The sequence below is a fragment of the Nansenia antarctica genome (assembly GCF_963989245.1).
Source record: "Nansenia antarctica genome assembly, chromosome: 3".
Lineage (NCBI taxonomy): Eukaryota > Metazoa > Chordata > Actinopteri > Argentiniformes > Microstomatidae > Nansenia > Nansenia antarctica.
Genome location: NC_137688.1, coordinates 78,220,473 through 78,292,561, shown reverse-complemented (window position 1 = coordinate 78,292,561; position 72,089 = coordinate 78,220,473). Strand labels below are relative to the sequence as shown.

At 42.8% G+C, this 72,089-nt stretch overlaps 2 protein-coding genes across 3 annotated transcripts; both read left to right on the top strand.

The window, feature by feature from the left end:
* The first annotated feature begins 31,876 nt into the window (after nucleotides 1–31,876).
* LOC308152570 (casein kinase II subunit beta) lies at nucleotides 31,877–43,238 on the top strand. 2 transcript variants are annotated; one of them, XM_080525574.1, is made up of 7 exons: nucleotides 31,877–32,000; nucleotides 32,830–32,910; nucleotides 33,362–33,464; nucleotides 34,513–34,628; nucleotides 34,932–35,007; nucleotides 41,228–41,417; nucleotides 41,772–43,238. In XM_080525574.1, exons 2-7 carry the CDS (start codon nucleotides 32,839–32,841, stop codon nucleotides 41,860–41,862), a joined length of 648 nt encoding a protein of 215 aa, XP_080381700.1. In that variant the 5' UTR covers nucleotides 31,877–32,000; nucleotides 32,830–32,838; the 3' UTR covers nucleotides 41,863–43,238. The 2 variants fall into 2 exon arrangements, with proteins under 2 accessions (XP_080381700.1, XP_080381701.1); XM_080525575.1 differs by having other exon boundaries at nucleotides 31,882–31,918.
* A 13,755-nt stretch (nucleotides 43,239–56,993) lies between these two features.
* lye (lymphocyte antigen-6, epidermis) lies at nucleotides 56,994–67,623 on the top strand. The gene is made up of 3 exons (XM_080526778.1): nucleotides 56,994–57,125; nucleotides 64,112–64,225; nucleotides 65,218–67,623. Exons 1-3 carry the CDS (start codon nucleotides 57,074–57,076, stop codon nucleotides 65,436–65,438), a joined length of 387 nt encoding a protein of 128 aa, XP_080382904.1. The 5' UTR covers nucleotides 56,994–57,073; the 3' UTR covers nucleotides 65,439–67,623.
* Nucleotides 67,624–72,089: the final 4,466 nt, after the last annotated feature.

Here is a 72,089-nt window from a genome sequence, read left to right as displayed (position 1 = left end):
TACTAAAAACAAGAAGGGAAAAGAGCTGGTTTACATAAATAAAGGCTATATACACTATCCACTATACTATACTATACAAATAAAACACTGTGCTGTACTCTATGCTATGCTATAAATATCCTAACATTTCCTATCTCTGAACCTTATGTGCACGAGGGTTGTCACACACAGTATTATTGCACATTCATTTAAAGTGTCATTTGAAATGTTAGTAAATATGCTACGTTACGCTGTCTGCATGTTTCTCCCGCTATCTGAGTCGCAGCACGCACTTGCCTCAAGAAAATTCCGGTGCAGGTTAAGCGGCAGCAAGCAGCTGGAGCTATGCCTGGCAAATGTACATTTCAGGATGTGTGGCTCACTAAAGACATTTACAAGCAATGGATTTTCGGGTGCGCCGTCACCATAATGTAGGGTGCCTGCCCAGTGCCCACCCACTGGTAATAGAACGTGCGAAAATGGGCTTCTGCCAGGGTTGCTCGACTTAATCACCATTTAAAAATACATTTTGGGAAGATTTTGTCTTACATGTGTCAACATACATGTCCCATATGTATTATAGTTAATGTTTGTGTTGCTGCGCTCTGTGTAGAGCGCGTTATAGGTGATACAACCATCCAACCTATATTGTAGGCTAGTCTGCAAAGTTTTGCTACGTTTCCGTGCGTACTATGAAATCTAATCCTGCCGGCGCCACTGGATCCTACTAAGAGCCATTTATGAACAGCACACACACACACATCTGGCAGAGGTACTGAAGGAGGTAGTGTCAGAATGGAAGTTGGAGAGGCCAGGAAGCACAATTCCAGACACAACAGATAATGCTAGAAATATTGTCAATGAAATCAGTGAAGCTGGACTGGGCCCCCAAATTGGATGTTTGCACACAAAATAAATTTAGCAGCACAAAAAGCAACAGGAATCAACCAGGTGTCCAGGGTGCTAGGCGGTCATAAATGTTGTGTCTTTCTTCCACCATAGCACAACAGCTGCACATATTGCATTGCACATATTGCACATATTGCAGAGAAAATATTGCAGAGAAAATACAATGAATATCAATACAAGCTGGCATGTCCTAATTGAATGAATTGATTTAATTGAATTGAATTGAATGGTCTTTATTGTCATTGATATAGTACAGGTACCAAACAACGACATTTGGGAGGGGGGGCTCCCCTGGTGCTAGGAAAAAAAAAAACTAAAAACAAGAAGGGAAAAGAGCTGGTTTACATAAATAAAGGCTATGTACACTATCCACTATACTATACTATACAAATAAAACACTGTGCTGTACTCTATGCTATGCTATACCTATTCTAACATTTCCTATCTCTGAACCTTATGTACCAGAGGGTTGTCATATTGCACATAGTGTTATTGCACATTCATTTAAAGTGTCGCAGTTTGCAGGTTTGAAATGTACACAGTTGTGTTTCAGTATTACACTTGATTTCAATCTAGTAGCTGCCATCAATTTGTCTAGATTGTCCAGGGCCTAGAACCTAGGTCTTTGCTGTGTTCAGGGCCTGAATGGCCCTGGGGTAGAAGCTGAGCTTCAGTCTGTTTGTCCTTGCGAACATGGTCCTGAACCGCCTGTTCGAGGGCAGCCGAGCAAAGTGTTCGTACCCAGGGTGGGATGGGTCTCTGGAGATCTTGGAGGCCTTCCTGAGGCAGCGTGTGTTGTACAGCTCTTCCAGAGAGGGGAGGGGGGCGCCGGTGATCTTCTGGGCCGATCTCACGGCTCTCTGTAGCGCATTCCTCTCTGCGGCTGTGCAGCTGGAGAACCAGATGCAGATGCAGTAGGTGAGGATGCTCTCCACTGCGCAGCGGTAGAAGGCCACCAGCATCTCCTGTCCGATGTGGTCTTTCCTGAGGACTCTCAGGAAGAAGAGCCGCTGTTGTGCCTTCTTGATGATGGCTGCTGTGTTGTTCTTCCAGGACAGGTCATCCTGTATGTGCACCCAGAGGGTTGAGACTCTCTCCACGCTCCCCCCATCGACGAGCAGGGGCTGGACCTCAGATTTTTTCCTCCTGAAGTCCACGATGATTTCCTGGGTCTTTGACTGGTTCAGCAGCAGGTTGTTAACCTTGCACAGCTTGCTCAGCTGCTCTACCTCATCCCTGTACGCCGCCTCGTCCCCCCCCCGAGATGCAGCCCACCACGGTGGTGTCGTCTGCAAACTTTACGATGGAGTTGCTGGGGTGGACGGGGGTGAAGTCGTAGGTGTAGAGGTTGTAGAGGATGGGGCTTAGCACGCAGCCCTGGGGGGACCCAGTGCTGAGTCTGAGGGCTGTGGAGGTGTGGGAGCCCACCCGCACTCTCTGGGGGCGGTCAGACAGGAAGTCCTTGAACCATGCACATATAGAGTGTGATAGTCCCAGGTCTAGTAGTTTGGTCACTAGCCTGTCTGGAAGGATGGTGTTGAAGGCAGAGCTGAAGTCCACAAAGAGCAGTCTCGCGTAGCTGTTTCCCCTCTCCAGGTGGGATAGAGTGGAGTGGAGAGTCGTCGCGATGGCGTCCTCTGTGGACCTGTGGGCTCTGTAGGCGAACTGGTATGGATCCAGGTTGGGCGGGAGGCGTGTGACTATGTGGGCCCGGACTAGTTTCTCGAAGCACTTCATGATGATTGGTGTGAGTGCCACCGGGCGGTAGTCGTTTAGGCAGCTCACCGTGCTTTTCTTCGGGACTGGGATGATAGTTGAGGTTTTCAGGCAGGGTGGGATGGTGGCCTGGGATGTTAAAGTTGTTAAAGTTTAAGATGTTAAAGTTGTATTTATACTTTCTACCTTTTTGTACATAATATAGTGATATGATTGGAACATGTACGTTTTAAAAAAAATATTGGTCATTAATTATGTTAATTTATAGAACAGATGATATTTAATGAATATGCTTGTTAGAAAAATGAAATAGTGTACATAATACAGCTGAATATCCACCCCTTCATCTGTCAGTGGATCACTGACTTCCTCAGCAACAGAAGGTAGGATGTCAGGATGGGCCCTCACCTGTCTCAGCCCCGCACAGTTAACACCGGTGCTCCTCAGGGCTGTGTGCTCTCCCCCCTGCTCTACTCCCTGTACACCAACGACTGTACCTCTGTCCCCGTGTTGCCCCCCAGCGATGCCTACAGAGACTTCGCTAATAGGAAAGGATGGCCCAGTTTAGTGCTTCAAGGAGTCGTGGACGATAAATACTGGTAAGTTCTACAAAGATTACATGTCAAATCAAATTCATATCACCCCCCATCATGACACTTTTGGCTTTTGAAAAGAGAACTAATATCAGACACTTTGGATTACAATACAATTTATCTATGTATTCAACTCCGCCTTGTGTAAATCTGATAAGGTAGTAGTATAGAGCCCCCCCCCCCCCCCGGAGACTGTGGATGAAGGTACGAAGCCATGTTTGAGATCTCTCCACAGATTTTAAATAATATTCAAGTCTTTTTTAAAGCAAGATTCATTTTTATTTGTAACCTTTTACAGCTAGATATTTGATTTTTTGATTTTTACAGTTTCAAAATAATAAAACAAAGAAAGGCCACTCTGACAAGCCGACCAAGCCTATTCTTATTGGCCAATAGAACAGAGTCATCATTTTGGTGCACACATTAAAATAATTCAGAATTCAATAACTCAGTAAGAAAAGACGTTGTTTTACCTTCTCAGAAACGGCATCTGCATTAGCCTGAAAACACAACCTATTATCAGACACAGTACCCAAATCAATCTCAGTTCCCTCAATTCCTGGTCATGTGACTAGACATGATTGTATATAAGGAGCAGCTGAGTAGAGAGGGGTATTATCTTGCCACTTGAAGGAGTCTGTTTGCTGTATGTTGAGAAGTGCAACACTGAATAACCAGGAGCACAATAAGGTCTACTAGAGTTGTGAGTACTGAGGATTGTTTATTTCTTGCTACTTCTGTAGTAGTGAACTGCTGTTGACCTACACTTACAAAAAAGGTTCCAAAATGGGCTACATGAAGAAACTTCTGTGGAAAGGCTTCCACATGGAACCAAAAAGAAACCACATGTAGCAATCTCTAAACTACTGTGGCTATCCATGACTCTTGGATGTGATGTCAAATTGACATTTATCCAATAGTTTTAGCAAATGTGTGTTTGAAGCGCATGGGAGGCAGCGTTGTTGAACTTATTATCTCATTTTTACAGCGGAGATTGAAAACAGGTGATTCAATGATGCCACAACAAGCCATGCAATGGGGTCTACTTCTCTACACTTTAGCAGGTAAGTGTCTAGTAACTGCATTTGATCCTAATAAAATGTTGCTGTACCTCATGTCTTCCATCTATCGCCCCTCCACCACTACTGCTGCACCAGTCAGTCCCCCACCACCTTGGTTATGTTCTGTATGCTTTCACTGCCTCTGCAAATACATTCTGCAGGATGTATAATTGCCTTAAATGTGTAATTTGTTAATTCAAATTTTTAATTGTTTTATTTTGCCTCTTATATTTTGATATTATATTCTGTCTTATACGCACCCTAAATGGAGACCCCCCGTGTGAAAGTAACTCTCACGGTTGTACTTGTATAACTGGAGTGACAAACATCTTGTAAAGCATCATGATATGGACATTTCCACAGGAGTTGTGCTACCATAAGGCCTCCCACTGGAACTGGGTAAGAATACAACATTAAAGACTGTTACTGGCATGTTCAGTTAGATTTTACATTACATAAAGCATGTCTATGACTATTGTAACCTTCTGAGATGTGTCTTTTTTTGAATTGTCAACTGACTCAAGAACATTGTGAATGATATCATGCTAGAGCCCCTCTAGGACTTAATGTGGACTCTCAGTGCACATAGGGATCACAATTCATGACTTCTCTTCTGTGTTTCACTCCAGAAAACGTAGCTTTGAAAGGATTGGCTGTTCAGTCATCATCTCGTCATAATGGTGCTGCTGTCAAGGCCATTGATGGGAACAAAAACAAAGACTTTCACAAAGGATCCTGCACCCACTCTCTGGAGGAGGCCAACCCCTGGTGGAGAGTGGACCTGCTGGATGTGTACAACGTCTCTACTGTGACCATCACCAATAGAGGAGACTGCTGTGCTGACAGGCTTAAAGGTGCTGAGATTCGTATTGGTACCTCACTGGTCAACAACAAGAATCCCAGGTGAGTCATGCAGCATTTCCTCCGGCTAAATGCAGAAGACTTCACCTATCTGAAGACATCTTTTGTTCTTATCCATGCCAGTGCATTTTTATGGGTTTGCTACGTTGTTGAACTGACATTGACCTTTATCCTCTCGGTCTCTCTCAGGTGTGCTCACATCCAGGACATGACAGCAGAAAACACCTACACCTTCAACTGTGCCAACCGGTTTGGTCGCTATGTCAGTGTGGTCATCCCTGACAGGACCGAATTCCTTACTCTGTGTGAAGTGGAAGTATTTGGCACTTTGGAAATTCGTCCTCCAGGTAACATTAACTAGATGTTAAGTCATACTCTACTTACAAAAGAAAGAGCAGCAATTATTTCTAAGGTCCTCATACAAAGCGCTTTTTAAAACCAAATATTTTCAGAACAATGGGAATGTATTTCTCTTATCTGCCAATCGTTTCAAGCATGTTGTGAATATCATGCTAGAGTCCCTCTAGGACTTAATGTGGACTCTCAGTGCACAGCTCAGGGGAGGCTGTGGCGCAGGAGGTAGAGCCGCCTTCTAATGATCGCAAGGTTGGTAGATTGGCGGTTCGAGTCCCGGCCGGCCACATGTCGAAGTGTCCTTGGGCAAGACATTGAACCCCAAATTGCTCCCAGTGAGCGGGCCGGTGCCTTGCATGGTAGCTTGCCGACATTGGTGTGTGAATGAGAGGCTGTTGTAAAGCGCTTTGGATAAAGGTGCTGTATAAGTGCAGTCCATTTACCATGTAGTGCATATAAGGTTCACAATTCATGATTTCTCTTCTGTTTTTCACTCCAGTGAACGTGGCTTTGAAAGGAGTGGCTGTTCAGTCATCACAGAGTCATCGTGGGTCTCCTCTCAGGGCCATTGATGGGAACAGAAACACAGACTATCGTCAAATGTCCTGCACCCACACACGGAAGGAGGCCAACCCCTGGTGGAGATTGGACCTGCTGGATGTGTACAATGTCGATACTCTGACCATCACCAATAGAGAAGACTGCTGTGCTGACAGGCTTAAAGGGGCTGAGATTCGTATTGGTAACTCACTGGACAACAACAATCCCAGGTGACTCATGCAGCATTTCCTCCTGCTAAGTGCAGAAGACTTCAACTATTAGAATACATCTTTTGTTTTTTATCCATACCAGTGAATTTTTGTCTTTTAAAGTATTGTTGAACTGTTATTGATATTCATCCTGTCTCTCAGATGCGCTGTCATACCCGATATCACAGGAGAAAGCGTCTACACCTTCCAGTGTAATGGCATGGAGGGGCGCTATGTCAGTGTGGTTATCCCCGACAAGACAGAGTTCCTTACTCTGTGTGAAGTGGAAGTATTTGGCACTAAATGTTAGTACATGTACTTGTATTCACCAGTCAACCTTCCCCCTTCCCATGTGTCCACAGCACTACCTTAATTAGGCCCCTATACTTTCTTCTATTTACCTTTTTTGTTTCTTTTTATTATTACTACTCGATCTTTTCAGTTTGTAAAGCGTCTTTGAGAGTCTAGAAAAGCACTATACAAGTCTAATGTGTTATTATAATTATAAGAACGAGCAGCGTTTATTAAACCAACGATCTTTACTACAGTGGGAATACAGTATGTCTTATCTACATGTTGTGATATGAAGCTAGAGCCCCTCTAGGTCTTAACGTGGACTCTCCGTGCACAATTCATGATCTCTCTTCTGTCTTTCACTCCAGTAAACGTGGCGTTTGGAAGAGTGGCTGTTCAGTCATCAACGGCTTTTAGCGCTCCTGCTCTCAGGGCCGTTGATGGGAACACAGACCCACACTTCCACAGAGGATCCTCCTGCACTCACACTCGGTCTGAGGCCAACCCCTGGTGGAGAGTGGACCTGCTGGATGTGTACAGAGTCAGTGCTGTGTCCATCACCAATAGAGGAGACTGCTGTGCTGAGAGGCTTGTAGGGGCTGAGATTCGTATTGGTAACTCACTGGAGAACAACGGCAACGACAATCCCAGGTGATGCATGCGGCATTTCCCTACCGAGTGCAGAAGACTTCACACTTTCATTTAATTCAACTATTTGAATACATCGTTTGGTCTTATCCATGGCAGTGTATTGTTCATGGATTTGTACATTGTTGAACTGACATATTGATCTTTCTCCTCTGTCTCTCTCAGATGCACTGTCATCTCCCCCATCCCAGCAGAACACACGCAGACCTTCCCGTGTAACAACATGGAGGGTCGCTTTGTCAGTGTGATCATCCCTGACAAGACAGGATACCTTACTCTGTGTGAAGTGGAAGTATTTGGCAGTCTTGCAGGTAACATGAACTTGTTGAGCCAGATACAGTGCCCTCCATAAGTTTATGGAAAGAGGACAGATTGTTGTCTTATAGTGCCATACTCCAAAAGTTTAGATTTGAAATTAAGCAATTACTTAAGTAAAGGTTCTCAGTGTTTCAATGTTTTATATTTTCACCATATAGATATATGTCCACCCTAGTACAACAAACATAAACTCATTAAACCAGATGCTTGAACATGACAACCTGAAGTACCCCTAAATATATTGTGTTAAATGTGTCCCTTTTTGTTATTTATTGCAGAGAGTTAGAGAAGAAAGATGAGTTGACGAAGAAGAGGGATGACGTCTACTTGCAATTGTGTCCCTTTCATTAAAATGTGTTGAACTTAAGATGCTTTTGAGTGCTTCCTTGTAAATTGATTATATATTCAAGGCACCAACTGGGACTTCAGATAATGCTGTTCAATAATCATTTCAATTCCTGATATTTATATTTGTCTAATAAAACAATTGCATAATGACTTCAGTTCTGCTGTCTTACCTTATCAAACTTAAAATATACAGTTATTCTGTCTTTCTTTGCATACAATGTCTGTTAAACTATTATTGACAACATCTGTCGACAATAAAGTTCAGTACATGTTGTCAACAGGCATTATTGATGGCAATGCATCTGTCAAAGGTCCAATGACTTAAAAGATAATAAGACTGCCATCATAGTCTACTGAACTGCATCTTGACTCTTTCTCTTAAAAGAAAGTAAAATGGTAAACAAGAGAATCTGATACTATTCAACAAGTTATAGGTGTTATTCATTCTGTTTGAGGGATCCACAGCGTCAGTCCCTTCATCTTGCTGATCGCTGATAAAGGATCTCCTTTACTTTATTTTACCTCTTAGTACAAGTGCTAAAGTTTTGAGCCTCAGACAAGTCATGATATACATAACATTAGAAATGATCACATGCACTTTTCTTTACTGCAGGTCATTTTATATTTTGTAGCTCTGGTGTTGTGCCGTGTGGGAGGATGGGAAGTGTGGTTCAAGCCAGGTCTAAACCCAAACCCCACATTAAGGTTGTGCTGAAGCTGGGAATGAACAACAAAGACCTGGGGGCTATTCCACGTACCGTGATTAAATCTGATCCCGGTTTAAATCAGATCCTGGTGCTAATTTCAGCTTGTGTTCCGTTCCATCAATGTGGCTCAAATAATTTGCTGCTTGGTTGCTATGCAACCAATCCTTCTGAACAAACCTGGTAGCGAGCAGGTTTACAGGCTGGTTTAGGTAATACGTGCGTCAAAAATGTCTCGCAGGCGGAAACGACATCCCGAACGACGGTTCCGTCAAGTGTCTTTCCCGTGGCCTGGGGTGGTCCAGTGGTCTAGCACCGCGGTCTACAGTGCACACATATGCCCATGTCGGCATGGGTTCGAATCCAGCCCATGCCCTGCTGACATGCCCTCTCTCCCTTCTTCTCCTCACTTTCCTGTTTGTCTTCACTATATCTGTCTAATACAATGAAAAATAGGAGTGGGACTGCCTCACTCAGGGACATTTTTATTTTATTTTTTTTCCCACTTTTTACGAGATAGATAATTTGATATTTTGAAAGTGTGATCGATGGTTTATTGTGTGATAACTTGATATTTAGAAAGTGTGAGATAAATAAAAAAGGTATGTCTATCAACTTGCATTGCCAATATCACAGTGGTGTGTTTGGCGCAGGGGTTATCTTATCCACGCCCCCACATTTGGGGCTAGAGTCGGGTCTATGTTTAATATAACAGATATAAAGAGCTTACCTTTATCAATAATGTTCATCGATATCGCAAACGATTAATTTGATTCCATTCTAAACGACCATATGTTTTTTTTCCTTGCCCAGTAAATACAGTGCGAGTCAGAAGCCCTTGTTTACAGCCACGTCACATAGCAAAACCGAGCATGCTTGGTTTCAACCCCCGAATTTCCATATCATTGGTCCTCTAAAGTCATTTTTCCCGCCTCTGCTCGATTCTATTGGCTCTGACGCTTCAAATGAGTGGTCAATCATGAAATTTGACCAATGGGTTTGGGAGAAAATCCAGTGGTTAAACGACGCGTCACGAAGCTGGTGTGAAAAGGAGGCAGTTGCGCAATAGGAGCGCGCAGGGGAGCCCTGCTGGACGGAAACAGTCTAAACAGTTGGATTTGGATGCAATTTATACCAATAGTGATATGTCAATGAAATATAATACATTTTACAGTCTTGATACATGGGAAAGTCTGATACACTGATGTCTGACTCATCAGACCCTGGAGTACGGATTCCTAGATGATTTGGGCTATAAGGTCAGGTTTCCAAGCTGATATTCACTCTAAAAGCTGTTGTTTTTTTAGGCGGAGATTGAATTTGAGATTTTTCACAATGTTCTAGCTCTATTTACTCTGACACAGTAACATATATTTGGATTCTGACACTTCTACAGTCACCCCACAGGTATCATTTGATACCAAGATCATTATGAAGGCCCTTGTGATTGTGGAGATATTCTATATTCACTGTGGGCATGTGATTTCGAGCAGAAAACCTGAAAAATAGCATCGATAATTATCTATGCCAAATCCAGGGTCCAGTTAGAAGAACATAATTTACTACTCAGAAAGGCTTCAAACACCATTGTAATCGTGTCAGTTCTTGTAAATTAGCAGACACCATCATTTTATAGCCTATATACTTTTTTAGATGAGATTTTAGATTAGATTCAGACAACGAAATGCAGTAAAAAGTGTGTCAGAAGTGGGATTTGAACCACCGTCTTAAAATGACGAATTAATACTATGGCAGCGGTCAATACCAATATGCCATCGTGACAATATGACTGTATGTAGCCTGCTGCTGATATCACCACAGTAGTAAATATTCATTTATTAAAATATGAACATATATAACAATAACTGGGGCTAGTATGACCTACGCATTTAATCGGTCAGGAGGGACAGTACAGGGGGGTAGTAGATGTCTCAGGAGGGACAGTACAGGGGGGTAGTAGATGTCTCAGGAGGGACAGTACAGGGGGGTAGTAGATGTCTCAGGAGAAACAGTACAGGGGGGTAGATGTCTCAGGAGGGACAGTACAGGGGGGTAGTAGATGTCTCAGGAGGGACAGTACAGGGGGGTAGTAGATGTCTCAGGAGAAACAGTACAGGGGGGTAGTAGATGTCTCAGGAGGGACAGTACAGGGGGGTAGTAGATGTCTCAGGAGGAAATCACAGCCTTATTCCCGATGGGTCTGAGACTGATGGCTGAATCTCAAAAGTCGGTATAAGTTATTTTACCACCCGGTATAAAGCAGGCACTAATCTTGCCCACAGCTCTCTCTCTCTCTCTCTCTCTCTCTCTCTCTCTCTCTCTCTCTCTCTCTCTCTCTCTCTCTCTCTCTCTCTCTCTCTCTCTCTCTTCTGTTCTCTCTCTCTTCTGTTCTCTCTCTCTTCTGTTCTCTCTCTCTCTTCTGTTCTCTCTCTCTCTTCTGTTCTCTCTCTCTTCTGTTACCGTGTAGACCTAATGAACTTATTCAGCATAGTCTTGTGTTTCTACTCCCTTCATAGCCAGTGTTATACTTCTCGTAGTGTGACTCTTACCGGGGTTAATAAAATCTATCTATCTGATGTTCATGTGTCACAGTATCCTGGGTGGAAGTGATAGAATCAATCACAGTGTCACACAGCTACTTCTTTGAAAGAAAACCATTTATTGCTTTGAGTGAAAAGTACATCTTTGTTGTACTTCATACGTAGGTCTGTTGTACTTCATACGTAGGTCGGTTGTACTTCATACGTAGGTCGGTTGTACTTCATACGTAGGTCTGTTGTACTTCATACGTAGGTCGGTTGTACTTCATACGTAGGTCGGTTGTAGCAGACCTAGGAGTTGTTGTAGCAGACCTAGGAGCTGTTGTAACAGACCTAGGAGCTGTTGTAGCAGACCTAGGAGCTGTTGTAGCAGACCTAGGAGCTGTTGTAGCAGACCTAGGAGCTGTTGTAGCAGACCTAGGAGCTGTTGTAGCAGACCTAGGAGCTGTTGTAGCAGACCTAGGTGCTGTTGTAACAGACCTAGGAGCTGTTGTAGCAGACCTAGGAGCTGTTGTAGCAGACCTAGGAGCTGTTGTAGCAGACCTAGGAGCTGTTGTAGCAGACCTCGGAGCTGTTGTAACAGACCTAGGAGCTGTTGTAGCAGACCTAGGAGCTGTTGTAGCAGACCTAGGAGCTGTTGTAACAGACCTAGGAGCTGTTGTAGCAGACCAAGGAGCTGTTGTAGGCGCTGTTGTAGCAGACCGAGGAGCTGTTGTAGCAGACCGAGGAGCTGTTGTAGCAGACCTAGGAGCTGTTGTAACAGACCTAGGAGCTGTTGTAGCAGACCGAGGAGCTGTTGTAGCAGACCTATTGGGTGCTGTTGTAACAGACCTAGGAGCTTAGGCTTGAGAGACACATTTCAACTACACATAAAGTTTTGAGAGACACATTTCAACTACTGTGTAGAGGTTAGTAGAGAGAGTGTATAGGAATCGACTTTTGAGATTCAGCCACATTTTGCGTTTCAAGCAGTGACAGGAAGTGGGAAGGGTCAGACTTCTCACCTCTGAGACAGGTATCTGCTTATCCTTCAGAATGTCAATCTCTCTCAGTATGTTATTGGTGTTGTCTTCCAGAGCTGCATTTATGACAGCAGTAACATCCTGTAGAAAGAGATTGGAGATTTAAAGGAGTGGTTTGTGTGGTTTTGAGACTACACATGAGTGGTTTGTGTACAAGTCTTCGAGTACTACAATAGCTAACTTGCATCTCGAAATCAAGTACCCAGACCACTGAGATAAGATCCCGACATGTCAAGTGAACAGGTCATAATAAATATTTGCTTGAAAATAATTGTATTGAAAATAATAACTAATAAATAATAACAATTTATAAAACAAGAAAAAAATTCAGACAATATATCATATTTATGAAATCTTAATAAACAAATACAGTAGCCTACAGACTCTAAAAGAAAAATTGGCCCCATCAACAGGACTCAGCCCCTTGGTCAGCAGCAGAAAGACCCGTGGTCATCATCTTATATACAGTGCATTGCTCATAGATGGCTATCATGTTATACAGTACATACCAGGGTTTTTCCTGGGTCAGAATGAGGGCTTGGTGGGTGATTTTGTGCGCGCACCACGCGCCCATTTTTTTTTTGAGGGACCCCCAATTGTTGTATTTGTATTGTAAATTGTAATTATTAATAATAATTATTATTATTAATGTACCTGGTTATGTTACAGTAGAGAAACAAAAAACAGTTACCAAAACTGAGTATTTACTAGCTAAGATTGGCAAAAGATTGGCGTGGTGCAACCGAAATTAGTAAACAACTAGTTTGAAACTAACTAGTAACAACTAGGGGTTTAGTAACTCCTAAATGCAGTAGTAATGACTTACGCCATATTGGTGCAACCCAGTCCAGTAGGCTACCAGATACGATGTTGTAATGTATGCACATATTTTGCTACCACGGTTGCCAGACGGAATTGACAATGTCCAGCCCAACCGGTCTAAAAGCTGCCGAATCCACCCGTCTAGTGTGACCAAAAGTAGCCCAATCTGGCAACACTGCTTGCTACGTTCTTGCAGCTCGCGTGAACACAGGTTCTTCCATCAGCGCTCGCCTGCCGCTTCGATTGCAGACTCAAGTCAACGCGCGTGCAGAAAGATGCCACGAAACTCATGTCCGGTAGCTTTCTTTCAAGGAATTTCAAAAATGAAAGTCCCGTAAAACAATTGTTATTTCTCGCCGTGAGAAATAGAGATGCGGCGTGAGAGCGTGAGAACTGGTTGAAATGCGTGAGTCTCACGGTGATTGCATGAGACTTGGCAGCTCTGGTCAAAGCATTAGAACGTAGAACGTAAAATTGCACGCGCGCTTTGCGCACGGAAAGCCAGCGGCCCCGATTTGGCCTGATTTCTTTTTTCCGTTAGGAGATTTTTTTTTGCTTTAATCCCTGTAAATAAGAGGAATGGTGAATATAAATATATGTATAGGGTAAATATGTGTATAGGATATGAACAGCAGTATTATACAGCAATATTATACAGTATTATACATGACTATATGCAGGTAGGCTATGTCTATAAGCTATTTTACAGTTATTTTACAATTCTCATAGCTTTTTTCTGTAGTGTAATCAATGGTTTTAGAGTGCTTTTGTATGCATTCCCCCATATCTCCACACAGTAACTCAAATAATATTTTGGTAAGACAAGACAACAATAAAGAGTATACAACATCCTCTGTTCCAGAATATGTTTTGCCCTACACAATACACTCCTTGATACTTTGGATCTAACGTATCTTATGAGATTTCTAACAGAATTTACTGTCTAATATTACTCCTAGAAATGTGTATTACTCAGGTTGGGGTGTAAGAGGTTAAAGGTGACTCACATAGACTTGGATGTCCTTGGTGGGGGTGCTGTCGATGCGTCCTGTGGGGGAGGTGAAGCGAGGCAGGTGGTCCAGGGTGACGTGACTGATCAGGACGGGGTGGGACAGGGCGATCACCAAGGAACCCTGCGCCCCATGGAACACAAACGTGTTCAATATTTACGATCAAAAGTCCTCTTGTGTGTGGGCAACTCCCGAGTCCCAACAACTCTCGAGCAGGGTTGCCAGATGGGCAGTTTTTTGGGTGGAATTAGCGGTTTTTAGACTGTGGTTAGGCTGGAAAGTGTCAATCCCATCTGGCAACCCTGCTCCCGAGTCCGATTGTGACGTGGATGGAATGTAGCCAATCAAGAAGCGAGCTGACTTCTTTCGAGATTTTCGAGATTTCTGGCTTGAGTGACGAGACTCTACTGTCGTAGGACAGATCTTTATGTATGTTGTGTGCTGTATTGAGAATATCGGAACACACCACACACAATACGATCAAAACTGTTCAATCCATGATTTTTTATCTTCATGTGTGGGGTCTCTCTCAGATAAAAAATCTGTTAAGATTTAGAAAATCTTTATGTGTGTACCAGGCTTTAGGCAAGACCTGATTAACAAAACGAGAAGATTTCTACTACAGATTTCATATTACAGCTGTGTTTAGTGCTATTCAATGCAAGATAGACACACTGGCTGGCTGAGGTCTGACTGAGGTCTTAAAACAGCTGTTATTTCATCATTCATTCATTAGGCTACAATTGAATATGCTTTATAGGTTTTAGGTCAAACATGGCCAATAATCACAACATTCTCAATAAAGCTCAAACATTACAAATAATGTATACTGTATACCCCTCCCCCTGGATTTGGATAAATATTACTTGACTTAATTACAACTGTTTCACCTTTCTATAACCAAAACACCAATAACTTAAGATAAGATCAAGCCTACAGACACCAAATTAATTAATGTTAATGTGTTTAATAATCGTGTAGCATAATATTTCTCATACTTTTCCATCTAAGCTGGATCTTCGTACACTCTACATTCTGATAATAATAATAATAATCTGACATTATTTTTTTCTTCCCTCGCTCGCCTCACTTTTCTGACAATTAAATCTGTTAAACAATGAATGAAGTTTGCCTTACCGTTTCCTTGGAAGGCAGGGTGACGACAAACGTGCTGGGGTACAAGTACCAAACGCCTGAGAGCCAGAGGGAGAAGGGAGAATCAGAGAATCGAAAATAGGACTGAATACGTTATCAAGTGGTATGCTCCACTATCCTCAACAAATCTGCAACATGCTCCATGCTGTCGGTTGATTGAAACAACACCCAAGCTGCTAGTGACAAAGCTACAATGTCTGTCTCTGAAATTCATGATATTAGCTTGCCATGTTAACTGGTGAAATAAATTATTGGTAGGGATGGGAATCGAGAACTGGTTCCAGTTGAGAACCGGTTTCAAATTGTTCGATCAATCGGAATCGTACGCCTCCAAGGATATCGATTCCTTTTATTGATGCTGCCATATTTTTCTTACAGTTTTGCGTTGCAAAAACTAATGAGTCATGACGTCAAACTCTGTAATAATCACAATACTATAACCGTGATTTATAGAAACTTCTCTTTTAATAACGTCCATGGAAAGAGGGCAATCAGATATGCAAATTGAAATTAAACAACGTGGAAATCTGTTGCTAGCAGCACAATCGCGGGTCTGTAGTTTAAACACATTTTTTATTCATTTGTTTGTCAAGTCTATTTATGTCTTGGAAATGTCTTTAGGATAACCTAACCCTACATGTTAATGATGTGGTAGGTCAGGTGGTCAGAACATATGTACTTCAAAAGGCACTAAAAATCTTTTGTGGAAAATGTACTAATAGGGCCAAAGAGGTCACATCATATATATCACTGTGAATAGCTTGCTGGTGGGCTAGTAACACCACACAAGTAGGACTTATGAATCTAGAATGAAATGGATGTGAAGTGACACTCACCGAAAGTCAAGAGGAGAAGAAGCAGGATGGCCTTCCTCACATCAATGTTGAACAATGCACCAGCTACAGGGAGAGAGAAAAAGGCTAATGTCAACAAGTAATGCTAACAAATGATCTACAGGAGAGAGATAATGCGAATTGTTAAGTATACATTACTTGATTAAACACATGCACGCACGCACGCAAACACACACACACATGCACAGACACACATACACACACACGACCAACGTGCGCATACACACCGCAACGCAACACATCTGCATACACACCACAACATGCACATGCACACTGCAATAAACACGCACGTACACACACACACACACACGTACACACACACACACGCACACACAAACAATGGGATCAACGTTTGCGGAAGTGTTTGTGAAATGGTTTGCGGAAGCAAGATTTTGTGCTAATTGTAAGATTGTTGGTAAAAACAGACATTGTACATTTGTTTAATTATTATAATTTTTTAAAATATATTTTGGGTGTATTCAGCAATGGCATGTTCAGGTCAGAAAGAGGCATACAAATGAAAAAAGATCCATCCATCTATCCATCCATCCATCCATCCATCCATCCATCCATCATTTACCATAAGAGCAGATCACATCCATTGTGCCCCTCTGTGTTGCTGCCTGAGATAAGGAAGTACAAAAAACTGTGGGCCAATGTCCTGTGTACGAATACTCATACTGCCTACCATTAAGTAGGCATTTTGTGTATGCAGGAATAAGAAAGTTCTGAAAGTATGCACAATTCAGTCTAAACTAATTTAAACTAAATTCAATGTGTCACTGTACTTACCACAGCTGGCAGTGGTAGTCCTGGCACTCTGGGAGCCATCAGAGGAAGAGTCCCCAGAGGTGTCAGTGCTACTCTGGCTTACCTGACTGGAGAGGCCCTCACTGGACGTGTGCAGGCTTGGGGGAGGAATACTCACCCTGGGGGGCACGGCTGGGGCCAGACTCACCCTGGGGGGCACGGCCGGGGCTGGGGCCAGAACAGTAGCAGGTGCTGGGGAAGCTGCCTTATGCGCACCTGTTCTCCTCTTATTGTATCTAGAGAGAGAGAGAGAGAGAGAGAGAGAGAGAGAGAGAGAGAGAGAGAGAGAGAGAGAGAGGGAGAGAGAGTGAGAGAGAGTGGATGGGGGGACAGAGAACATTAGTACACAAGGATTTGCATACCTTGCTAATGCCTCTACATCAAGTGTGACTTGATGGCTTGCCCCTTCCATGTAGTCAAGCAGAATTTTGCACCAAGAGACGACCAAAATTGTTCACTCCCAACTCAATACTTCAAATAAGACAATTCTAGGTGCGTTTTATTTTTATTTTGAAGTAAAGAATGCTGTGTTCGTAAATTTGCTCACAGTGGTTCAACGTCATAGAGCGACCAACTAATTTGCTTGGACTAGTCATAGGGTCTTGCTCTTGTTCTTGGTCTTGAGGGCAAACTTGAAGAGGTTTGACACAAATCAACATTTTGTTTCCACTCACATAATAGCCTTCTCACAATATGCTTTTGATGCAGATGGGTTGGCTGTCAAGCAATGATTCGTTGGTATTACACATGGTTATTTCTCCATTGTGTCAACAGTCCAGATGGAAAGGCATAGTTGTGGCGCCATTAATTGTACTCTTTATCTTAGACAGTTCCAAAAAGGTTTTGTAGGTCTGCACATCCAGTTGTCCTGGTCTTCAACATGAGATGGTTCAGTAGTGACTTTGACATAGTCTAAAAAGATCCAACAGCTTAGTGAGATCCAGACGAAAAACCAAATGGTTCAGACCTCTTTTCCTCCGACATGACTATGACCTTTCTAACTATGGTTAAACACTATATTAATGTGTTTGACTGTTTTATTACGGTTGTAAGTACAATGTAAAACATATTGTCATTACTCCTTTGCCACATTGTAATTACAGCAGTGTAACAACAAGTAATAACAGTATTTGTTACACTGTACTTAGATGTTATAACGTGGTAAATAAACACATGTCAAAACAAACTGTTGTTTTTGAACTAAATCCCAAAGTCAGAATTTGAACCGTGACCTTTGGGTAACACTATATTACACAGTTTGAATGACTGTCTAATAACTATTGTAAGTGCAATGTAACATGTTATCATTACTCTTTACACTATACTTACAACGGTGTAACCATGAGTAATAATACTATTGTCATTACTCCTTTGCTACACTGTACTTACAGCAGTGTAGCAACAAGTAATAACGGTATTTGTTACACTGTACTTAGATGTTATAACGCGGTAAATAAACACATGTCAAACCAAACTGCTGTTTTTGAACTAAATCCCAAAGTCAGAATTTGACTCGTGACCTTTCTAAGTTGGGGTAACACTATATTACAGTGGTTGAATGACCGTGTACTGTAATTACTATTGTAAGTGCAATGTAACACGTTATCATTACTCTTTTACTACACTATACTTACAACAGTGTAACAATGAGTAATAACAGTTACAGTTTTACAGTTACAGCCAGTGAGTTTACAGTTACAGCCAGTGAGTTTACAGTTACTGTGTTACAGTTACAGCCAGTGAGTTTACAGTTACAGCCAGTGAGTTTACAGTTGCAGTGTTACAGTTACAGCCAGTGAGTTTACAGTTAGTTACAGTTACAGACACTGAGTTTACAGTTACAGTGTAACTGTTACAGTCAGTGAGTTTACATTTACAGTGTTACAGTTACAGCTAGTGAGTTTACAGTTACAGTGTTACAGTTACAGCCATTGAGTTCACAGTTGGTGATACAACTGAAAGCTCAAATCACCTTGTCATTTAAGGCTCATAAAGTATATATACATTATGATGTAGTCTTTAAAGCCTTGTGGAAATGGATAGAAAACATTATTTAAGTGAAATCTGTAAGTATATGCTAATTAGTGGCGGCGACATCATGCGACTCAAAATGTCACATTTTAATTTAATATAAAATATTTCTGTTGGTTTAATTATATGTGTCCTATGGAGTTCAGATAGTGCACGTTGTATGGTGCCAGTAAAGAGCAAGCAACATTGGCTAAGACGCCGCTTTAGATTCAAAATTAGACCTCGCTTTCGACTCATTCCATCAATGTCACTAAAGAAAAATCCAGACTTATTTTTGATAAGTCTCGCAAAATCAATTTATTGTAAGTGCAATGTAACACATTATTATTACTCTTTTACTACACTATACTTACAACAGTTTAACAGTGAGAAATAATACTATTGTCATTACTCATTTGTTACACTTTACTTACAGCAGGGTAGCAACAAGCCTATTAATAACAGTATTTGTTACACTGTACGTACATGTTATAATGCGGTAAATAAACAATTTACAAATATAACAAATAAACAACAGAAAAACACCCCACATATAGGCCTACCCAACATGCTATTTAACCATGAGTACAGTATGCTACCTAACCATCCTGTTCACCAGACTGGCATCACATTACATTTAATTGGCACTTACTGTACTGTTCTTGGTACTTACCCAGTTCTTACCTGATCACAGTGATCGGCTGAATCAGTGCAGTGTTCTATACCTCTACCTCAATCAGTTCAGCTGAGAAGATCAGTGAAGATTCTCCCTTCTTATTCATTCAGCAGATTACTGTCTCTGCTTCTCCGACTAAAAACATGTGGAAGAAAATGTATTAAATGCCATTCTGGTGCAGACCAGTGAGGAATAATGCCCTTTCATACAGTGCTCCATAGCTCAAAATTGTAATTTTACAGGATAAAATGAATATAATAGAAAAACAAATAGATAAATAAACATTCAAACCAATAGAATAATGACAACATTGATTAGGATATGTTGTAAAACATGTAAAAAAAAAAGTACCACATTGATAATTTGCCTAATTAAATAATGTTTATTATTCAGAATAATGGAAATAGCTGCAATTCATGGTCTTGAGTTTGGCTACAAATGATTTAAACTGGATGGAGTCGCCAGACTATCTTTTTTTAACTTACCGAATGAAGACGACTCTGTCTGCGAGCCAGATGTCCAGATTGCCATTGTCCGGCTGTAATTACTTGATATCACAGGGGACTTTCACCAAATCTCACTGTTCCGTTTTAGTTGACCGTCTTAACCATAGGTCTCACCGCTTTCCAGCAGTAAAGTAACTGAGGATTTGTACAATTATTCTATTGTTGTTTTAACGTTCTGTCAAAAAACGTCATAGATCAACTGTTTCCATGGAGCCGCCGTGCTGATGCCGTGCGTAATAATGAGTCACGCGCACCAATTTAGTTGATAAGTTGAAAGTCATGGTGAATTTCCAGCCATTCAAGAGCAATATACAGGAGTAGGAAGTGCCTATATTCAGGGGTGCACATAACTTTTTGGGGCCAGTGCTCAGAGGAGCACCTAGGGATGCTGCTTGGTGCTCCCCGAGCTCGCGAGTCACGACCCGTCCCACAGGATGGATAAAAAAGGGATACATGGATAACTTATAGTAGCAAAACGACATTTATTCATAAATAAAGATGAACGAACAAATGATTGTGTGCAAAACAAAATAAACAAATGCAAAATCAAATGACTGCTCTTTAAGCATGAAAGTCTGTCAGACTCCTACACAATGAAATCAACTGACATCTCTTTAAGCACTAACTGAATGTCTGTTCTTTAAACACAATGAAATCAACTGACATCTCTTTAAGCACTGCTCTGTTCTGTAAACACTGAAATCAACTTTTCAACAAAAAGTTACAGCCAAGCATTTATTTATGCTACAAGCTTAATCATCATCATCACTGCTCTCTTGACTGCTGTTATCACTGTCCTCAATTTCAACCATAGGCTATCACTTTAAATAGCTCATTATTTTGATTGTGCAACAAAGTCTTTTTTTTTTCTTTTTCTAATAGAATTCCCAACCATATTCCCTGGGTCAGGGGTCTAGGTGCGATAATGAAACTGTAAAACAAACGTCTGAACGTTTGAAAGCTTCAGAGAAAAGAAACGTGAAGTCCCTTGGTGTTGTTTTTCCTTTTAGCGCGAGTCGTTCGGGACTGAATTTTCACGTGGCGGCGTGATAACCGTGCGATACACGATACGCGATACGCGGAATGAAAGTACGATTTACGATACTTTCCGAATGTTTTCGTGAGGGGAGTCGCCGTGGTCGTCGTCGGTCGACTGTTGCGATGGATTACTCGTCGGGGACGGCAAATAGTTACGTAGTGATGCAGCAGTCAGCAGTTGGATTTTGAGGAAGTAAATTCCTCTCCCAGCGCTTCCAGCTGTTGGTGCGCAAGAGCGCGTTCATGCTGCTGATCTTCCGCGCAGGATGCATTTTGGCGACGCATGCGCACTGGCGCACCAGTTATGTGCACCCCTGCCTATATTACTCATTTGTCCCCAAATCACCAATCAGCCTACCCATGCACCATTTCTGGTCCTAGCTGAAGAGAATGTCATTACTTTGTTGTCACAACTTTCACATTACCCAGTAAGCACCGAGTCTTACTCTAAAATCACTGCCAGATAAACATTATTTTCCAACAAAACATTTTTTATTATAAAAAAGTACATATGAATGAATGAATGAATGAATGGTCTTTATTGTCATTAATACAGTACAGGTACCATACAACGACATTTGGGAGGGGGGGCTCCCCTGGTGCTAGGAAAAAAATAAATATAGGCCTACTAAAAACAAGAAGGGAAAAGAGCTGGTTTACATAAATAAAGGCTATATACACTATCCACTATACTATACTATACAAATAAAACACTGTGCTGTACTCTATGCTATGCTATAAATATCCTAACATTTCCTATCTCTGAACCTTATGTGCACGAGGGTTGTCACACACAGTATTATTGCACATTCATTTAAAGTGTCATTTGAAATGTTAGTAAATATGCTACGTTACGCTGTCTGCATGTTTCTCCCGCTATCTGAGTCGCAGCACGCACTTGCCTCAAGAAAATTCCGGTGCAGGTTAAGCGGCAGCAAGCAGCTGGAGCTATGCCTGGCAAATGTACATTTCAGGATGTGTGGCTCACTAAAGACATTTACAAGCAATGGATTTTCGGGTGCGCCGTCACCATAATGTAGGGTGCCTGCCCACCCACTGGTAATAGAACGTGCGAAAACGGGCTTCTGCCAGGGTTGCTCGACTTAATCACCATTTAAAAATACATTTTGGGAAGATTTTGTCTTACATGTGTCAACATACATGTCCCATATGTATTATAGTTAATGTTTGTGTTGCTGCGCTCTGTGTAGAGCGCGTTATAGGTGATACAACCATCCAACCTATATTGTAGGCTAGTCTGCAAAGTTTTGCTACGTTTCCGTGCGTACTATGAAATCTAATCCTGCCGGCGCCACTGGATCCTACTATAAGAGCCATTTATGAACAGCACACACACATCTGGCAGAGGTACTGAAGGAGGTAGTGTCAGAATGGAAGTTGGAGAGGCCAGGAAGCACAATTCCAGACACAACAGATAATGCTAGAAATATTGTCAATGAAATCAGTGAAGCTGGACTGGGCCCCCAAATTGGATGTTTGCACACAAAATAAATTTAGCAGCACAAAAAGCAACAGGAATCAACCAGGTGTCCAGGGTGCTAGGCGGTCATAAATGTTGTGTCTTTCTTCCACCATAGCACAACAGCTGCACATATTGCAGAGAAAATACAATGAATATCAATACAAGCTGGCATGTCCTAATTGAATGAATTGATTTAATTGAATTGAATTGAATGGTCTTTATTGTCATTGATATAGTACAGGTACCAAACAACGACATTTGGGAGGGGGGGCTCCCCTGGTGCTAGGAAAAAAAAAAAAAAAAAACAAGAAGGGAAAAGAGCTGGTTTACATAAATAAAGGCTATGTACACTATCCACTATACTATACTATACAAATAAAACACTGTGCTGTACTCTATGCTATGCTATACCTATTCTAACATTTCCTATCTCTGAACCTTATGTACCAGAGGGTTGTCATATTGCACATAGTGTTATTGCACATTCATTTAAAGTGTCGCAGTTTGCAGGTTTGAAATGTACACAGTTGTGTTTCAGTATTGCACTTGATTTCAATCTAGTAGCTGCCATCAATTTGTCTAGATTGTCCAGGGCCTAGAACCTAGGTCTTTGCTGTGTTCAGGGCCTGAATGGCCCTGGGGTAGAAGCTGAGCTTCAGTCTGTTTGTCCTTGCGAACATGGTCCTGAACCGCCTGTTCGAGGGCAGCCGAGCAAAGTGTTCGTACCCAGGGTGGGATGGGTCTCTGGAGATCTTGGAGGCCTTCCTGAGGCAGCGTGTGTTGTACAGCTCTTCCAGAGAGGGGAGGGGGGCGCCGGTGATCTTCTGGGCCGATCTCACGGCTCTCTGTAGCGCATTCCTCTCTGCGGCTGTGCAGCTGGAGAACCAGATGCAGATGCAGTAGGTGAGGATGCTCTCCACTGCGCAGCGGTAGAAGGCCACCAACATCTCCTGTCCGATGTGGTCTTTCCTGAGGACTCTCAGGAAGAAGAGCCGCTGTTGTGCCTTCTTGATGATGGCTGCTGTGTTGTTCTTCCAGGACAGGTCATCCTGTATGTGCACCCCCAGAAATCGGAGGGTTGAGACTCTCTCCATGCTCCCCCCATCGACGAGCAGGGGCTGGACCTCAGATTTTTTCCTCCTGAAGTCCACGATGATTTCCTGGGTCTTTGACTGGTTCAGCAGCAGGTTGTTAACCTTGCACAGCTTGCTCAGCTGCTCTACCTCATCCCTGTACGCCGCCTCGTCCCCCCCCGAGATGCAGCCCACCACGGTGGTGTCGCCTGCAAACTTTACGATGGAGTTGCTGGGGTGGACGGGGGTGAAGTCGTAGGTGTAGAGGTTGTAGAGGATGGGGCTTAGCACGCAGCCCTGGGGGGACCCAGTGCTGAGTCTGAGGGCTGTGGAGGTGTGGGAGCCCACCCGCACTCTCTGGGGGCGGTCAGACAGGAAGTCCTTGATCCATGCACATATAGAGTGTGATAGTCCCAGGTCTAGTAGTTTGGTCACTAGCCTGTCTGGAAGGATGGTGTTGAAGGCAGAGCTGAAGTCCACAAAGAGCAGTCTCGCGTAGCTGTTTCCCCTCTCCAGGTGGGATAGAGTGGAGTGGAGAGTCGTCGCGATGGCGTCCTCTGTGGACCCAGGGCCGCTTTAAGGGGGGGCTAGCTGGGGCGGTGGCACAGGGCCTCGCGCTTTGGAGGGCCTCGCGTGAGGCAGGGTAAAAAATAAAAAAAGTTTTTTTCTTTTTCTTTTTGGTACCCTGGCTGGCGAGGCCCTCCAAAGCGCCAGGCAAGGGACCATATTATAATTTTTGCCTTTAATACATTTCTAAATGTTCACACATGTGATAATCATAGTCAATCATACATCTAAAATCTAGCATACCTGTAGGACAGGGAGATTCTTAGCAACAGAAAAAAGTAATTTCCCCCTATGACACCTTACGTGAAACGTGAAAAGAATTTTTGGGCGCGCGTTGACACTTGTTGTGCATAGTGACTGCTTAGTGCAACGGACAAAATGCAGAGGGAACGAGACCGAGGAAGAAAATGTTAATCGGGTGCTGAAAAAAGAAATACAAATAAAAGAAAGGAAGGCTTCAGGGCCTCGCTTAGAGGTTCGTTCGAAACATTTCTAAAAACAAGTGAGGCTCCCGTTAGCACCGAAGAAGCTAACGTTACTGCTAGCACTAGCAATGCTAGTAGTAGCACGGCACAGCCCCCCCTGAGAGGCAAAGATGATGTCTCTGAGGTGGAGGAGGACAACTGCTACACCGGCAGCAGTGGGGCTGCCCAGCCCCAGGTGATGATGGTCAGGAGTGGCGAAGTAGAGGATACGGAGGCGGAAGATGGAGCTACTCAGAGCAGCAGCAGGGCTGAGAGTGATGGAACGCAAGACGAGCCTATGTTAGATATGTCATGTATGATGATCCTGGTAAATTGGCCGGTACATATGGACTCTACAGTTACAGAAGTGATCATTAGAAGAGGTCCCCCAAAGATGAAACCTGGATTTAGTTATCCTAAAAATAATGAGAACAGGAACTTTAGTGAAACTTTATTTCTCCGAAAACTACCAAATGGGGAAAAAATGGAATGTTGGGTATGATGACTGCTTTATCCTAAATCCTAATCCTTTACGAGTATAAAAGGTTTGAAATGAAACAAACATGGTTGTAAACTATCTAAATAAGTAGATATGCTATTGTCTATCAGCACAGCATGTGAGCGCATTTCTTGCAATATATCGGTGCGTGCGTGTCACGCGGTTATAACAGTAGCCTACATCATTAGAAAAGGCCTCGCAAATCTGACTTCGCACAGGGCCTCGCATATCTCCCAAGCGGCGCTGTCTGTAAGCATTAATCCAACTGTCCTGCAGTTCTAATTTGACGATGTGTCCCAGTCTGTACCATGGCGGAGTGGTCAAAAACAACTGTCAAAAGGCTTTTGACGGACGCGAAAAACGCAGAAAATCGAACCTGTTGCGTTTTTTTGGGGGAAGGACGAATTATTACGGATTGGTGTGCAAGCGTGGTTGACACAACATGAGTTCTAATTTATTTTTTTAACGGACGTAAAAAACGCATTGGTGTGCAAGGGCATTTACAATCAATACATTTGACTAAAGGTCTTTGCACACCAATGCGTGCGTTTACGCATGCGTATTTTTTAATCCGTCATCCGAAAAAAACGTTACGCACAGAGACCTTGCACACCGGTCCGTTGCGGAGTCCGTTGCGTTTTTTTACGTTGCGAACTTTCAGGGTCTGTTGACACGCCTACTCTCCTCTCCTCTCCTTTCGCAATACGCAACATGGAGTCTTCAAGCAGTGAGGATGATTTTGTGCTCCTCTTAGGCCCTTGCAAGGACCCCAATTGAAATCAAGGACCCCAATTGAAATAAGCCAGTGGCTTTCTTGGGTTTTTATCCTTTTAGTTGACCTTGTATGTAATATGTACTTTCATGTACCTACTTCTGCAAATCTTCTAATAAAGTTTTCAATCAATCAATCAATGCACACCAACGCGTACGCGCGTTTTTTACGTCCGTTAAAAAAATTAATTAGAACTCATGTTGTGTCAACCACGCTTGCACACCAATCCGTAATTATTCGTCCGTCAAAAAAAAAACGCAACAGGTTCGATTTTCTGCGTTTTCGCGTCCGTCAAAAGCCTTTTGACAGTAGTTTTTGACCACTCCGCCATGGTATAGACTGGGACACATCGTCAAATTACAACTGCAGGACAGTTGGATTAATGTTTACGGAAGTACATGTCTCAAGTATTATCTCGGCGGTTAGTCGAGTGAAAGAAAACAACATACAGATGATAATTCACACAATATAATACCACGAAAGCGTACGGCACTAAACAATAAAATGTATTTGGGCAGCATCATACTCAAACTCAGGCAGAAGGGCAGGGTCCGGCCAGGTGCACACGGTCACAGACTGTCAGTGCATCATACATCATTCAGCATGGTTATAGCGGTTTCTTTTTTTATTCTATTCTACTTCTGCTGTCTGCGTCTCCCTGGGTATTCCTAGACCAGATGGCAAACAGTAAAGAAATGCCACAATATTACAACATGTAGAGTGCATATTGCGAAAGTTCGCAACGTAAAAAAACGCAACGGACTCCGCAACGGACCGGTGTGCAAGGTCTCTGTGCGTAACGTTTTTTTTCGGATGACGGATTAAAAATACGCAGGCGTAAACGCACGCATTGGTGTGCAAAGGCCTTAATTACTTCTTGAAAATAGGAAAAGGAAAAGGACATATTGGATCCACCCCATCCTCAGAACTCGTCGGCAGCAAGCTCTGACACAAGTAGGATTAGCTTCTCGGAGGCCATCTCTTTCTCTTATTTTAGCTATCTCTTTCTCTTATCTAGTCTCACTTTACTTTACCTCAGTGGTGTCTCTCACTGTTTACCTCAGTGTACATTCATACGGTGGCCAGAGTTGGCCAGAGTAAAAAAAAAAAATACTCTCGAATTGGAGGTAAAGTTACTTAAAGTTAATGTATTCTTTATTTATGCTAGCTTGCTATAAATAAACAGCTAACGTTAGCTAGCTACTACTTCAAAAAACATTAGCCTACTAAACAGATCAAGAAAGACGGCTAACGTTAGCTGCTGTCTATTGATTTAATTTCATGTATTTCATGTTTCAATGTATGTCAATGTTGACTAGCTGTGCGTGGTTCACGTGAATCTAGCTAGCCAAAGGAAGTCATTGAGACCAACAGAGATTGCAATCAAAACTCGAGCGTACCAGGTAGCTCAAGGGCAGATGAAATCTCTTTCCAACTGTTCTCCCTCATCCCTCTGTCATGATAGGAAGCGGAGGAGACGTCAAACAGACACCCGTGTTCCCTCCAAAGCTCTACCAATCTTTCTTCCAGTGGCTGGGACCACTGAATACGAGCAGTAGGGTTTCTTTTTGCAGCCATTATTGGGCTTAAGTGATGATTTTGAGCGGATGTATGTGCAGAATCGTGTCGTAGGACCAGCCACACTTCACGAGCCACGACGAAAATTTCTGACCTGCCAGAAATGTGTCGGCAGGTCGTAGCCTCGTCTTTAGAACGTAGGAGCAATTAGTCGTTGATCGCTGACTCTCTCACACTGTGCGACTTACGACGTCCCGATTTGGCCTTACGACGCTAGGATGTCTCTACGACTACGCAACGTAGTCTGCGACAACAAATTTGTGGCGAAATCGTGGACAAATCGCACAGTCTATGCCCGGCTTAAGCAAGTGAATCATCAATCCACCAGTCGTAGCAGCCAGGAAGGGTAATCTAGCTCAGGAGACGCAGTGCTGGGGGGTAGTAGATGTCTCAGGAGACGCAGTGCTGGGGGGTAGTAGATGTCTCAGGAGACGCAGTGCTGGGGGGTAGTAGATGTCTCAGGAGACACAGTGCTGGGGGGTAGTAGATGTCTCAGGAGACGCAGTGCTGGGGGGGAGTAGATGTCTCAGGAGACACAGTGCTGGGGGGGAGTAGATGTCTCAGGAGACGCAGTGCTAGGGGGTAGTAGATGTCTCAGGAGACACAGTGCTGGGGGGTAGTGGATGTCTCAGGAGACACAGTGCTGGGGGGGTAGGTGTCTCAGGAGACACAGTGCTGGGGGGTAGTGGATGTCTCAGGAGACACAGTGCTGGGGGGTAGTAGATGTCTCAGGAGGGACAGTGCTGGGGGGTAGTAGATGTCTCAGGAGACACAGTGCTGGGGGGGTAGTAGGTGTCTCAGGAGACACAGTGCTGGGGGGTAGTGGATGTCTCAGGAGACACAGTGCTGGGGGGTAGTAGATGTCTCAGGAGGGACAGTGCTGGGGGGTAGTAGATGTCTCAGGAGAAGCAGTGCTAGGGGGTAGTAGATGTCTCAGGAGACGCAGTGCTAGGGGGTAGTAGATGTCTCAGGAGACACAGTGCTGGGGGGTAGTAGATGTCTCAGGAGACACAGTGCTGGGGGGTAGTAGATGTCTCAGGAGACACAGTGCTGGGGGGTAGTGGATGTCTCAGGAGACACAGTGCTGGGGGGTAGTGGATGTCTCAGGAGACACAGTGCTGGGGGGTAGTGGATGTCTCAGGAGACACAGTGCTGGGGGGTAGTAGATGTCTCAGGAGACACAGTGCTGGGGGGTAGTAGATGTCTCAGGAGACACAGTGCTGGGGGGTAGTGGATGTCTCAGGAGACACAGTGCTGGGGGGTAGTAGATGTCTCAGGAGACACAGTGCTGGGGGGTAGTGGATGTCTCAGGAGACACAGTGCTGGGGGGTAGTAGATGTCTCAGGAGACGCAGTGCTAGGGGGTAGTGGATGTCTCAGGAGACGCAGTGCTGGGGGGTAGTGGATGTCTCAGGAGACGCAGTGCTGGGGGGTAGTGGATGTCTCAGGAGGAGCAGTTAAGGTGTAACCTGAAGAGATGGGTAGTGACTGCAGTTCTGACAGCCGTGGGAAGCTCATTCCACCAGCGGGGAATGTAAGTCTGGGTGATTGAGCTGAGAATCGCCTCGACCCGCCATCTCCCTCAGCCGCCTCTGGGAGGCGCTGCAGTACTCTCAATCGATGTCAAGTAGTACTTGGAGACAGTGTCCTGGATTTTAGACTCAAGATAGTAGTAACTTGCTCTAAATGTAAGTATAATATTTATTCTTTACTTATTCTTTATTTTCTTTTAATAATATTTATTAAAGAAATGGTCTTTAACAACTCGAGTTTGTTTAGCTGCTTGTGACCTTCTACCGCTGCACAGTGGAGAGCATCCTCACCTACTGCATCTGCGTGTGGTTCTCCAGCTGCACAGCCGCAGAGAGGAATGCGCTACAGAGAGTCGTGAGATCGGCCCAGAAGATCACCGGCGCCCCCCTCCCCTCTCTGGAAGAGCTGTACAACACACGCTGCCTCAGGAAGGCCTCCAAGCTCTCCAGAGACCCATCCCACCCTGGGAACGAACACTTTGTTCGGCTGCCCTCGGACAGGCGGTTCAGGACCATGTTCGCAAGGACAAATAGACTGAAGCTCAGCTTCTACCCCAGGGCCATTCAGGCCCTGAACACAGCAAAGACCTAGGTTCTAGGCCCTGGACAATCTAGACAATTTGATGGCAGCTACTAGATTGTAATCAAGTGCAATACTGAAACACAACTGTGAACATTTCAAACCTGCAAACTGCGACACTTTAAATGAATGTGCAATAACACTATGTGCAATATGACAACCCTGGGGTACATAAGGTTCCGAGATAGGAAATGTTAGAATAGGTATAGCATAGCATAGAGTACAGCACAGTGTTTTATTAGTATAGTATAGTGGATAGTGTACATAGCCTTTATTTATGTAAACCAGCTCTTTTCCCTTCTTGTTTTTAGTTTTTTTTCCTAGCACCAGGGGAGCCCCCCCTCCCAAATTTCGTTGTATGGTACCTGTACTATATCAATGACAATAAAGACCATTCATTCCAGTTGGGCAGTCAGATCGGCCTCACAATGGGAAGCTTTCAAAGACTGACACCAAACTTCCACATTGTACACTGGGTATACTGTCAACATAGTTACAACATTGATAACAAGTCTGCACTCCCTCACTGTCCATGAACACACGGTCCTCAATCAGGGCTCTGGGTTCATAAACAGGACAGCCAGACTCTCAACAATCCCACGGAAACTCCCCATGGAAATCTACTGTTACACTCTAGTGTGAAAATGGATAGATAATAATAATAATAATAATGATAATACATTAGACTTATAAAGCGCTTTTCTAGACACTCAAAGACGCTTTACAAACTGAAAAGATAGAGTAGTAATAATAAAAAAATAAAATAAACAATAAATAAATAGAATAAAGTATAGGAGCCTAATTGAGGTAGTGCTGGGGACACATGGGAAGGGGAGGGGGAGAGGGTTAACTGGTGAAGGCGAGCTTGAAGAGGTGGGTTTTGAGGGCCTGTTTAAATGTTGGGAGGGTGTTGGCCTGTCTGATGTGGTTGGGGAGGGCATATCATGCATACAATACAATACAATACATGTTCATATCATAATCCATTACAACAGCACCAGGCCGAGGCCTTTTGTTTCCGATGATACTGCACGGGTGGGATGTGTCCCTCACACAAGTCTTTGTTTGGCTCAGTCCAAAATTGGGAGATGTTGAATTGTCTGAATTCTCCCGCCCTCAACAAAATTCTCCTGAAGTTAGATCCATCATTACACTACCGCTGACTCTCTGTAATAGAGGAATGTGTATCGTTTGAGATGTTTGTTGCCAATCAAGGATCTGCCGATCTCGTTACAACGTCCTTATATGACATATTCTGAAGGGTAGGCTACATCAATTATATCACCAATGTATATCAAATGATCTGCTGTAAACTGACACTTAATAAATTAAAGTATATGCTTTAACTAAACTAAATAAAAGTATATATGCTATGCTACAGTACACAGGGACATAGGAAGTATATTTCGTGAGGGGTGGTGGTGACTAAAATGTGCCCCCCTCCTTTCAGAAAATGTTGGATGTCACCTGTTAAACAATCAATTCTGGTGACTTTTGATGGGAGAAGAAGGTAGTGGTTAGTGGGAGTGAAAAGATCTCAGTTAAATGAGAACCAGTCTAGTTGATTTAGTTCTCTGCAGTAACACTAACACGTTTGTTATTGTTTCTTTGCATTGAAACAGAGCGTACGTAGGTGTTTTTCTTATATATCACAGGTATACAGTATATTGCTCTGTTGGGATCAGGAGACAAGAGGAAGACAACCACATGCAAAACAAAACAGAGTGGGTAGTGTGAGAAACAGGGGAGGGAATAGAAAAGAGGAGGTGGTGATGACAAGACTAACAAGAGGGCACAGTAACTTGAAGGGAACTCTTATGGGAAAACATCCGACAGGATTATGTGAATGTTGTCAGGTAGAAGAAACAGTGGAACATGTATTGGTTAACTGCAGGAAATAATACATCAGAAAGGGGGGACATGATGGAGGGAATGAAAAGAGAAGGTGGATGTGGACAAGGCAGGGAGTATCTGGTCAGCTTTCTTAAGCGAACAGGACTGATAGGACAAATCTGACAAAACGGACATTGTAGGAGTTAACTGATTCCAGAAGATGGCAGTTAATGCAACACCAAGGATGCACGGCTGCCATTAAACCCAAAAGAAGAAGAAGAAATTGCTCTGTTGCCAGGCCTGCCTGCAATATATATAGCCTTTATTTATGTAAACCAGCTCTTTTCCCTTCTTGTTTTTAGTAAAAAAAAATCCTAGCACCAGGAGAGCCCCCCCTCCTAAATTTCGTTGTATGGTACCTGTACTATATTAATGACAATAAAGACCATTCATTCATTCATTCAAAAACTACAACACCCAGATCAAGTCGCCTGATTTGAACGTCATCAGATCGCTCCTAGCAGAAACGCCTACCTGCAGCGTAACTGGAAAGGGAAACGGGTGACCATTTTATTTACGATATAAAACATCACATATTAACCTTTGTTGTATTTCTAAGGGGGTGAAAACCATTCTAGAGGGGGTAAGTCATCTAAACGAGGAACTGTGTTCATTTAAATAACATAGAAAAGCAGTTTGCACAGAAGGATCAAGTTTCATGCGGCCTAGTTAAACGATGCGCCATGTTGAATCTCCATCTGGCCTTAGCCGCTATGCTAAGCTAGCTAAGCTAAGGATGCAATGGCCACTTCTACTGGGTTTAATCTGCCATAACTCTTCGTGAAGTCGCTTTTTTTTTTTAACACATCGTGATCTTAGAATTATAAGGTTCTATCTCCATTTGTCAAAAGTGAGTTTTTTTTTTTACATACTCCGATCCATTAGGTGTTTATTAATGCCTGTGTGGTGTTATTTTTAAAATGTTGACATTTTTGAGTTAGTAATTAATAAAATACAAAGGTTCCATCTCACAAAACATAATGGAATGTAAAACTTTGACGCTCAATATCTCTGAACTGCCCTAAACGGAGATAGAACCTTATCATTCTAAACGGAGATAGAACCTTATCATTCTAAACGGAGATAGAACCTTATCATTCTAAACGGAGATAGAACCTTATCATTCTAAACGGAGATAGAACCTTATCATTCTAAGCTCACGTATGTTTCATATGGCAACATGTATATTTCATGTTTTCAACATCAGTTTATATTCAACTAGGCCTTAGAAACCTTTAGATCAGCTAGCTAACTGCTGTCTCTAGAGCTGTGTGGTGGAGGCTGGCTCCCCTGCAGTCATGCATGACTGTCTGGCTGGACTGTCTGTCTGTCTGGCTGGGACACTGACCACACTATCAGAATAGTGCTGCTGATGAACTCACTCTTTAATGTGGTGTTTGTTTACCTTCTAGTCTCCCGAGATGAGCAGTTCAGAAGAAGTGTCATGGATCTCCTGGTTCTGTGGGTTGAGGGGTAACGAGTTCTTCTGTGAGGTAAGTAGCAGTAGTCTAGTGTCTTGCTGCCCACATTTACCTCGCAAGGAAGTCGAGGTAGCTAATGCACTCAACAAGTGTACAAACAACTGTACCGCAGTAGTGTTAGCCTACGTGATTATAATAATAGACTAGGAGACACTTCTATCACTGAGACTGCCAATGGCCCCCAGGCCTGAGCTGGATCACTCTTTTTGCTACAACAGGTGGATTGATGATTCACTTGCTTAGTCAAATGTATTGATTGTAAGTCGCTTTGGAATAAGGCGTCTGCTAAATGCCAAAAATGTAAATGTAAGACAGTGCTTGTGTGGTTCCACCATATAGGCCTGTTACTGTTCTTCCCAATCGTACACCAACATAAACTCATACTTGTCTCCTAAACATAAAACATGTTCAACCAATGTCTGCTCCTGTCTGTCTGTCTGTCTGTCCTCTCCTCCGACGACAGGTGGACGAGGACTACATCCAGGACAAGTTTAACCTGACTGGGCTCAATGAGCAGGTCCCCCACTACCGCCAGGCGCTGGACATGATCCTGGACTTAGAACCAGGTCAGTCAAACCTCCAGAACCACCTGTGGGAGGGAACAGGCTACTAGAGAGTTTCGGTTATTAAGTTATCGGTTGCATGGTTAGAGCTGGGTGTTAAAACGATTTTCAACCGATTAATAAAAATGTACGGCGTAGGACAATGTTTATAAATGAAAATTAGTTTTTCACTTCAATTTGGGTAATTACACTTAGGTAACGGGTTAAGCGTCGACCATGTAACCGCAGGGTTCCCGGTTCGGTTCCAGCCGCGGACATATCCTGCATGTCATCCCTTCTCTCTCTCTCACCCATCCTTCCTGCCATAATCTATACGGTCTCTGTCAATAAAACAGAAAAATACGAGAGGGACCGCCGAACTAAAAACATTGTACTTAAAATAAAAATAAAATTGGGTAAATGCGGAACCACCGCTGGTCCGGCCTCAAGCAAACCTACTGTCCGCTGTCACGTTTGTCTTAAAGTCTGTGGCAACTAGAAGCAACAGCAGCGCGACTCGTTTGTTCCGATATCTCAAACAGAGGCACGCAGCCGAGTGGAAGAAGTGTGTGGCACTGCAAGTTGCACAAGACAGCGGCGAAGAAGAAAAAAATCTATAAAATCCATAAATCTGGTGTGGTGTGAAGAAAATCTGAGAAAACATTTTTCAGCCATATCGCCCAGCCTTATTAAAACGTATGCAATGCGACAGGTGATCGACAGGCGCGTATGCTTTAATAATATCTTCACTCCATGATCATCTAGTCTCGTATGGCGCCTGCGCCGTCTGTTGTTCTTCCTGCACACAGGTAAACATATCCAGGATCCAGCACCGTCGTCGGGCTCGCGCAAACAAACCAGGCAAATGTTTTACTTGCTCCGGGCAAGCGTTACTGTCGAACCCTGTTAATAGCTCGTTCGTATTTGTGATTCATGCTATGACAGTGCAGTTTAGAGTAACACAGGAGTGGCCGTTTTCTCTCTGTCTTTCTCTCTCTCTCTCTCTCTTTCTCTCTCTCTCTCTCTCTCTCTATCTCTCTCTCTCTCTTTCTCTCTTATCTCTCTCTCTCAGATGAGGAGCTGGAGGACAACCCCAACCAGAGTGACCTGATCGAGCAGGCAGCGGAGATGCTCTACGGCCTCATCCACGCACGCTACATCCTCACCAACCGCGGCATCGCTCAGATGGTTAGCACCCAACCCTGTCTCTGTTTACTATGGTTTCTGGATTTGGAAGGCTCCAAGTCAAATATTTGTATACTTCTATTGTACGGGCCATTGATTGCCAATGGCCCCAGGCCTGAGCATAGATTACTTTTTCCTGCTATGACGTTATGGTGGATAGATGATTCACTTACTTGTAAAGTCGCTTTGGACAAAGGCGTCTGCTAAAAACCAAAAATGTAAATGTTCTATCCACTTTATCCCCCCCCCCCTTCCCAGTTTAAGTTGAGTATTGATTCTCACTGTCTGTGTCTCTCTATCTCTCAGTTGGAGAAGTATCAGCAGGGGGATTTCGGCTACTGCCCAAGAGTCTATTGTGAGAACCAGCCTATGCTACCCATTGGTGAGTGTCTGTCTGTTTGTCTGTCTGTCTGTCTGTGCATGTTCAAACATTCTGGCCTTTTTTTTTTTTTTGCTTTCCAAAGTATGTTTAGAGGTATTGCACACATTTTAAGGCGGAAAAGAAAGAGCACTTCACTGTTGAAGTGAGTGAAACTCACGTCAAACATCATCAAAATGCGAAGACCGTCGTATTTTCAATGACGTGCAAATCAGAATTGAGCCTTATATGCGACCTGCCTGCTTAGACCGCAGTCAGAATGACACGTCAGATTCGTATCTGATTGAGGCCGACATGAGAATGAGGCCTGAATCGGATCTGAGAATATCAGATTCATTCTTTTTTACTGCTTACACCTACATGTTACATATCCCATCTGTGCCACATGGGCAAAAACGTGAGCAAAAAGAAAATCGGAATTGTGTCGCTTCGACCTGCAGTGTAAATGCAGCCTAACGTCTAGACGCTTGCATATGTTAGCTGTCTGCACTAGCTGTAAAGACTAGGGATGTCCCGATCCCATTTTTTCACTACCGATACCTGGGCTTCAGGTATCTGCGATACCGATATCAATCCGATATTTGTATTTATTGTTTTACTCCTGAATAATAACAAATACTTCCCCAGTATAGTCCACAACAACAGTTGGCTATTAAAGACTGCCAGCTTTTATTCAAGCAACAAAAACAGTACTCTGCAGTAGGGGTGGGCATCGACGATCGATAATTGATCGATAAGGATCTTGGTCGATCACAAAATAAAAAGTTTGGTCGATCACAAAAAAAAAAAAAAAAATATTTTGTGATCGACCAAGATCCTTATCGATCAATTATCGATCAATTATCGATCGTCGATGCCGAACAACTGGTTTAAAGTTAAAACAATTTAAACAGCAGCATTCAGCATTGTAGAAAAAAATGAGTTACTGTCTGATTTCTAGTTGTAGTGCCTTCAGGTTTTTATTCTATTTATCTTCTCTTACAAATGGCAAATCAATTATGGGACCCTTTTAAAAGTGTAGCCTAGTGACGCCCGCTGGTGAGACCAGAAACCAGTCGCAGCATCGAAGGGGTGTCAACAATATCTCGTTTTCTTTTTTTTCATAACAGGCAACTTGAAGTTTTAAAGTACCCAGTCCATATAATAAAAAACAGTTTAACGATCACTAAATACTTATAATCTGTGGATTGGATTAACTGTTCTCGTTTGCCGCAGGCAAAATAATGACATGTAAACATACTTTCGTTTTAGCTCGTGTTCAAAAGAACTGTGTGTTCATCTAATTATGTGTAGTTATGTGTTTTTAGCATGTCCATGTTCTCTCAGCATGCTGTGATGTTATAAAAACGCAGTTAGACGTTCCTAGCGATAGCTAGCCACCGTTAGCCGCTAGCTGTTAGCAGTGTTTGTTGTTGTGGTTTGGTCAGTCACTTTTCTCCTGTCGCATTCCCATTCGGTGCACCAACTAGGGCTGCAACTAACGATTATTTTGATAATCGATTAATCTGCCGATTAATTTTTCGGTTAATCGAATGAAAATGAAAAAAACTGATTTATTGTAACCAGGGTGGAGGGTCTTGGCCATTTCTCTGAAGCCGTTATCTTCCACCATTGATAGTGGCCTCATGTCAGTCACTATCATCTTGAGGACAGATAGTGTCAAATAAGCTGCTTGCTGTGGTGTGCATGGAGCTTTATTCCCAGTCAAGTAGCCAGTCATGGTGAGTTGTTTTTTTCTGAAATGAGACAGTATGCGTATGCATAATATAGCATATTTTAAAACTCAATACATGCATTGTTTTAGTTAATAACTTTGCTTAATGTAAAGGTCAGTAACCCAAAGGGCAATATAGGCTACAGACAAGACACTAATGTTTTTATATAACAGATATGCTCCAAAACAATGCAATGTGTCCTTTCACTCCATGCAATAGGCTAGGCTACAGTCAGTGCCTCACTCTAACTCACGGGTAGCTTGGTAGGCTACCACTAGCTAGCCTTTAGCTTATCACCTCTACTCTACCACTGACGTTAGCCAGCTAGCTAAATACACTTGTCATGCAATATTGAATTCATGAATGCGAGCAAACACTCACTGGCTATCGCATTACATTACAGTCATTTAGCTGACGCTTCGCCAGAACTCACAAGTGCATCTCCTTACTAATACAAGTGACTATGAGCATACTCCGGTGCTGAAGGCATAGAATGCGAATAGCAAGCTAAAAATACAATAGGTCATTAAGAGGGAGAATCTATTAGATAAACGAGAAGAACTAACTTAGGCCTACAGCTGTGCCAGTGAAACGAACGATCCTCACTTCAAAACGCAACGTATGGCATGGGTACAGCCAACGTTAAACTCGTATAACTTACCCTGCTGAGGCTGAGCCGTCTTCATCCATCACTGTCACATGCTTTCTTTTAAGGTGTTCTCGCATCACCGTTGTGCTCCTGTGCCATGCAAGATCGGTTTTGCATAGGTTGCAGCAAACACATTTTTTAGTAGCTTTTAATGTGAAGTGCTCCCATACCTTGGACGATTTCGGTCGAGTCGTTTTCTCCGCCTCCGCCATGATTTAAATGTAGCCGCCGCGCCAGCTCCGCAAGACAGCGTGGCGTGCGTCAACAGGAAGTAGGGTTGTTATGGAACAAGACCCGACGAATCGATAATGGAATTTGTCGCCAACGAATTTCATTATCGATTTTTATCGATTTCATCGATTCGTTGTTGCAGCCCTAGCACCAACATTCAAATACTCGTGTCGTCTCGAATTTTTTTCCGTTTTCAATACGCATCATTTGAAAGCTTACCATCTGTAGTTTATGTAAATAACCGAAAAATTACTTAAGCAAATGGTTTATGATTTCACCAGCTGGCATCATGACATTGTCAGACTCATTACACACAGGTAGCTACTAGCCAACTCTCATGCATGTGACCACTGACTACTACTGTTGTCATCACGTGAGTGACACGCCAGATCGCGAGCCCCAGATCGCTGCCTATTTTTTTTCTGGTCCGTTCTGCGATCCAGCATTCAGGACCAATATTGCAGCGATATGCGATATCAATATCGGATCGGGACATCCCTAGTAAAGACCTACCCAAACATGTGATTTGTCGGTAGAGGTGTCTCTGCGTAGAAGACCTTCCTCCCAAAGGTTTTTTTTTCTCCCTTGTCAAAGTTCTCAGAAACTGGATCTGTGATTACCGGACATACTGGATCTGTGTTTCCCCTACCATTGCCCGCCCCCCCAACGGAACCCCCCGCCCCCCCAAGAAAGAGGAATTATTACGGACGTAAACACCAAACATCTGACAAGCAGGCTAAAATGTCCGCTTTTTTTAAATGCACCCAACCCGAATCTGGCGAGTGGCAAGCCCATGTCATGGGCTCGTTGGTAACGTTAGTCCGCCAGTAGTCTCGCATAGACAATTGTATTACGGGACTTTTATTTTTGAAATTCCTTGAAAGAAAGCTACCGGACAAGAGTTTCGTGGCATCTTTCTGCACGCGCGTTAACTTGAGTCTGCAGTCGAAGCGGGAGGCGAGCGCTGATGGAAGAACCTGTGTTTACGCGAGCTGCATGTAAGAACGTAGCAAGTCTCTAACACCAGGGACAGCGACGGAAACAAGTCACAGACTTTATCGCTCTATCCCTGACAATCACAAGTAGGATCATTGCTTGGCCGATGTATTGTATTTTTTTTGTCAATTAATCAAATCAAATAAAAAATGTGCATACAACATCGTATCTGGTAGCCTACTGGTACTTTCAAACCGCAAGTTGTTTATTAATATCACAAGGTTTTTTGCATGAAATAAACTTCTCTGTGAGCGGCAATTCCTTCGACTCACATACACGCGATGTATGTTTTTTAAGAGAAGTGGCCAACACCCTCATCACCAACGGTGACATCGTCGTTATACTTAGGTTAGGGCGGGAGGTGTGAATGTTGTGGTTAAGTATGCTAGTTCTACCGTCAGTTGGCCTCGCCTGTACGTATCCTGCCTTGGCTGTTTATCACACACACGCTCACACCTTGGCAGTGGGACTCACAAAAAAGCCCCCTGCCTCTCTGGGACTTCCGCTCCTGAGGTTAGGGTGAAGGGTTTGGTTAAAGGGACACTTCACCAATTTTGAACATCATATCACATTCATTATCTTGGGTCTTGGAGTCAAAAAGATAAGAGAAAATGTCATACGGAAATTACCCCCTGTTATGTTGATTTGGGTTAAAAAATATATATATATATATATTTGGGGTTTAAAAAATAAAAATCCATCTGACTGGAAACGTGCATCTTTCTGCACGTGCGTTAACTTGAGTCTGCAATCGAAGCGGGAGGCGCTGATGGAAGAATCTGTGTTCACGCGAGCTGCATGTAAGAACGTAGCCAGTATGTGCATACAACATCGTATCTGGTAGCCTACTGGTACTTTCAAACCGCAAGTTGTTTATTAATATCACAAGGTTTTTTGCACGAAATAAACTTGTCTGTGAGCTGCAATTTCTTCGACTCACATACACGCGATGTATGTATTTTTAAGAGAAGTGGCCAACACCCTCATCACCAACTGTGACATGGTTGTTATACTTAGGTTAGGGCGGGAGGTGTGAATGTTGTGGTTAAGTATGTCAAATTGCAGATAACTAGCACAAATAATTGGGTGGGAGAGAGGGGATGCGGTTTTGGGTCACAAAATCTCACTCAAAACTTTTGGTGAAACTTGGCAGCCCTGGTGTCAAAGAACTAGCAAGCTAACTAGCTAGCTCAGAGGTGATTAGATGAGCTAGTCTGCTGCACACATGCCAGCTAAAGAGCTAACTGGATGCACTTTATTCTTTTAATTAAAGTAGATATACCATCTTTCTTATTCTGCTAGAATTGGGCTTTATGGTAATACCATAATGGCATATTTACAGGACAGTGGATTGAAGCATTGGAAATGTCTGTTTTTTATAGTTGGACATACAAATTTTTTTCAGGCGAGAGAGTAAAGTCAAAATGACATTATCTGACTGCATTGCCCACAGCAATCCAATATTCAATTATAATTATGTTATAAATTGATATGGATCATGGATCATGATATGGATCATGATATGGATCAATTTATACCTCTTATTAGATTATAAATACTCGGTTGTTATGTTTGCCTTTTGGTTGACAGCAAAAGAGGGAGAGAGGAGGATAGAGAGGGAGAGAAGGAGAGAGAGCAGGATGGTGCACCAGAGAGAGAGAGAGCGCAAGAACCAGGTGAGAAAGTGGACAGGTAGTCAAGACCACATAAGTAAGTAGCCTTGAGAACCGATGGTTCTCGAGCCTAATGGCCCATAGGGCAGGAGCCTATCTCCTGTTTCCGTAGCGTGAGGCGGCTTAATGTACAAGTTAGTACACTCCCTGGACATGACGCTGGTATGTCGCAGGGTCTTACCCCCTGGGGGGGGGGTCCATGCCACGGTCCATGCCACCCCCCAAGGCAGCAAACCTAGGGGAAACACTGTACCGCGTTAGCTGGTACGGATGTCTCAAGACTTGATTTACAGAGAAGCAAGTAGATTGAATCCAATTCCAAACATCTGATAATGGCGCAATCCTCACCCTCGCTTTCCCTCCCCAGGCCTCTCTGACATCCCGGGCAAGGCCATGGTGAAGCTGTACTGTCCCAAGTGTATGACTGCATTGCCCACAGCAATCCAATATTCAATTATAATTATGTTATAAATTGACATGGATCAATTTATACCTCTTATTAGATTATAAATACTCGGTTGTTATGTTTGCCTTTTGGTTGACAGCAAAAGAGGGAGAGAGGAGGATAGAGAGGGAGAGAAGGAGAGAGAGCAGGATGGTGCACCAGAGAGAGAGAGCGCAAGAACCAGGTGAGAAAGTGGACAGGTAGTCAAGACCACATAAGTAAGTAGCCATAGGGCAGGAGCCTATCTCCTGTTTCCGTAGCGTGAGGCGGCTTAATGTACAAGTTAGTACACTCCCTGCACATGACGCTGGTATGTCGCAGGGTCTTACCCCCTGGGGGGGGGGTCCATGCCACGGTCCATGCCACCCCCCCAAGGCAGCAAACCTGGGGGAAACACTACCGCGTTAGCTGGTACGGATGTCTCAAGACTTGATTTACAGAGAAGCAAGTAGATTGAATCCAATTCCAAACATCTGATAATGGCGCAATCCTCACCCTCGCTTTCCCTCCCCAGGCCTCTCTGACATCCCGGGCGAGGCCATGGTGAAGCTGTACTGTCCCAAGTGTATGGACGTGTACACGCCCAAGTCCTCCCGGCACCACCACACGGACGGAGCCTACTTCGGTACCGGATTCCCCCACATGCTCTTCATGGTGCACCCTGAGTACAGGCCCAAGAGGCCTGCCAACCAGTTTGTGCCCAGGTAAGAAACACTGGCATGTTGTTGTTGGTTTGTGTCCATTGTGCACCACACACTAGGTTGCTTTGGTGCGGCTGTGATGCAGGAGGTAGAGCCGCCTAATGATCACAAGGTTGGCAGATCAGCGGTTCGAGCCCCGGCTGGCCACATGTCGAAGTGTCCTTGGGCAAGACACTGAACCCAAAATTGCTCCCAGTGAGCGGGCCAGCGCCTTGCATGGCAGCTTGCCGCCATTGGTGTGTGAATGTGTGTGTGAATGGGTGAATGAGAGGCCGTTGTAAAGCGCTTTGGAGCAGCAAAAAAGCGCTATATAAGTGCAGTCCATTTACCATTTACCATCATGATGTCTCTTCTCAGGCTCTATGGATTCAAGATACACCCCATGGCCTACCAGCTCCAGCTGCAGGCGGCATCCAGCTTCAAGAGCCCCGTCAAAGCCATCCGCTAAAGCCCCAGAGAAGAGCCGTGAGAGGAGAGGATGTTTTTGAGGGGACGGGTCATCTGCACAGAGCTCCCTATCCAGATGCCTCCTCCCCATCCTTCAGACTGTACTTTTTTTGGTTTAGATTAGGAACGATTGAGAACAATGTGTAAAGATTTTGAGTGTGAAGGAGACAAAACGCACAGCTTCAATCCCACACACACACACACACACACACACATACATACACACACGCGGTCATCCACACACACACTCACACTTCGGATTCCATGCATCTAAGTTACCAAACTCATCAGTGCCATAACAGGAAGCAGGGGGAAAGAAAGTCCATGGATATTGTGTTTTATGCTGCTGCTTGTTTGTGACATTATCCATTTCGCCCCCCAGGAACACACACACACACACACACACACACACACACACAACTTTCCTGAGGTTTTCTGTTTTGTTTTCTCTTTTTTTTCATGTCCTGTCTTTGGCACAGTTTGGTAAAGAGTCATGGTAAACCTTCACCACTGGTTATGAAATCCATCCCCCTGCTACCCCCATACTCATGTACACCGTGGGTGTCACTCACAGAGACTGTTTGGTTGATGAGTAAAAAGGCGGGAAAATAGTGTCACTTTAAGAGTGTCACCATCTCACCTTCTGTTCTCAACTCTTTTTTTCCTCCCAAGACACACAATGCTATTTATCGATCTATTATTGTCGAGTTCAGGCTTATCAAGGGCCAATGTTTCATTCACTGGGGGTGGGGGGGGGGGGGGTCCCCATTCATTGGAGGTCATTCACAATACCAAGTTTCCTGTTGAATTTGCCTTTAAAAGTTGAGAAATGCATGGGTGCTGTAATTTCGTTTTACAGGAAGTTCATGTTCATAGGCATTTGTTTTGAAATTCTTTGTGTTAGATTCATCCGATGATGGCAGTGAATAAAACCTGAAATGAATATGTTTTAAGAACGGCACAGAAAAGACACCATAATCTACCTTGCTATCTCTCTCTCTCTCTCTCTCTCTCTCTCTCTCTGTGTGTGTGTGTGTGTGTGTGTGTGTGTGTGTGTGTGTGTGTGTGTGTTACCCAACATAATACAATTGTGTTTGTGTTGCTACTGAATTGTAGGAATGTTGGCTTGGATTTCACTGGGCTACTACTACCACTACACCAGGATAGACGTCTCTACACAGCTGTAAGGATGTGCTGTCCCTCCACACTTAACTAGGATTATTTATGTAAACTATAGAGACAGACAACTTGCTTCTGAGACCTGTTAATGTTGTACCCCAAATGTACCCTTGTATCTTTGAGTCTGGAGTGGAAAAAAAATAGAACGCCTGATATGTTTTGATTCCAGAACAAAAACGATGGATTTGTTAAAGATTAATTCATGTATGTCTGTTTTTTTTTTTTGCAACTGTGGAAGAGTTACCAGGATTCAGAATTCTCAATAAACTTTTTTCTTTTCATACAATGGTGTTGGGTGGTTATTTTTGACATAATGGTTCGATTGATGTTTAGTCTAGAGACCTTCATTATTCAGGGTTCCTGTGCTGGTCTTAAAGTCTAAAATCCAGCAATCCAATTTAAAAAGGTCTCAATTTCAGTTATTTGGTCTAAAAATGAGGTGCTAGGTCTTAAAAATGAGATCCTGCAAGGAAATCAGTCTGACTACATCTATTTACACAGAAATGAATCAAGCTGGAACCCAAAAAATGCCAATTTGCTTCCTTTTGTGTCTGTATGGCAGTGAAATCCCTAATTTCATCACCTCGAGGATGACAAAAAGCTATGGTGTCGCGAATAGGTCACAAATTCTAAAAATGTCTTAAATTTGACTTGTTGAAACTTGTAGGAACCCTGATTATTGTAATTGTTATCAACCCACATGAAACTAGACTGAAATGACTCTTCAGTATCTTCAAATATGCATACAGTACCTATGGAATCAAACAAAAATAGCATCTTCAGAATTGAGAAAATTTCGTTGGTGTCCTGTCCACACAACATTGTAAATCAGTTTCCTAAATGTCGTTGTTTGGTACCTGTACTGTAGCAATGACAATAAAGTCCATTCCATTCATTCATTCAAATTGTCCAGGTGTTGTTCTGCCTTTTGGCCACACGGTGTCAGTAGAGAGCTGACTAGACTCACCGAACTGTATGTGGTATTTTAATGCGTCTGCCTTTCAGATAGGGCAACATTTTCAATGTAGGAATATTCAAAATAGGCTTATCTCTAAAGCTGTGCGTGTGCAGGTGTGTTTTGCTTGTTCTCTGAAGTGTGAATGTGCAACAAATAGTAGCTCTATCCAACTTCAGTAACTCTTAATGCGTTCAACTCAAAGCCTTCATTTCAGCCAACATGGGTTGAGGGTTGGGTATTCAAGGCTCATTCATTGTGTTCTTTATTTATTTTATTTAACCAGGAGGTTCCTTGAGATTAAAATCTCTTTTTTTGAGGGATAGCACAAAGTACATAAGTACAACGTTACAGAATTGGAGAATAAAACACAAATAAAATATTATAAAATCTGTTTTAGGAATAGCAATTGCAGTCTTCTGTCTACACAATTCGTAATCAGAGCTTTGAACTCTCCCAGGGAGACGAGTATAGTGTGTTCTGGAGGTTATTCCAGGACCAGGGCACAAAGTAAAAACAAAGCTGCTCTGCCAAGTTCCAAGCAAATTACCCTGGGTGCCTGGTAGAGCAACCATCTAGCGGAGTGAAAATCATAACAGCTGCTGGTGAGTGATATGAGATAACGGGAGTTTGCCCAGCATATGCTTCATGAAGGCCAGGAAACCAGATCATAGGGTCCACAGTGGTGTGTACGGGACAATGAGTTGAATAATAAAGCGGAGAGAACTGTGAACTGTGATACACATGCCCTTATGTTACCAACTTGTTTTTCCAGTTTTATTTCCATACACTTGCTTTCATCCAGCTCTTCTAAGGGTCCATTTCATACTACTGAGTCTCACCAAACTCAATCTCTATGATAGATTACATCTATCATAAACATGCAGGTTTCTTATAGTGGGGGTAATTATGTGCAGAATGTTTGGGTAATCGTTCACTTTTTCATAAAAGCACGAAACTTGGTACACTTGTACAGTTTGTTGTCATTTTCAGACGTGGAGCCCTCGAAAAAACTCCTCCTAGTGGCCGTGGCAGCCATTTTCCTTTCCGCCATAGCCGAATTGTGTATTTTGCTTCATATCTCCTGAACCAAACATGATACCATAGAACAGGTGATGTCTACCCCCATGTTTTGAAGGTCAAGGATTACAATGATACCATATACAACATCATAAAGTGTTCTGGTGAATAGTTAAGTGGTGACCTCAGACCTCATAATGTGCCAGGGATCACCGAAGCAGATACACTGGGACAAGGGAATAAGTTTAAGGAAGTTTAATAAAAACAATCTGGTTCTCTGTCTTTAGATCAGGAGAGATCCATGTAGCTTTGTGTGTGGGCTTGTGTGGGAAGCCGGACTTCTGCTCTTTCAACGAAAGTTCCTCCGATTATCAGTTCGTTGAAAGAGCAGAAGTCCGCAAAGAGGGTAAAGAGGGAAGCAGACATCGACTCTGACCACCACCTGCTGATAGGAGAGTTCAGACTGAAACTAGCTGCAAGGACGGGGGAAGGAAGTAGGACCCAGAGAAAATTCAACATCAGGAAACTAGGGGATCACCAGGTTAGACAGGAAGCAGGGCTTACACTTAGAAACAGATTCCAAGCATTAGCAGAAATGGGAGATGTTGAGGAACATTGGAAAGCTGCAAGAAGGCCCTCATCGACACATGTGAACAGGTCCTAGGCTATAGGAAAGGAGAAAGAAAGGACTGGATTGCAGATGACACATGGAAAGATATAGAGGAAAGGAAGAACCTCAAAAACAAGTGCAATAGGGAGCCAGATATGACCAAGAAAGGGAAATGGAGACAAGAGCACCAACAACAGAGCAGAGTAGTGAAGAAGAAGACAAGAAGGGACAAGAGGAGATATATTGACAACCTAGCATCTGAGGCAGAAGTAGCAATGGGACAGAGGAACATGAAAGATCTCTACAGAATCACAAGACAACTAGCAGGGAAGAACAGAACCACTAGCCGACCGGTGAAGAATAAACAGGGACAACTCCTCACACAGGAAAACCAACAGTTGGACCGCTGGAGGGAACACTTCCAAGAGCTCCTAAATAGACTTCCCCCAGAAACATCACCAGAGATCAGCAGTACACCATTGGAAATACTGAAGGTCAACTGTGGGAGGATCTCGAAGGGTGAAATAACCAGAGCCATCAAAAAGATGAAGGCTGGAAAAGCACCAGGAGTTGATAACATCCCCCCTGATATTCTGAAAGCCGATCCCTAGGTATCCACCCCAAATTGTCAAAAGTCATTTTATCTCCTCGAGCAGAAATGAACCCCTCGCGTAAAAAAGTTGACCGCGGGAGGCAGAGAGAAACTCGCGCGTGCAAAACTTAACTGCGACCCTCTGGAGCGCTTTCCTCTCTGCGGCTGTGTAGCTGAGGAACCACACGCAGATGCAGTACGTGAGGATGCTTTCCACGGAGCAGCGGTAGAAGGACACAAGCAGGTCTTGTCTGAGGTGGTAGTTTCTGAGTATTCTCAGGAAGTAGAGTCTCTGCTGTGCCTTCTTGATGATGGCTGCTGTGTTGGTTCTCCAGGTCAGGTCATCCTCCAGGTGGACGCCCAGGAATCTGAAGACTGAGACTCTCTCCACGCAGCCCCCATCGATGTACAGGGGCTGTATGACGGTCTTCTTCCTCCTGTAGTCCACAATCATCTCCTGGGTCTTTAGCTTGTTCAGCTGCAGGTTGCGTTGCACAGGACTGACAGCTGCTCCACCTCATTGCGGTACGCAGCCTCGTCACCTTCGGAGATGCAGCCCACCACGGTGGTGTCGTCAGCGAACTTGATGATGGCTTTGCTGGGGTGGACGGCGATGAAGTCGTGGGTGTAGATGGTATAGAATAGGGGACTCAGCACGCAGCCCTGGGGGGATCCGGTGCTGAGGCTGATGGCTGTGGAGGTGTGGGGGCCTATCCTGACCCTCTGGGGGCGGTCAGACAGGAAGTCCTTGGACCACCGGCAGAGGAGGTGGTCTAGTCCGAGGTCTAGGAGTATGGGCACCAATCTGTCGGGTAGGATGGTGTTAAATGCTGAGCTGAAGTCCACGAAGAGCAGCCGTGCGTAGCTCCACTCTACCTCCCTGCCCTCCTTTCTCCAGGTGGGACAGGGAGGGTAGAGTGGAGAGTTGTGGCGATGGCATCCTCCGTGGACCTGTTAGCTCTGTAGGCAAATTGAGAATTGTGAAGCGCTCCACAGTAGACATATGGCGCTTTTCCATTGACCGGCCCGGGTCGGGTCAGGTCGGGTCGGGTCGGGTCAGGTCGGGTCACTTTTGATCTGTTCTGGTTTCCATTACACAAACCGACCCGGACTAGTAGGAGGAGTAGAGGATAGTAGGCGGAGTTACGCGTCACACGCAGCCTGGCAAAAAGCTTCCGGGTGTACACAGCAACAGCAGTGATTTTTTTGGAGAGAAAGAGAAAGAGAGAGAGGAAGCTATGTACACATAATAAAGTCATGTTTTTTGAACCCTTAAAACCACTGCCTTCACTTGTCTGCTTTATGAACTGTAGTATCATCATCGGGAAACAGCGACAAGACGCGAATCTACCGGAATTTGACACAGCCGGTGTTATTCACAGACAAACACGGTGCCGTTTGCGGGTTAATAACTTCGGTTTACCGGGGGTTAGGATAACAATTCAAACGTGTCCGGAAAGAGGAGAAGCCAGGGAATTCAAAAGTTTTTGAATGGAGTCGATCCTCCACTCCTATCACCGTGGACACAGCGCGGAGCGAATTCCCTGTTAAAACCGGCATTTGACTCATGAGTGAATGGTGAAAATGGCTGGACGGCTGCGGGCGAACTCCCGGTTCATCGAGTTTACGGTTAAAGGCATAACTTCTCGGGGTGTCAGCGCGGTGGTTAAGGGCTCAAAATGACCGTAGACAGATGGTGAAGTTAGCAAAGGAGTATTGTGTTTTTTTACCACCTCCACAGCCGGTGTTATTCACGGACAAACACGGTGCATAATAGCGATTTTTGTGTTGTGCTTGTTGTAAATAAAAGTTATATGATTCATTGAAATGACATTAAACTAAGATAATACGATGGTCAGAATAATTTTCCGAATCTTTATTAATAAGCTATTACAGCTATTTCCTAGTGAATGTGGTATTTTCAAGATGGCGGTTGTGAAGAAATAATATGGGATGGGACATGGGATGACGATTGTCCATTGACCAATCAACGGTGTGCAGCGTCACACGTCACACGCAGCCTGGCAAACACCCGGATATGAAATTAAAAAGACCCTGCTCGGATGTGGTACCTGGGACCTAGGACTGAAGCGACCCGGACCGACGAATGGAAAAGGGGACCGAAGCGGGCAGACCTAGGTCAGCACCAGGTCAGCACCAGGTCTGCAACGTAGTGGAAAAGCGCCTATACAGTAACTTCCTCCGGTATGCTGTTTGGAGCCTGTGACAGAGCCATGAAGGCCTCTGTTGCCATGTCAGGCATTCCAGGTTTCCCATGCTGCCTTCTTGCCCCTGGTTGCAAATGCAGACACTGTCACTGCTAGTAAAAGCATGGAACACAGGAAGAGCCTTTGATTTGATCTCATGGATGGGTATGTACCTGAAGTTCTTACTAGTCCCAAACGCCACCCACAGCTCCTCAATGTCCAGCTCAGACACGTGTGCAATGGCTAGGACCACAACACAACTGTGTCCACAGTGCGCAGGATGATCTTTCTATACCCCTTTCTTGTAGCATCCGCCACATGGAGTAGCATCCTTGTATCTGCCTCCTCATGTGTGCAAGGGGAAAGATGATGTGTGTCTAGTAGTGGGTGAGTTGACAGAGCATTGGGTCCGTACCTGGAAACAACTTGTTTGGTCGTTGACATTTCCACAAGGTTGAAAGAGTGAAACAGTTCTGTTTTGTTTTCATCCACTCTCAGGAAGCCTTTCCAGTTGGTTGGTATCTTGTTTTTTCCATCCACTCTTGTTCTTGTGCCCGTTCCTCGCTTCTGTCTTGTCTGGGACTTTAAGCTGTTTGCTTCATCAGTCCCACACCACATCCACTCTGTCAACACTTTCCAAGTAAGGTGCAACAACTGAAATACCTACATTCATAGCCTAATAGACAATTCTGGACCTAGAGAACTATAGTCAATAAATTATTACATGAAATATATTATGAAAATTGAATATGCATATTCTCAGATACTGCGATTTCATTTTAATCATTCTCACAATGTCACTGATTTCACCACTAACTATTCACCAGAACATTTTATGATGTTGTGTATGGTATCATTGTAATCCTTGACCTTCAAAACATGAAGGTAGACATCACCTGTTCTGTGTTATCATGTTTGGTTAAGGAGATATGAAGCAAAATACACAATGCGGCTATGGCGGAAAGGAAAATGCCCGCCATGGCCACTAGGAGGAGTTTTGCGAGGGCTCCACGTCTGAAAATGTTCAGGACAACAAACTGTACAAGTGTACCAAGTTTTGTGCTTTTATGAAAAAGTGAACAATTGTTTCACATATTACCCGGACTATTAGCAGAATCTCCCTCAAGATGGAGAACTTTTTATATTCAGGTTCCAATGGAACAGGTGTTATAGAGTGGTACATCATTTAGAAATAATGGTATTGGGAGTCTCTATATTATGAATGAATGATCTTTATTGTCATTGTACGAGTACAACGAAGTGAAATGCAAACCCTAGGTGCTAACCATCAACACAGATAATAAAAAACAAGAATGAGACATAAATAGACATAAATAGGGGGATAAGTAATCGGTAGGAATCTGAGAATGTATCTATGTTATTATGTAAACTTAGCCTATTCAAAGGGGGTATATAGACAGGGGGGTCTTGTAACTATGTACTTTTATAAACATAATAATCATATGAACTAGTAACTTATACCGTGTATGTAAACTTAACACAAGAATGTAAATTAGTTGCAAAATATACTTTGAATAAACATACAAAGATATTCATATAATAATAATAATAATAATTAAATCAAGACCAGTAACTCTGTGTGTTCGGTGTATGGCCAAACAGCATTAGAACTTGGAATAGTATTGTACTATTATTGTTGTTATGAATCAATCTGAACATAGAACGATCGTACCTCCAGAGCTAATTGATTATGTAATGTGACATGTGGCACTATGATATACAGTCCATGCCCTCCTGCGTATGTAATGGGACAGAGTGAAGCATTTCTTTCTTCTTTCGACTCTACACTCCCAACAGTTTGGATTTGAATTCAAAGCGTGCTGTAACTTTTTAAAATGGTGAAACCAATGCATAAACTATCCAAATAAAGGCTGAGAATCTGTACTATAACCTCTCATACTTAGATGTTTGCTCAATCACTTAATTGTTTGCTTTGCTAATAATTAGTAATAACGCAAACTGGGATACACCCAGCTTTCTGCCTGACTCATAAACCGTTTCTAAACCTTTTTTTTCTATTTCAAAGACAGGAGTTCTTTTAGTGACATGGGCAGTACAGCTCAGGATAATCAGGATAATCTCTGTCACTTTTTCCAGGGCAGGGAGGAGAGAGCAGGAAAGGAGGAGTCATGTGATGAGTCAGTCTGTTTAGACCATAGCACCAGGAGTATGGGTAGGAGACATTGCAGCAAAATGTAGCAATTGTGTTTTTGTGGTGAAGTGTGTTAGGTAACATGCTAACATGTACTTGCATGCTTACAAAAAGGGAGTGCTTGAATTTATATGAATTTGACGTGTGTTGTGTGTGTGTGTGTGTGTGTGGGTGTGTGTGTGGGTGTGTGTGTGTGTGTGTGTGTGTGTGTGTGTGTGTGTGTGTGTGTGTGTGTGTGTGTGTGTGTGGGTGGGTGTGTGTGTGTGTGTGTGTATCAAACTGCGTGACTGCGTTTGCCATCTCTGTTATGCTGGCTATTCGCAGAGTGATGTGAAATGTTCTCTCCACCACACCCCTGGAGACGCTGCACACTTCCCATAGTTCCTTCCTACAGTTGTTTCAACTCTCAAACCCTCACAGCCAGCCAACTGCAGCTCCTGTTGTGGAAAACGTTGTGGGTCAATCATTTACTTCATGTTCTTGATGTGTACAACAATTTCCTCATTCTCTACTTCTATTTTCTAGACTCCTGAGTTCTCTCCTCGTTTCTGCAATGACTGATTACAACAGCAGTGAGGTCTGTTACGTACTCATGTACTACTAAACACCAACTGTACCGATGACAAAAGTCGAGAAACGGAAAGGTCAGAGTTGATGGTCTGTGGGCAGAATAATAAAGGCATTTTGCAGGGTCAAAACAGCCTCCTCCTTATTTTGGGATCGCAAGTAATGAAGAGGGACAATTGCAATTGTACCCCCTATCTTCTAAAGTTTACCATCCCCCAGAGGGGAAATGGCTGTGAGCTCTATGGAATGTCTTGAGGTGTCAAAACGGTGATGTCATCAGTTCAGATTCAATAAGATGAATGATGGTTGGTGGGTTCCTTATCAACAGCTATCAAATACTGTGGTTTTTAGGATGATATAAAAGAGGGGTCAGGGGTTAGCTCTTTCTCTTGTTCCTGTTTCCTGTTGTGACGTTCTCATCATGTTGTGAGTAGCATTGTTTTGTGATGACCGGTAAGTAAGTAAGTAATGTTTATTTATATAGCACATTTTTTGTACAACAAAAACAGCCGCCCAAAGTGCTTAACAGAAAACACTAGTAAAAGAGTAACAACAGATAAAAATACACTAAAAACAAGGTGCAATACAAAATAAAAGTGCAGAAATAAAAGTGCAAAAAGTGCAGTGTCGGGAGGCAGGCTCACCTCAGGTCAAAGGCCAGTGTTTTTGAAAGGTGTGTTTTTGCTCATTTCTTAAAAGCCTCGAGGCTCTGTCTAGGCGGATCTGACATGGAGGGGGAGGCTATTCCAGAGCCTAGGGGCTGCTTTAGAGAAGGCTCTATCCCCTCTTGTTTTGTGTCTGGTCCTAGGGACTTCCAACAGTCGGTTGGAGTCAGTTGGTCAGCTGACCTAAGGGCTCTGGATGGGCTATGGTGGCGCAATAGGTCAGCAAAGTACGGGGGTGCCTGTGATCGGTGGTCAAGTCTCACTCTCTCTCTCTCTCTCTCTCTCTCTCTCTCTCTCTCTCTCTCTCTCTCTCTCTGCAAGGCAAATGTATTTATATCTACATACAAATGAATGCAAACTCATAGTGCTTTACATAAAAACATGCAATAATATAACAATTTAAAAGTTCAAAGAAAAAAAAAGAAGGAAGAAAATACAATAAATTAAAAGCAGAACAAAATAACCCTAACCCTACATTTTAAAAGGTTCAGGTTTAAAATCAATAAATAAAAACAAATAGGTCAGTTAAAAACCTAGCCTAAACTGTCTGTATTTAAAATACACTAAATTAAAAGCCGAACAGAACATGTTCACAGTTTTCAGCTTTAAAACTTTTTTATAAAGATGGGGCTGACCTAATGTTTTTGTGAAAGCTTGTTCCAGTTGTTTGCTGCATAGTGAGTGAATGCTGCCTCTCCACTTTTGGTAATCAAATCAAATCAAAGTTTTATTTGTATAGCACATTTCTCACAAGATGTGACCCAATGCGCTTTACATCATGACAGAACATTTTTACATTTACATTTTTGGCATTTAGCAGATGCCTTATTCCAAAGAGACTTTACAATAAAGTACACACATCATCAACAAAACACGCAAGCAGGCAAGGGCAAAAAACCTGTACACTGTGCATCCAGGAAAATTCCCTTGCAGCCCTCTGCTCATAGAGCGACTACTTCCAGTTTGCCTAGCAACACACGGCAGCGGCCCCCAATCCCCCACCCACCCCCGGGGGACCCGCAGCCGCCCCACACACCCGACCCACCCCACCACCAGCACACCCTGACCCGACCCAACCGACCAAGCACAGACCATAATAGCCCCGCACTTGGCTAGCCGAATCAGGTGCCCCGGCCTGGTGCAGGTCCTGGTACAGCCTGGTGCAGGTCCTGGTACAGCCTGGTGCAGGTCCTGGTACAGCCTGGTGCAAGTCCTGGTACAGCCTGGTGCAGGTACTTGTACAGTCTGGTGCAGGTCCTGGTACCGGTCCAGGTGCCGCTGACAACTATCAGTGCCCCATCAGCACCCAGGTCCTCTTTTCCTGTCAACAGAAGATCTCAAGCGCAATTATGATGCAACAGCACAGTCATCCTAGTTCTATAATCCCCCAAATCTGTCAACTTTTCTCCCTAGTTTCAAAAAGCGAGATTGCATAAGTAGGTTTTGAGGTCTCGCTTAAATGTTTCCAGAGTTTTGGACAATCTCAGGCTCTCAGGGAGGGTGTTCCACAGTCTAGGAGCATATATACTGAAGGCTGTCCCTCCATATCTCCTGGTCCTGGCTTCTGGGACCGTCAGGAGTTCAGTGCCACTGGACCTCAGGAGTCTACCTGGTGTGCATCTTACAAGCATGTCGATGATGTATTTAGGTGCATGGCAGTGGAGTGATTTATCACTCTTGGAACAGTTAAAAGGCCAGCCTCAGATGATCAGTTAGAGATCTAACAGGTTTTTCTAGGATGTTTGAGATGTATTTTGGCCCTAAACCATACAGAGATGTGTAGACCAGGAGCATGATTTTAAAATCTATTCTGTGAAATACAGGGAGCCAGTGTACTGATCTAAGAATGGGAGAAATGTCATCAAACTTCCTAGTTTTAGTCAGGACTTAGAACTTAATAAGGTGTAATTGTCTAGGTACCTGTTTAGAGAGTCCTGAAAAAAGGCCATTGCAGTAGTCTAACCTTTTAGGTAAGTATTTGCTTTGTAATAGATGTATAAGCATATAGTATTATTAAAGCCTCATCTGATTCATTCTATTTGACCTTTCTTGCAGTAAATAAGCACAGGCTCAACAATTCTTTGCACATAGTGATAATTACAATTGAGTCAGATTATCAATATTGGATATGCTATCGCAAGGATTAGGGTTAGGGTTAGGGTTAGAATCCTTGCGATCATTCTGGCTCGTAGGGCCTAACCCTAACCCTAACCCTAACCCTAACCCTAACAAATTACTAAACCGAGGGAACGGATTACTAAACCGAGGGAACGAATTACAAAACCGAGGGAACGGATTCACACATCAAATATTTGTTTTCTACCATGTGACCCCAGGGGGGCTCCGTAGCTAATTGTATCCTGTCTTGTTTGTCTATTTGTCTCCCACAATTGTCCAAATGTCTTGTAATTACCTTATTGTCTTGTGCTGCAATGTTCGAATGTTACTCTCTTACATGACATAATGTGACGTAACCATAAAACTTGAAGCAGTTACTGTTTTTACTCAATCTTAGACCTGTATTATTCCATTGTGATTGGCACAGAATGAAGACACACCTCACAACTCTGGATATTTACTTTTCTGGTTAATAGAAACTCAGGTGGGGACCACTGTTAATCATGATTAACTCATTAACTACCTGTTTGCTCTTTCACTCATTTACTACCAGTTTGGTATTTTGTGTGAGGGAGCTTGGGCTTGCCAAATAGAGACTTACCAACACTCGATGCACTCATGTGAAGCAACCATAGCCCATCCTTAACTAAAAGCATTGTCTTTGGAATGTTTTGATTCGCACTTTTAGCCTCCTTCTTCCCACAGTGACCTGTTCCAACACGTTGTCTACAAGCTGCTGAACGCAGCCCAACATATTACCTTGTGCTTCCAGTGGAAAAACCCCACACATTGACATTGAGATAGAGGTCACTAGATATTCACTTTCCCTCCCTAACATTACTGTGTATATACCATACTAATCATGACATTATAGACAGTATGTGTGCTTTCAAATACAAAAAACGACCACACCTCCAAAGAGCACAGAGGTACCTAATGCATTTGAATAACAAATAGTTTATCAAACTCCAGCAGAGCTCTTGTTCAAACCAACGTCCAACCAATGTTGTAACTCAACATTTGAATAGTGGAGCAGGAAGTTAGAACTGTGCATCCTGGTGAGACTCTACGATGACGTCACGCATCAGAGGCCGAACCTAAATGCAGATACAAGACAGGCAAAGAAAGACCGTTAATCTGAATGTCAACAGAAGAGGGATAAGGCGTGGCAGACAAGTGGGTAGTCACACGGGCAGGGTTTGAGCAGGTAGGCGGGTAGTCACACAGGCAGAGGTCGAGCAGGTAGGGGTAGGCAGATAGTCACACAGGCAGGGGTTGAGCAGGTAGGCAGATAGTCACACAGGCAGGGGTCAAGCAGGTAGGGGTAGGCAGGTAGACACACAGGCAGGGGTCGAGCAGGTAGGAGGGTAGTCAGGGGTCGAGCAGGTAGGCAGGTAGTCACACAGGCAGGGGTCGAGCAGGTAGGAGGGTAGTCAGGGGTCGAGCAGGTAGGAAGGTAGTCACACAGATAGGGGTCGAGCAGGTAGGGGTAGGCAGGTAGTCACACAGGCAGGGGTTGAGCAGGTAGGAGGGTAGACTGAAGACCCATCTCTTCAGGCTACACCTTAACTGTTCCTCCTGAAACCTCCCCGTCCCCTCTAACCCCTGGAGAGTTTCTCTACCGTAAATATTTTAAAAAATCGTTTCCTTCCTTCCTTCCTTCTTCTAGCATTTTGACTGCCAATAGCCCTCGGCCCCAAGTGTAGATTACTTTTTCTTGCAATGATAGATGATTTACATACTTGGACAAAATGTATTTGTTGCAAGTCGCTTGGGATAAAGGCGTCTGCTAAATGCCCAAAAATACAAGTGTAAATGTAAATGGGCGATCACACAGGCAGGGGTCGAGCTGGTAGGTATTCCTGGATGACAAGGGGTGTCATCCAGACAGTGTACCGGCAGGCAGGCAAACTGGGTGACTGAGCTGGAAGCGTGGCACATAGACACACCGTAGTATACGGCGTCGAGTAGATCCAGGTGCAGGGTTCTTGTAGAGACAAGGAGATGACAGGATAGCAGACACGTGTGCTGATTACTGCAGGTAGGTTTGATTGACGGGTGGTACTTTGAGCTAAATCGACGGCAAAAGTGTGGCCCGCTCTAACGGTTGTGACCCTAAGCAGCTCCATAGACATAGCAGGCTTATGCCAGCGGCCGGCCACTGACTAGAGAGAACAATGGATGCTTTTCATTTCAAATGAGCAGTCTTTTATTGGCACATTGCTTTAAGAACAAGATAATCATTCTTCTGTGATAGCCTGTCTGAAAAACAAACTTTGAACATTTTTGAAATGGGAAACCTGGGATTGGTAGGCCTACATCTATTTGGGGATTTTTTTTTTTATGAATGATATCCATTGATTCTTGAAGAATAATAAATACATCATGGGTTTAGTTCGAGATTGATTTATTATCTAGTTTCATGTGTATCTCATGGATGGGTCAGACCTTGCATCCATATCCCTGTCTCTGCATTTGAGAGTGGTTAACATTTTCCATCCCCATCCCCCAGCTCTTAAAAGGTTGTGTGATTGCTTTGTTGTTGTTTAAATCGATTTACGTAAAGTATTCCAGCTTTCAACGGACAGAACTTAACAGCATTAACAATACATGATTGTAAAGTATAGTATGAGCTTCTGGTTATCGACCCAGCCAGCCCTTTGGTCCTATAGCTATTTAGCTGTTGTCCTAATGACTAGAAGATTTAAAAGAGAAGATACATAAAGATTGAATAATATACCCCTTTCAATTCTTAGGTGGGCTCGTGTAAATGGAGAGAGGGCTTAATGTGGAATTGGGAGAAATGATATAATGGGTTATTCGAATGTCCCAAGACTAAACCTTCAAGGGAAAACGTATACTCATTAATCAACTTCAGAAAACCCAAGGGTGTGGAATTACGGAGACAGTTTTTGGAGTCCTACTTTTTGGTTGGATATTTAATAATAGTGACGTCCCGCGAGAGAGAGGGGGTGGGGGGCTGGGGTGGGTGGGGGTGAGGGGGGGGCGGTTAAATAGCGCGTCAGTGACACATTGTGATGTTTGATCACAGTCTAACGGACTAGCCTACAGCACGGACGCACTCCCTGTAATCTCGACGACGCAGTTATTTCTCATTTCTCAAAAATGAACAGAATTCTTCTCAACATTTTCGCAGCTGGTCTGATCTTTGCAGTCGGTAAGTCTGGTATTCTAGCCCTTTTTTTTTTCATTGTTGTTTATTGTTTATTGTAACTTTTTTTCATGAGACTTTTATGAGACCTACGAATCGTAATGTTCCTAGAGAATTGTGTTTACTGTCATTCGACGGTAAAAATAAATAAATTCTATAGACATACACAACTCGTGTTCTGTATCGCAGTGGGGTATTGTCGTGTAGTGTTTTTCTAAAACAGTTGCACTAATTCATTCAGCAGAAAACGTATATAAACAACTATATGTTGTTTGTACACAGAATATGAATCTTAGGCCTACTATACGTAAATAGTGTAAATAAAATGCATCTACAGTATTCAGAACCAAACATATATTTACAACAACAAAAAACGCATTCATTTCACATGTATGGAGATTCACTATAATGGGAAACATAACTGTATGTTGTAAGCAAATGATTCAGTTTTGTTTGTCAATAGTTACTCAATAGTAATAGTCTTATGTTGTGTCAAAGAACGTTGCCATCCCTGAGCTAATTGGGTATTTCTGTGTCACTAACCCCACCCTATGACCGTTACCTGTGTGGTATGTGCGGTTTGTCTTATCACAGGCACAGATCCAGACACACTATAATAGACTCATGTCAGAACCTGTCCAACCTCCCATGAGAGACTCTGATTTAATAGGTTGAGCAAAGGCAAAGTCCTATACTTTCTGTGTCCCCCTTAAGAACGATTACTTATTAACGTTCAGAATATTATGTGACCAGTTAAAAACGATTCTTCTTGTTATCACACAATACACATGTATTGAATGTAATTGATGTAAGTGCCTACAACCCATTGTGCCCATATCTTGTTTCAAACCACACCCCATCCTCTGGGCTTTTCTCTGTTGGTTCTTTATGCAGGTATAATAACCCTGCATTCAGGTGGCATGAACAAAACTCTTGTTTTAACGTGGGGAAACCCGGGTTTGATTCCCAGTCTGCATTCTCAGCCTGTTACATTAGTACCATGACCTGGATTACTTGCCTGCTATATATAATAGGAGCCACTAAGCACATTGTATTGAACATGTTAGAGAGCGGTGGGCATAGCTGAGTTAGATATTTTATGTAGGTTGTGTTAGCTGTTATAAGGTACATGAAGGAAAGCCTACCTGAATAGACTAAAGACCTAGTGGTTCAGTATTACATTTACATTTACATTTACATTTACAGTAAGCTGACAACAATCTATGGCAGTTATGTAAAGTTCAAACCTCCAGGGACACGACGCAGGATTGAATTTGTAGGCGTACCAGCAACCAAAAAGTAAAGTGTTTACCCAATTAGTGTTGTGAAGACCTGTTCTGGATATATTTGACTATGGTGTTGACAAATGGTCATTACAGGGTTATACATTTACTGAATGTAAGCTAAAATAATCATTGCCGGGTACATTAGGAGCTTTACCTATCAGGTAAAGGCTAATGGTCTAAGATAAAATGTTCTAGAAAGAAGAAAAAAACACAATGATCTGCAAAGCCTTTGTCCATAGGCACACATACTGACCTTGGCTTGGGCCCTCAAGACCTACGTGACTCATTTTGTTTGCACATTGTCAACAATCACACAGTCAGCGACGCCCTTCCCAGTCACTTTGCACCCACACCCATGACTTGCACGTCAACAGAACCACTGTGTATTCACCTCAATTGACCACCTCCTACGTAAAATAAACACAAATAACGTTTGCAGATTGTAGTGTAGCACACTTGTGCTTCCCACGTCTCTACAGGTTCTTTGATCCCACACAGTTTAACCATGTCACTTGTAGGGTTACTTTGACTTGCTGGGATAGTTTGCCTGAGGCAAAGTTAGATTATAACAGTGAAACTTGTTGTGGGATATACTACATAAGGCAATTCTAGGTCGTGTGGCATATTTTGGTTAGACTATCCCCGAATCAATGGATTGGCCTCTCTATGCATGCACAGTGCATTTATCACATGTAGGCTACAACTGATTCGCAAGATCTTGCACACTAATGAGATGCTACTGAGCTGAACCAAGGACTACATGCTTTCTGGAAGGTTAGGGTTAGGCTTGATCACGGGGATCACACTTTCTTTTGTTGTCCAATGAAATCATCCCATGTGAAGAGTCAACTCATTTAATTAAACTTCAATTCGTAACAACATTTACAAATTATTATTATTTCTATTGGAAGGATTTAGGCCTAATCATTTGCAGTTCTATCTACTTGTGATAAGGTAAAAGGCTTATGTTACTGTCTCCATAATGATATGGTAGCCTAAATATATCCAATGCAAAAAAACAACATACATTTAAATGGTATTATTAATATCAATTCCCATATATTCCCGTTAATTCCCACGGAAAGTTTCCCCCTCTGAATATTCCCCAAATTGTTCAACCCTCACCCTAATCTTTACCTATTTTTATTGTTGTTTTTACTGACTGAGCTTTTGTTTAACTTTTTATTTAGCTATCTATTCTTGTTCTGTTCATGAAACGTAGTGTCTTCGAGTACTGAGAAAAGGGCTATACATTATATTATTATTAAAACCTTATCTACCGTTAGTTGACTGGTACGGAGTTACTAAACCGAGGGAGCGGATTCACACATCAAATATTGTTTTTCTACCATGTGACCCCAGGGGGGCTCCGTAGCTTTCAGTAGTGTTTGTGGTAAATACCTGAGATTGGTATGCCAGCCCCTAGGCATGAATCTAGACGCTGGCTGCGTTCCCTCCCCAAATCTTAATAGGGAAATGCAAAACTGATCCAAGACGTGGTCAATACTGCCCTCACACGGACAACTTTGGAACTGATCATAGTGTTAATTATGGCAGACTATTTAGTCACGTAGTCTTTGGTGTTTAGATGAAGATGCACACCAGTTGTAGTCACACCAAGTCACCTCCATTTTTCTTAGTTCCATTCCAGTTCCAGTTGATTTCGTCGCTGACTAAAACTCGACTAAAATGTTTTGGGGTTTTTGTGGACTGAGACTGCACTGGAATGTTTTCAGTTTTCATCAACTGGAACTGGACTGGAACTAAGAAAAATGGAGGTGACTTGTTGTGACTAGAACTGGTGTGCATCTTCATCTAAACACCAAAGACTAAGTGACTAAAAAGCCTGCCAAAATTAACACTTATCCTAGTTTTGCTTATCAACAATCAAAGACGTTGCTCTCAAGAGAACTCAGTAGTGGTCAGAGTATAGCTTCTTTTCTCTCTGTAATCAAACAGTCAGTTGTTGTATTCTCTAAATCATTACTGCCTCATCATCTCATAATAAAAACACTCTCATACAGGTACAAAGAATGACATTAGTAAGTCTTGCTTAAGGCAGTGAGGTGACACCTTGAGGGTGTCGTGAATAGGTAAAAAAATAAAATAAATAGGTCCAATTCTATTCAAAGAGGTCTAAAAAAAGGTCTAAATAGGCCTTACATTTGACTTGTTGAAACTTGTAGGAACCCTGTCATTGCCAGGACATGGCAGAAATGGTGCAGGCCACGAAATAGTAAGACGTTTCAGCTGTATCCTCTGCTCAAGTACCCTCTGTAACCATAACCATTTTATGTACGAGGAGGTTACACGGTTACAAGGAGAATTTAGTGAGACTTGGACTGATCCGAAACTCAACATGGTGCCACACCTTGTTGTTCCAGTTAGTGTAGCTATTGCTCATTTCCCCACGCATCAGCAGTGCTTTCTGCTCCTATTGACTGGTCCATGGCCACTTATTGCCTCATAATTGCCTTATAATTACTGCTAGCAGAGTTGATCCTCTCATAGTTACCCGAAGTTCACCTCAGCAATGATTGAGCCATGAAGTCATTAGCATTAACTCTTGCTTCTTGCTATGACTGATGGATTGATGATTCACTTAGCCTACTTTGGGCATTCTTTGGATCTAGTGAAGTTCACTTGCTTTGTGTGGTGTTTGAGATGATGTGCTGCTGTGTCATCTGTGGTCTAATGTCAGATCGAAATCCTGTTGGTGCCATATATGTGTCATGTTCCTGATCCTTGGATTCCTCATGTCATGTTGACCAATGATGATGGGTGCTATGGGAAACAACCTCTCCAACCCCCATAACAAATCTAATAATAATTTAAAAAAAAATAACTTACATTTATATAGCGCCTTTCACAAACCCAAGGTCGCTTTACAAGGGATTGGGACAAACAGAACAGAGCCAGAGAGACAAACACACAAAGCAAGAAACAGTGAAACAGCTACTACAGATGAACTACACTTGAATGCAATGGTGAATAGGTGGGTTTTAAGGGCAGCTTTGAATTATGTCCAGGGTCGGAGAGTTGCGGATATCCTTGGGTAGAGAGTTCCAGAGGGTGGGGGCTGCCACACTGAAGGCTCTGTACCCAAAGGTCCCGTGTTAGAGGACCTCAGAGTTCTGGATGGGGTGTATATGTTACGGTACATGTGGGAACACGGTACATGTGGGAAAACTAGGGTTAGGATTAGGTGCTAGGGTGCTATGGTTAGGGTTAGGGTTAGGGGTAGGGTTAGGGTTAGGGTTAGGGGTAGGGGTAGGGTTAGGGGTAGGGTTAGGGTTAGGGTTAGACATGCCAGCATGTACCAAGTCGACGTAGCACCTAACCCTAACCCTAGTTTTCCCACATGTACCGTAACATATACAGTATATAGCTATATATAATATAGCTACATTCATTAAGAGAATCATTCAATCCGTCTATGCTCCTCCATGTTGTGAACCCTGAAGAAATCTGTTGTGGTAGGAATGCCGTTGAGTGAGGAGGTAGCAGCTCCATTCAGGCAAGCTGTCGCTTGAGTCCATAAGGGTGTGAGGGATTGGTGGGGTGATATTAACGACACGGGGAACAGGTCTGACAGGATTTGTGATGGAGTAATGTCAGGAGTTAGGACGCTCCCAAAAAGCCCTTGTACCAGAGCCTTGTACCAGAGCCTTGTACCAGAGCCTTGTACCAGAGCGGGATACAGCGACTTGCGTCATGTTTACACAGTCCTTACAGTATCAGTAGTGACACAAACATGAGGGTTGTTGGGTGTGGCTGTTGAGAGTTGTAGCCCTCAGAGGTGGGTCCTTGTACCATAGTTAGTAAGTAAGTAAGTAAGTAACATAAGTAAGTAACATTTATTTGTATAGCACCTATCCCAGACCAGGGGTCACAAAGTGCTTTACATACAGAGAACATAATAAAGAAGAACATAGTAAAACATAATAAAAGAGCGAAAGTCATAGCAGGTTAAAACAGGCAAACAAGTGAAAATAAGAACAAGTAACAGACAACAGGTGTACAACAATATCAACAGGACACAGAAAGACAGGCTTTTGGGGCTATCCAACAGCCTGTCTATACAAGACAGTCTTTAGCTGTTTTTTAAAAACCTCGACCGAGACTTTGTTGTCGTCTAGCAAAGCATTATTGGTGCGTGATCGCTTATTACGAATTAAAGTTTACTAACTTGTGTTTTATAGAGCATCTACTCTACAATTCAAACATAAGTGAATACTGATAGAAGTCACAAATGAACATATTTCTGTTGGAGCTGCTCAGTGTGTGGTTTGGTGACAGGAGTAGCTCCCTCTTTGTAATCCGAGTCTCTGTTTCCTAACTTATCAGCTTGGGGTGTGACCAAAACTAGTGTTTGGGAAAAGGGGACAGGCAGTGGCATGCCTTTGTACAACCTTATAGAGCATTAGTTTGTCTTTTGGCTTCACCACAAACAATGTATGTCTTATTTATCTCAACCAGAAATTCAGAATTTGAGGCCATACCTGTTGTCCACCGTTTCTGTATTGAGGTTCATACACAGTGATGGATAAACGTCGTCTAAAATGACGGATATGCTCTCCACAGTTTACTGTTACGTGTCGTATAGTTCTTGAGCAGTTACATGACTCAAGTAAGTAAGTAAAGCTTTATTTATATAGCACCTTTCATACAAGAAATGCAGCTCAAAGTGCTTTACAACAGGAATAAGAACATAAAGTGAATATAAAAACATATATAAAAACATATACAAGCATAGAATGAATATAAAAGCAGGGGAAAACAGTAAAAAGAAAAGGTAAAGATAAAATACAATAAAAATGAATGTATAAAAGCTGGGGAAAACAGTAAAAAGAAAAGGTAAAGATAAAAATACAATTTTAAAAAAAGAAGAAAAAAAGGGAAACCATGTACAACCTCTGCCTTAACGTTTAGTAGCCGCTATCCATCTTATCTCTGAGTCTGTGTACTCAAAAGCAAATGGATCTGGCTGACCAACCCTGTCATGGGATTAGAATATGACACATGCAACTTGAAGGACAAGCTTCTCAATCTCTAATAGTACTAGCCTATAGAATAGGAAAATAAAACACTGAAAATAAATGACGGGTCAAACATAAGACATACATTTATTCCCAGGTTAAATCAACTCTGACGCCTCTCTATAGTACCTAGGAATATGTTGTGTGCGTGTGTGCGAAACAAGTAAATGACATAGTGGGCATGCGTAAGTGCGTGTAAGCATTCACCACAGTGCTGAAAAGTAAGGACTCTAAGCGGCAACGCTCACCTTCTTCTTTACCCTAAAAGCACATAACTATTGATGAAAGCAAGTAAGAGCCCTGAGGTCATAGGTCAGCTCCCTGGCTTTTCATGATTGGCTATCTCTGTCTGTGGGGTGACCTTTTACGATACGTAATTGTCTCTTCTCATCAAAAGCGAAGAGCTACCGGTACTCCCCCATGTTAGTGAAGTAGAACGACAAACAACCACGTCCTCTACATTATGACATTATGAAGAAGTTAGGCCTTAAGTCCACTTAAGGAGCAGCGAGTCAACAACTAAACCATTGAGTTGGGCCCATCCTATGTTTAGATAAATAGAGATGTTGAAACAGGATGTTCTCTGGGACAGCAGGGATGTTGTAGAAGGGAGGAATATGGTAATTGATTCTCTCTCTCTTTCTCTCTCTCCCTCTCCCTTTCCCAGGCCATGCTCTGTCGTGCTACGAATGTCCCTTAGGCGTTGGAAACGTATGTCTCGGCCGCAAAGAGATCAACTGCTCGGTTGGGGAGACCTGTTATACTGACCTCACTACAGCAAGTAAGGAACATTGGGGCCTGGCATGGGTCCTAGGTCTTCTTTAACACTTGATTACTTCTCTTCCCAAAACCTCTCTGTTCTCTGTAGAAACCAACACAGAGCAGAGCCAAATCAGGAACTTACATGCTTTGGAATGATGAATGTGACACAGTCTGGTCATTTGGGACGCAAATGTTCTTACATCATTCCAGTAGGAGAACACTGTCTGCCAGTACACCTGCCAGTACTCTGCCTATAGAAACAAGCTTTAGGGAAACATCTATTATTGAACGGGAGTTTAATTGGCATCACATTTAAGAACACCAGCAATGTATGAAGAATACATTAAGCCTTTAATGGACCATAGACCTTTCATGTATTTAACAGAGTAGCAGTGAAATAGCGTGTTACATGATGTGTCACATGACCATTATACGAGTCACACCCAATGCCACCCACTCATATCACATGGTGCTGCTGCCACTTGTTATGTAAAATAAAGCTGAAAACTGATGTTGTGTAAACCTATTTCAGTAGCCCTTTATTTAGCAATTCCTGAAATGACAAAAGAAAGTATTGCTTTGAAAATAACATGCTGAATAGATGACATTTACATTTACATTTTTGGCATTTAGCAGACGCCTTATTCCAAAGCGACTTACAATCAATACATTTGACTAAGCAAGTGAATCATCAATCCACCAGGAAGAGTAATCTAGCTCAGGCCAGGGGCCATTGGCAGTCTCAGTGATAGAAGGAAAAGTTTATTTTTTAATTTTATTTTTTTATAGACACTGGAGAACAGAGACAGTACAAGGGGGGCGGTAAAGTCATAGGGGACACAGTAAAGGGGAAAAGCGGGTGTCTCAGGAGACGCAGTGCTGGGGGGGGGTAGTAGATGTCTCAGGAGGAGCAGTTAAGGTGTAACCTGAAGAGATGGGTCTTCTGTGTCCGACGGTGATTCCACAATAATAACCTACTAATTACTTTGCTGCTTGTCCTTTTCTTCACAGTCGGGATTCCAATCAAGAAGAAAGGCTGCATCCTAACGACTCAGTGCAACGTTTCAGACTCTGTTGCCTGGCCCACCGCCAGCGCCACCGTCTATAAGATGACCAGGAGCTGCTGTGGCACAAACCTGTGTAACGCTGCTCCAGGCCAGGCCCGTATGAGCCTCCTCACTCTGTCCCTCGCCACCCTGACCACTCTCTTCATGGCCAAGGCCCTGGTGTGAGGGAGGGAAGCCTTGCACGCACACACACACACACACAGACATGCACACACACACAGACATGCACACACACACACAGACATGCACACAGACATGCACACACACAGACATGCACACACACACAGACATGCACACAGACATGCACACAGACATGCACACACACACACACACACACACACACACACACACACACACACACACATGCACACACATACAATTCTGCCCAGAGCATGTATCTAAAAAAAAATGCCAAAGGAAATGCAATCAGGTTTTTGCGTCATACACCCCTTCTAAGTGTGTATGAAAACATTTATTTTCAAATATTTGCGTGTCAGTTGATTACTGATAACATGAAATGAAATTATTACAAAAGAATGTAGCTACTTATTGTGTTTGTAATGTTAAACACACAACACAGTCATAGCATCAACGTGCCTTTACTTTATATCAACTGACAACAGCACAATACATCACCGCTCAGGCATAACACCACAACAGCTGACCAATCGAACGCTCCTATTCGACTTAACTGTTTCACTTAACTATTTAACTCTGACGCATCACTGCTAACCCAGTGTTCAGACATAACAGTACTTTCTACAGTCATTCAAATGTGTAGCTCTTTCCCCCATTGACATCACTATGGAAAACATTCTATTAAAACCTGTCTTGAATGGAATGCTGTGGAATGTGCACAATGCACAATGCATTACACTTTCCATCCATCTGATTTGAGCAGGTGTCTTCTGAGATGTTGACAGGATAAACAGACCAGTTATCATGACTATAAGGATTGTGTGTTATGTCATGCTGATGATAACATTAAAAAATGATCTTCCAAACAGAGCTCACAACAAGCCTCATAAACACTCTTGTCCATCTAAGTCGTATGTGTAAAGGCCAGTGCACACGGCGTGCGATTTTGTCGCACCGCCGAATTCGATTCCATTGTTTTGAATGAGACCCAATGAGACAATGCACACGGCGTGCGATGCGATATTGTCGCACGACAACATTCGATTCTCCATTCACATTCATTCATTCATTGGTGTGAATTGAGAATCGAATGTTGTCGTGCGACAAAATCGCACGCCGTGTGCATTGGCCTTAAGTGTGAAGCCATTGACAATGGGGATAACATGTACTGCCACTCAGACCTAGCAATTGAGAATCCATATGAACAAGTGACTTCATAGTGTATGGCCAGGGCCTAAGGTGTGGAAAGCAGATTTTAAGAAGATAAGTAAGTTATGTGGCTTAGTTATTTGTTTAGATTAAAAACAACAGAAATACTATTTGCTTGTGTACTCTTAATCCACTTGCCGAAATCTTTAATATATAGAGTACAGTATATAGGAAAGCCAATGCAGACACAGAGGTTGTAAATGAACACCCTTGAGGTCAAGGTTCAATTTGAATTTAAGGCTCATTTCAAATTTGATGTATTATTTTTACAATTAAATGCTCATTTCAATATTACTGGATCATCAGCCTATTTCAAGCATCGTATAACCTTCATATGTACATCTATGTAGGTTATCTTGTTTTAACTGGGAATTTAACCAAATGTCCATCTTGTCCAAGTTTATTATAGGCCAACATAATGCTTGTATTTATCTTGTGATTTTAGAATGTTCATGTAGAGAATAAATCAAACCTTTTTTGTTTTGTTAGCTGTATTTTATTTTTTACGATAAAATGACTAGTTATTTGCTTGCAAACTAAATTCCATAGTATTCACGTGTTTTTCTCTTTCAAATTAATCACAATACGAACCCCTGGTAACATTTGATGCCAGTCGTGTTGAATTGTTTGAAGTCGGCTACTAGTTCCTAGTTATACTTAATATAAATACCAGTAGAAATAGTACCATAAAATAATGTGCTACCATTTTGTTTATTGAATATCATCTGGGATTCTTTTTCACTTTTTACTGGATTTGTCAAAATTATCCAGTATATTATATTACACATATATATATATGTGTATATATATATTTCCTTGGAAGCTCTGTGTACTAATTTGATGTTGGCTGTGTACTAATCGTAAATAGCATGACGGATTAGGTATGTCTTCCTACAACCTTTAACTTGTTAACATTTCTATACAAATGATAATGTGTACTGTATATGCGATGGCTGGATGTCTTTGCTAAATCTGTTGTGTAAAGAATTCAATAAATGTCCAAAACTTGCTTGGCTTGGCTGCTTTCTTCAGTGATCCATATCGCTTTCGAGACTTCTTCCGAAAGAGTCATTCCACATCCTGTTTGGCAGGACACACAGGTGTCTTCCTGTCACTCTGCGCCTGCTTAAACCATTTCAAAAAACACATGAACCTCACCACGTGTCTTCCATGCTGTCAGCTAGTTATGAAGTGCAGCTAAGTGGCATAATGACATCCTCCTCTACAGGGGGGCGTAAGCTGGCAGGCTGTAGCCAGGGAAAGGCAAGCACAGGCATATTTCACCCTGTCGTAGTCACTTTGACAATTCAAGATAACCTGACTATATGACACAACGACTTTGAAATCCGGAGAATTCACAAGTTTTTTTTTTCTGAGTCTGGGCATTCTTTAGTGTAGCAATCCAAGAAGAAATCCAAGATGGCCACCGTGCGTTGGGTTCCTGGACAGCATTGCAATAGTTTTGAATGCTGCAATGTCAATGTTGAGGAACCAAAGCTAAATAATTATACTGTTGTGTGCTTGTACAGTAAGATGTAATAAAAGCGATTCTGATTCTGATTCTTTGTCAACATTCCCCACCGTGTTCATGTTATGTGTAGTAGAGCGTCCTTACATTTACATTTGACATTTTTGGCATTTAGCAGACGCCTTATTCCAAAGCGACTTACAATCAATACATTTGACTAAGCAAGTGAATCATCAATCCACCAATCGTAGCAGGAAGAGTAATCCAGCTCAGGCCCGGGGCCATTGATAGAAGGAAAAACCTTCTTCAATCACCTTCTTCTAAACCTAGGTTTTTTATTTATTTATTTATTTTATAGACACTGGAGAAACAGAGAAACAGTACAATAGAAGTTTTTAGGGGACACAGTAGAGGGGAAAAGCGGGTGTCTTCAGGAGAGTCCTTGTATGTTTTCGCCTGAAGATAACAGATCCTTATTGTTACCTGTTTAAAACACACAAAGCTGGGTGGCTGTGGCGCAGGAGGTAGAGCCGGCGTCTAATGATTGCAAGGTTGGCAGATCAGCGGTTCGAGCCCCGGCTGGCCACATGTCGAAGTGTCCTTGGGCAAGACACTGAACCCCAAAATTGCTCCCAGCAGCACCTTGCATAATAGCTTGCCGCCATTGGTGTGTGAATGTGTGTGTGAATGGGTGAATGAGAGGCCGTTGTAAAGCACTTTGGAGCAGCAAAAAAGGTGTTATATAAGTGCAGTCCATTTACCTCTTTAAAGCACACAAAGCTGATAAGATGAGATAAGAGTTTTAATCCACAACCTAGTAGGTCCCTGACACGTGTTTAAGTCACTATTTGATTACTACCAAGTTGCACAGAGAACGTGCTCTATAGAGTACTGTTATTCTTTCCTGAACTTGAACTTGAGTATTCGAAATGCCCAAGGTAACAATTAACAATGAACGTTCAACCCTGGCAACAAGTACTGTGAGGCAACATACCTGTTAACAAACCCAAAGGCACCCAGTTTCGACACTGTATGTCAGACCCCCCCCCACACCCACACCCCTTCCTTCTCTCCGCCCTCCCTCACCCCCTTACTATGCTCATCATTCCAATCGTTCACTGCAGTCTCACCTCAGGGGTTACTTGCACCTCTCAGAAGATGACGAAATACCAGTTGGACCCACTTTCTTCTCTCCTTCCCTCAACCCCTCTCAGTATATAACTATAGACATATGAACCAGTGAACTCACTGTATGCCACTGTTCTCTATCCATTTATAAGAGCCGTGGTTCTTGAGAAAAGTTAAACTTTTCTCTTCTTTTTGTGATCAAAATCCAACCCTTCACTCCAACCGTCAAGATGAACCGGATCGTGTTTGGGCTCCTTGCGGTCGTTGCATCTTTCATGCTGGGTAAGTCTTATCAGTTAGCAGTGCCTCATCTTCAAAACAGAGCTTAATGTGATCTGGCAACCTCTCATATCACATCTGAGGCATATAAGCTCCTAAGTTGTAACATACACTTACACTGTTTCTATCTTATTTAGTGAATGAATGAGTGAATGAAGGATAGGGGACAGGGAAATAGCGGGGACATGGGAAAATAGGGAAGGGTACAGGGTAGATACAGGGTACAGGGTAGAAGGGTACAGGGTAGATACAGACAGAACTCTTACAACTTTTGTTTATTCTAGATTTTTTTCTATATCTTTTTGCTTTGTTTGTTTGTTTTCTGTTTTTTCTATGTCTTGATACTGCTCCAAATATATTGAAAATACATGAATATATTTTTGTATATCTGTTGTGTAAATGAAAATGAGCGTTGATCCAACATAACCTGTGAACATTGTTTTGGCTCAATAAAAAAACATTTGAAACATCTTCAAAGCAGAGCTCAGGGTGAGGTTTGGCTTGGGTATGGGTATGTTTTCATCTCAATGGTCATCACGATGAGCTCATTCACTCTTGAACTCTTCTGATCCAAGTTGCCACAAAGGAACAATGTCCAGCAGAAATTGTCCAACCTTAGGAAGGACACCACTTATATAACTGATATATTTTAATGTTTGATATTTGTAATTTAAGTATGTTTTATATGTTAAATGTTATTTGTAATGTATGTTTTAAATGTGGACCCCACTAAAAGTAGCTAATGCCTATGGGTATAGGTAATAGGGGATCCTTCCAATAAATAACCAAATAAACAAACAACTTATATACCCTAGAATCAGTTAGGGTTAGGGTTAATACAATTACTATTTTGTTTGTGCATGTAATTGCCTGTCGATGACACACAGATTAGCAGAGAGATTATATACAGAATATTTTGTCCCTGACCATCAGCCGACAACCTAGAAATGAATCAATAGAACATACATAGACCATGTAATACACTAACACTACAGATATGATCAGCCATGATGGTTACACAACTCTAAAAATAATCCTGTGTTAAAATATGTTAGAAATGGTCCTTAATGGGAGTTAAGAATTTGTCAAGATGGGGTCTTTTTCTCAATCAGACACAGTTGACCACAAAGATGAGAGTGTACAGCTATTCCTATGCTATGTCATTTGATTTCTATGATATAATGGCGCAAGAGTTATGTAAATAATTATTGCTTACTTAAAAGTCTAGATATGCTGTATGGCACACCAAGCAAGGGAGTGGTCAGTAGTGTTATGATATAAGTGACGGCAGTTTTGTCAAACAAGTAAAATTTAAGACCTTTTTTATATAATTTTAGACCTGTTCGTGACACCATAAGATAGCTTTTTGTCATCCTGCCGTAGCTTCGTTCACCAATAATTTCTCCCGGGGGCAGCGAATTGGCTATTTTTTGTTACGTTTTGGTATAGAGTTCTAGATGTAGAATGGTGTTGGACCCATGTGCGGTGCAGCTCAGATGAATGGAGGTCGAGACCAAAGCCATATTACTGAACAGGCCTACCGGGCCCAGGCCCAGGGGCCCCAGATCAGGGGGCCCTTTGCATTTCTTGTCGCAGGGATGCCGGTAGAAAATGTCCTACTGTAACTGGGACAAATGAGATTCCTTATATGAACGTAAAAAAACTATTTTGAATATACTTTTGAATATACTATTTTGAACAATTTTATAGGGGCCCACGTCTTGCAAAAAAAAGAGAAGCTTGTGTGGGCTACATAGTTTCTATAGCCTACTCAGATTCTAATGCGAATACAAGCTACATTCCCATTAGATGAATGAGTAGGCTATAGAAACTAGACACTAGAGGGCGCCATTAAAGTTTGTGTACTGGGGACAGGTCACGAGGTCACACTGGTGCAGGTCGCGAGGTCAATGTCATTAACAACGAACTTGAGACTGACAACGCACAGGTAAAATGGAGCACCGTCACACATTAAGTGGAGCAGCTAAACGAAAGATAAAAAAAGAAAAAGAAGCAAAACAATCTGATATTTTACATCATGTTCCTCGAATTTCCATTTTTTTCAAGAATATTAAAACAAATGAAGAGAACAACATTAGGGTTGCGGTTAGGGCACTTGAATCGTTGCGTGATTTTGTGGCTGCACAAAGAGACCTTTTTGACAGTTTTGAAAGCGCAGCTCTGAGTATACCGGGTGTCAGCCAGACTTACAGACATGATAGCCATCGCAGAAAGAGACGCAAGACTTTTGCTGACGAGAATGGAGAGCAGGATATTGAGCTTGATGGAAGACGCAAGTTTCAGATAGAGACCTTCAATGTTGCCATCGACACGCTTATTCAGAGCCTCGGACACCGTCTGGAGGCCTACGGACACCTATGCAGTTTGTTCAATGTGCTTTTCTATGTCAAATCCAATGAGTCCAATGCCTCACTCATTGAAAAGGCAAAAGTTCTGGCATCTGCATACCCATCTGACCTAGATGGCAGTTTAGCCGATGAACTAATTCAGCTCAGATCTTTTATTAAGGCTGAAGATGATAAAAGCCCACAAGGATTACTCCGCGTAATTATCGATTGTGGCCTGCAATCTAT

Bases quoted from the DNA above. Each gene is read 5' to 3' on its own strand.
- LOC308152570 (XM_080525574.1), top strand. From the start codon at position 32,839: ATGAGCAGTTCAGAAGAAGTGTCATGGATCTCCTGGTTCTGTGGGTTG. The intron at 34,629-34,931 runs GTTAGCACCCAA...TCTATCTCTCAG, and splicing joins ACCGCGGCATCGCTCAGATG to TTGGAGAAGTATCAGCAGGG. The intron at 41,418-41,771 runs GTAAGAAACACT...GTCTCTTCTCAG, and splicing joins GCCAACCAGTTTGTGCCCAG to GCTCTATGGATTCAAGATAC.
- lye (XM_080526778.1), top strand. From the start codon at position 57,074: ATGAACAGAATTCTTCTCAACATTTTCGCAGCTGGTCTGATCTTTGCA. The intron at 57,126-64,111 runs GTAAGTCTGGTA...TCCCTTTCCCAG, and splicing joins TGGTCTGATCTTTGCAGTCG to GCCATGCTCTGTCGTGCTAC. The intron at 64,226-65,217 runs GTAAGGAACATT...TTTTCTTCACAG, and splicing joins TACTGACCTCACTACAGCAA to TCGGGATTCCAATCAAGAAG.